We start from the raw sequence: 72,089 nt of genomic DNA, 5'->3' as shown, positions 1-72,089 counted from the left end.
TTTTGTGTTCCTATGTTTATTTTTTAAGGCTATGGATTAAAATAGGGGCAGGAGAGGGGTTACATTATTCCACTCACAGTTAGTGGAGTTTGTGCAGGTGGTCCAAAGGATGAAATGCTGTTCATTCTGAGCTGATATATCAGGCCAGCGTGCACCTGGTATGAGCATTTTTGTCACCAGCAGTGTAGAATAGAGATCTTGCCAGTGCTTATATCCCAAACCTTGGAAAACAGAGGACTGTTTGCATCTGGATTAAGAGTTGGTACCTCTAGAACAAGTGCCATAACTGTTCAGCTGCACATTTTGTAGCCAGGTAACTTTATGCACGGAAAGCCAAAGTCAAATGAAAAGGTTCACTTGGATATAGCATAGATGCTAAAATCTATTTTTGAACCACAGTATTTATGCATGAATATATTTAAGACACCAGCCCCTGGGATGAGAAAGTCAGGTGTTCATTAGCTTCAGAAGCACCCTCACAGGTGTTGAATACACCTCACTTTGTCTCTGCAATGCAGAAACAACATGCCAAAGTCTGCCTTGCAGGGCAAACTGCCAGAGAAAGGAAACAGGTGGTCACTTACCTGTAACACCCCCATTTTACACAGGTACTGAAATCCACACAACACCTTCAGATCATGCAAAGGAAAGCTTGCAGGTGCCCAAACCTGCTGTGCAGATCCAGTGATTGGATTGTGTGCAATAGGTCTGCCTGCCTGAGCCAAGTTCTCCCTACTGCCTTGAAATACAAGTTAAAGCAACTCTCAGTGAGTAAGAAAAATGAGGACAGGCTTAGTTTTGCACAAGTCAGCATTAAATCAGAGGAAGTAAGTGAGTAAAAGATGCTTCCCAGAAATAAAGCAAGAGTCAAAAAGAGTAACAGCTGCTCACACAAAAAAATTCTCAGGCATCACAACTGGCTTCCTCTTTGGTTTCTCATTCCATCCCTTTTGGTAGTACTTCTGGTGAAGCTTGAGGGCTTCCTTTCAACATATTCTATAGTCCATTCCCTCTGATGAAGCACTATACATTTTCTATGGTACATTCTGTTTTTACAAAAGAAATAAACAAAAATATGTAACTGGAAGGGAGCCTGAAAACCTCAGTGGGGAACTTCAGTCTGAATACAAGAGCTTACTCCAGGTTTAGCTCCCCTGCCCCCAGAAGATTCATGTTGTGACCATGGGATCATCTCTGTGAGAGTGATCTTCATTTTCCAGCAGTGGGACCACAGGTTTGCCCAGAGGGATGCACAATCAGACAGATTCAGGCTGTAAGTGAAGCAGAAAGGGGCAAATATTTCTCTCCCTGGCTTGTTCAGTAGAGGGATAATGGTGAGGGAAAAAGAGACATTAGCTCAGTTCCTCTCCTGCTATTGCTGTTACTTTTTCTTGTGGAGCTCCTCTATCTCAGTGTTTTATATATTTAAATTACTCAAGATTTATGTGGAAGAACTGGATTTAATTCTAATTCTTTGAAAAACTACTGAGGCACCTGACAGCAAAATTTATTTTAATATAACTATGGCTTATATGAATGGATAGTTATGGATTTTAGATAATTTATGATTTGAGAGGAGGGTAAGATATGGAAAATTTTAATCAACTCTTTGAATTTTGGGGTAGAATCATACAAAGAATAAAAATCTATTTTTCTCCACACAACTAACTCCTTTACAATCAATAGTCAACTAAAGACCTATCATTTTTCCTTTAAAGACCCTTTCAATGTAATTTGCTTTTTAAATATAGACGTTTATAAATTCCTAAATTGTATATTGTATTTAACAATTACTGTTAAAATGCAAGAAAATGCCATAAAAATATACAATTTTGTTTACAAAAGTTTTTACGATATTTTCAGATATACTGTTCTGGGTCACTCCAAAATTACTAGAAATTCTCACTTCTGTTTTTCTTTGTCAAAAACAGGAGTATCAGATTCCAGTGTCTTATCAGACATGTTCACTTACAGATTTTCATTGCACTTACTTGCCTAAATATGAAAGTAGGCTTTTTCCCTTTCCTCTCTTAGCTATCTTGTTACCACACCTCTGTTATCATCGTGGAGACCTTACCAAAAATGACCTTGAGAAATTTAATAGAATTTTCCTTCTTGTGAAGTAATCCTCCCATTTGTATAACCAGCTGTGACATTCTGTCAGACACAAAAAGCAATTCTAATAGAAAAATGACAGGTCAAGTTGTTCCCTTTTACCACCACATTTTTGCAATTTAAAAACAGAGTTAAGCTTCTATTCAAAGAAGTTTATTCCACCTGATAAGTCATCAAGGAGTCCCTCTTGGTATTCTAAGGATGAGAACTCTGGAAAATATCAAGAAAAAATTCAGTTTCTCTTCAGATCATCTGACCCACTCCATTGCAGTTCAAATTTGGGTTTTGGGGAATTTTAATAAGAAACCAATAATTTCATGGGAATAGAAATTAATTCCATGCAAAATAATACTGACTCTGATCTCCTGAAAGTCAAAGTTCAGTTGTTCTATAAATTTCATCATAATTTCCATGTTTTGGTAATGAAATAACCCTGCTTCTCTACAATTTTTTCGGGGGTGGACTTTAAAAGTAGACTCATGTTCATTCAGTGTGCACAAGTACTGTGAGTACTTTATTTCTGCAGCAAAGGCTTTTGTCAAGGGAGATGTTATCTCTCTCATAGGGAATGGGAATATTGTTGCTGAATTTAGTGGATATCCTGATATGTTTTATGGGAACTGCAAGGTGCTGAATGCCATTTTCTCAGGGAAGCTGAAAAGAACAGAGAGATCAGAGTACCTCAAGGGATCAGAACTCAACAGAAAATAGAAAATGTGTGGAAAAGAGGAAATTTAGTGGTATAGGGATTCAGTCCTGAATGTCTTGTTTGCATCATTCTTCCTGCTCCTTTAGTGATTCATGGCAATAAACATGCAGAAATAAGTCAGCTGGACTAAGAAACAAAATAACTTTATATGAGGCATGTATTTCTGCAAGAATGGATTTTAAAATATTGTAATATATACTGTAAAACTTTTATATGCACTACTGAAGAATGAATGTTTTCTTTCTACTGCATAATTTGTCAATCTTTTTTGTTTGTGGTCTGTACCACATATTCTTTGCTGCTTTGGGGTGGAGAATACTAAAAACTGAAAGGGGATGTAAACAGGTATATTTTTTGTTACTTTCAAAATCTAGCATACAGCACATTTGTAGGGCCCAGTTTTCATTATAGCAAGTAAGTCATACTAACTTTAATTGATCAGCTAACCTTAAAGTGGGCTTCATTAATAAAACTTCCCTGCACTTATCCAAGTACCTATCCAAATGTATTTTAGCCTCTCAGTCCCCCTAGATTTTATGTTAATGGGCAAAGTAGAAAGCATTAGTCATATCTTGCCCAAATAATCAATAATCTACTGCATACGTGTGGATTAACAAAGGAGAAGTACATGAAGGCATCATAAATAAAATATGATCCTGGGGATTGGACAAAACAAATAAAAAAGGTTCTTCTGTTTTTGATCATGAAACAAGTAACACACTTTAAAATACCCACTGGTTTTTTATTTCTTATTAATACACTATTTGCTTCAAATCTACATTATTCTTGACTATATGAATGATATAGAAAGGCTAATATTTTTTAGATTTCCACTTTGGCTGTTCTAGTTTATATTCAGGTCTGAGCTGCTACTAGCAAAAAAAAAAAAAAAAAAACAAAACAAAACAAAAAAAAAAAAAAAAAAAAAAAAAAAGAAAAAAAAAAAAAGAAAAAGAAAAAGCTTTCTCAGGATGACAATGATAGAAAAAATAAATCCAGAAAAGCAACAGATTTGAAATAAAAATGTAACACCTGCCAGGCAGCTTACTCACAGTATAAACAAGGATTAACACCAGCAGTGGTGCAGCAAATACTGGTCTTAGCACATATACGTTTAAATATCACGAACTGAATACAAGAAAAATTACTTCACACACTGACTATTTCAAATTGCTTTAGGAGTCAATGACTACTCCTAGAAAACCAGTAGTGCTCAATACAGAGATAGTGAACACATTCAGTCCAGAAGGCAAATAAGCTAGAGAAGGAGTTTTTCAAGCTCCTCCTTGGTTTTGCTGTAGACTATAGCTCTAAACAAAGAGAAATGCAAAACCTAAGCAGTTATTTAGAATAAACTGTATAACCATTTGTCTCTGCACAAGCAGATCCCACAGATTTTCCTGAAACAATTACTGTCTTTCTCAAGGGTCTTTATTCTTCCTTAGAAGGACTAGGTTACCAATAAACATTTTAAAAATCAACTGAAGCTCAGTACCTTGTGATCAAGGATCAGTTGTGACTCGAGGAGTAGATGGTTTCACTGCTGAGTTAGAGCTCAGCCTTCAGGCATATGGCAACAGATGATCACCATTAGGGGCGTTAATATAAGGTTAATTGTTTGGGTCAGGCCTCTGCTGGCAGGCACTGGCTACATACAGCTGTGTATACGATTATCAGCCCAACAGGAGCCGACTGAAACAATCTGTATTCTCTGCTCTGACTACCTGTCCTCCCTAGCACAGAAGGAAAACAAACTGATGAATGATTATTGAATTTGAAAGCACTAAAGCAGAAACCTTGTGGTATTTTTATCCTCAACTGGCAAGGCAAAGAAACATTTTTTTTTGCCTTTTGACAACGTGGTTTTTAATCCATGGAAGGGGCTCTCAAGGCATCATTGCCATAACTTCTGTCTCTTTCTGGACTGGGAGCAATAAGTAGTACCACTTGGGTTATCTTTTCCTCATTCTCCCACTGGTGAGCAAGTGGGATGGAAAAGCATCTTCTGAACAGACAGATCTGCTGATGACCAAATAATCCCTTTGCACTGAGGAGTGATAATACAGCTTTAGCCCTCCCTTATGCAGAGAAAACTGGCATGTGGAAGAGGATTTAAGGAGTAGTATTCAAGTACAAAATGAATGAATATTCCTTTTAAAGCCCTCATACAGGTAAAGGCAGTCATTCAACTGATGGTAACATTTAAGGAAGAATTCAGATAAGCATCATCCACATCAGGGTTTATATTGTTGTTACTATTAATTATTATTATTAGTCATTATCATTTTTCATAACTTTCAGGTGTGTTGATAGAGTTGGCTGTTCCAAACACATTTACAAATTGCTTTTCTTCCCATATCTCTGGAACACTCATGAGGACATAAATGAACAAAGGAGCAGAATAACCACCTTAAATATCAAGAGACTCCCAGCATGACTGGTCCTAAGAAATTCCTATCCTGAGCATGGTTTCCAAAGGAAGCATGGAGAGACAAGACTGCAGTACTCTGGACAAAATTTGTTTGACGTCATTGGTGAATGTAAGAAAGATAAGTTAAAAGCACAGAAACTGCAGTAACATTTTTCAAAATGATGGGAAATTAGGAATGTTCTTTGCTACATAGTAAAAAGTACTCAGCCCCAAGGGAAAGTAGAATATTTTACTCCAGCTCAAACAGGATGCAAGTTAAAAAATACTCATGTTGGAACAAAAAAAAGTAAGCAAAGACAATAATTATAAATGCTTCATTTAAAAAAAAAAAAAAAATCTTAGGGTTAAGTTATTTTTGCTATAAATTTATCAAAGTCAGTACAGTTTTGTCAAAATGTACTCTGGTTTGTCTGAGCACAGAGTGAACACTATTCTGGCAGAAATAAGAGTGCTTTGAAGGCTGCTTGCACAGCTTTTGCATTCAAAGTCTAACTTTGTCACATGATGGGAGTTCTTTGGTTCAGATTATATGTTATTGCTTTAGGATTTTAGAATTTCAGCTAAATAGAATTATATTTGCTAGGTATGGTATGGCAGATACACATAAAATTTAGTCTACAACTGAAGTGTATCTAGTCAGTCCATTCCAACAAAGAGATTATGTTTAAGGGCAAAAAATCTTTGATATTTTATTTTTATTTACTTTATTTTCAAACATTTTTTACCCAAACATTATCCTCCTTTTGTCCACCTCTTTATAAAATCTTTGATCTCTCCATGGCGTAGACAGAGTATTGACTTTTTTGTTCCATACAAACCTGAGTAGTGTTGCTAAACATTTTAGTCATGCTTACATAAAATCTCCCAGAAAGCCTAACCTGAGCCCCTTGAGTTCAGGTGATGCCTCTTCTCCCTGACCTCTTCTGGCAAACAAAGAAGGGGGAGGGATTCCTTAAAGGACTCATAGCCACTTTCTTACAACTTAACAAGGAAACATGCCTGTGTTTCCAAAAATGTGTTTTAGGCAGTGAAATATGCACTAAGTCTAAGGGTGGGGAAGAGTGGGGAGTGCTTTTTTTCAAAGGCCTTGCGGATGCACACACAAACATTGTCTGCACTAAGGGAAATTGAACATCAGTGAGAACACATTTATTAGGCTCTGGATGTAAATGAAACACAATAATGGAAATAAAATAAACAGAGATAGAAGAAGGAGAGAAGGCAGTAATAACAAGATGCATGTCCAATTGCACATCCTGGGCAAGAACTCATTTGTTGTTTAGGTGAAAGATTTAAGCGATTTCAGTAAACCCTTGCAGACACCATTATCAACTGACAATTTGCCACAGGTACCACAGAAGTCCAAGCAGCTAAAGAGCTCCAAAGCTAGCAAAATCCATCAAATTCTCCAAGGAGCATAATATTGTTCTTCTGTGTAAAGAGTCCTCTTATTCCTTAGGTTATGGGCCAGGTTATAACTTTCATTAAGTCAATCATCATCAGCTGGGCTTGACCAGCAAGTAAAAAGGAGGAGGCAATCTGCCATTATGTAGGCATTAGTCTAGAGTGAACTATTATCTTCAACACCCTGTAGCTCAAAACGTAACTACTTAGATTGCTCAGATAATAACTGTGGCCATCCAGCCATTTGCAGTTACTATAGCTGCTGGCTTCAGAAGGCAGATAAATATATTAAATCTCTATTAGAGCATTCCATCATAAAGTGCACTCAGCTGCAATACCCTGTCTTTTCTCTTAACACCTCTAAAGAGATACATGAATGCCAGACAGTGCTGTGGCATGGATGGTATTGTCATTTCATTATTTGTAGTTGGACCATAATGGTATGTAATTTATATCCACTACCGAAAAAAAGAATAATACAAATAAAGATAATCAGTAAATGCATAGGAATCACACAGCTTGTAGAACTGCTGTTGAGGGTAATTGTATATTTCATTGCTTTCTAACATCCTGGGATGCTTAATACTGTCTTCTGGGGTGTGACCTCACTTCATTTAGTACAACTAATTTCAACTGGACAGAAGAACAAGGCTGTGTTCACCCAGCAATGGAACATATGACATTCACATCTTTAGTACTTCAGGGCAGTTCTGTCTTGTGTTATCAGAAACTGATGTGTTTTCCTTATGCAAGTGTCTACAAAAGAGTTAATAACTGCTTTTTTTAAGGCAAACTGTTTTTCTTAAGGCAAGCAGAAGCAAACAGCTATTTTGCATAAAATTGCAGATTTATACTTTCAAAAATCAGTTTTGTTTCTGATACCACGGCACAGAAAACCTCCCCTTCTTTGTTCACTCAGATACTCTTTTGTTAGATAAAATACACATATAATCTCAGTTAATTCCCCAAAACTCAACTCAGATACAAATATTTATTTGGCTTCATCCTCATGAAGATAACCCATTCTAAGTGAAAGTTGTACTTGAAAACATATTTTCCAGAGGATTTCTCCTTGCTTAAGGAAATATTTATACTGCAAAGTGTGGTGTGAACTGCTTTTGTTCAAGTCTTTTTTTTTTTCTCCTATATGATTTTTGATCTCCCACAAGGAAATAATATAACCAGGTAGATTGCTTTTCATAACTTCCTTCCCAGATGAAGGGAGATGATAGGAAATATGGAAACAGCAAAAGCCCAATTCATTCTGTCTGAAGGAATTGTTTTCTCATAGTGAAATTTCTCCTGCTTATTATTCTGTTATGCACATTATCTTATTTTCCTGAAAGAAATGAAACCAGGGATGAATTAATCTGGTTTGAAAGAATAGATATCAAGACACAAGTTATTGGGTGGCTCTGCAATCCATGACATTAAAGCAATGGGTACTCCAGATACATGGGTAGACAACTAGAGAGACAGGATTAGAGAGAAGAAGTTCAAACCATTCTTGCTAGATTTATTTCTTCTGGCAAAACCATGCTCCTGGTGCTGAGTCCTTATAAGCAGGCAGCAGGTGGGCACAGCTTGACCTTCCAGATCAGTCAGATTAAGAGCATAATATTTTCTACACAGTCAATGCTGAGATGATGTTAATTACTTAGCAGATCTTAAATCCCACAACTGATTTTTTATCATTCTGACAGAACAAGGGAATGATGTGTCCAGTATAAAGGAGCTGGCAGGAGGCTATCTGGCAAATTCTCAAGATAGTACATGATAGTATGGAATTAGGGGAAAGAAAAAAAAAAAAGGAAAAAAAAATAAAATCAGAACATTCCTTGGGCTTATTTCCTTCCAGACTACTTTTGAAGTGTCAACCAACAGAAAAACTGATTTTTAATAAAATTAAGTGTGTATTGCCCATTTGTAGACATAAATGTTGATGAAGGCTTGAAAAACCCTGCAGTCCTCCTAACAGATTCAGTGAAAGCAAGGAAATTTGGATCCAGATTTGCAGGCCTGAAATTCAAGAGTAAGGCCCCTCAGTGGTTTGACATTCAAAAATACTGAATAGCTCACCTAGCTGCACATCTGTTGGTATGGATGTGCATTGTTTTTAGAAACCAGAGTCCTAATATTGGAGCTCAGAAGAAAGCAGAGTTTTGAAATGCTTAACATTAATAATGGAATAACCATCTCCTATGTGTAGAAATGGTCTACAAAATGTGCAGTTCAGTTAGTTAAATGTTGCTAAACTTTTAGAAACTAAATTGGAACCTTCCCTTGCACTACTTCCTGCTGTCTTCCAGGCTTAATGTTACCTTAACCTAATTTTTCCCAAACATCTGGCACTCAAAGGCTGACAGTAATATACAGTCACTCCTTCATCATGTACCAAGGTATTAACTTATCACTAGGGTAAAAAAACTGCAGCTTTGATTTTATTGCAGCAAACTCTTGAAAAAATTATATCCCAAGTAAAGCAACGGTGAGAAAAAAATGGGAGAAAAAATATTTCATTGATTACTAAAAAAGAGGTTTGTATGCAGTCAGGCTATATGTGAAAGGGCTAGCTGCAATGCTTGATACAAGAAAATATTACAAGATTTTCTGAATCATATTCTCACATTAAAATGTAAGTGGCCCATTGTTTGTGATAAATGACATGCCTGTTCATGCCCAGCCCAGCAGCTTTTCAGGTAGGCTAATGGACATGAGAGAAAAAAAGTTCAGGTTGAGACTTCTAGCTCTTTTGGAAGAGTGTTAGGCTGTCATTCACTCTGTGCTAAGAACCTGTCTAGTCTCTGAGTGTTTCTGGAATTAAAGCAAATGAGAAAAATATGTCCCAAAAATGTTAGGGTGGATATATATAAGTGGGCTTACACCTGAGAATACCACAGTACTGCATGAGCATTACTTGCAAAACACTGAATGGAGGGCAGTGTAGTGCCAATTCATGATCCAGAACAAAAGAGCTCCAAGTCTTCAACAAAACTACTTTACAGCAGGAATACACTGAGCCTTGGTAACAAAGGGTCATCCTGCAGAAATTATTTTATTGTAACACTTTCAAATTTTAGTGAGATTTCTGTCTTCTTTTCCGGGCTTACATGAATATATTAGTCTCTTAGTGTTTATTGTTTTTAATAAGCAGAAATTCCTACACTTGTAGGGAGGTTATAGAAAAGCTTGAAAATGTAACCTGAGTGTATTTTGCTAATTTAGAAAGTTTAAAGAATGAACTGAACTAACAAAAAGATAATATTTTTGAACATCTCATGGATTTGAGAGCCTTACTGAGTTTTAGATCTTTAAGGATAGTAACATTAGCATAGTAATTTTTTTGCAATCTACTATATTTCAAATACTTTCAGACAAGGAAAGTGATGTTAAAACATTTAAAATTCATTATTTTTATCATACCCACATAATTTTGTAAACATATGGAGTAGGAACTCAAACAATATTTTACGGCAAAATATTTCTTGAACACCCAAGCAGTTCTTCCATTTTACCTATTAAAAAAATATGATGCCTATGAAAAAATATAATACAGATATCTTAATGAGCACCTGTAACGGGAAGCCAAGCTGTTAATCCTCAAACTATGGTGATTAGAAGTGGGGGAAATTGTTTTCCCAACTCAGAAAATATTGCTTAAAATTTCTTATATTTTATATACCCATAAACTTGAGATTTGAAAGTAAGGAAGACAGAAATATCTGTGGGAACAAAACTGTAGAGAGGTTATCCCACAGCATCCAAGAGCAGTTAAATAAGAACAGACCTGAAGGGAGCAAAAGGTCTTGAATCCAAGTTTGACTCATTACAGCTAGATGCTCTGATCACCAGCTGTGTTTACCTGTGGCAGAAAAGGTCATGGATTTTTTAAATAATTGAACAGAGACATTGGGCCAGAAAATTAGAGGAGGTGATTCATTGGTCCAAAGATTAGGACATTCAGCTTGGGTACAGACGACCTAGTTTGTGTTATGACTCAGGCAGTCAATGAAAGCCACTGAACCTCCAGCTTCAAAGGAAGCACATGAGGCAGAGGAGAGCAAAGGCTTCTGATGCCTCAGGAGGTGAGCAGTGTCCACCACAGCAGCTTGGAGAAGCCAAGACTGAAAAGAGAGCAGTGGAGAGACTCAGGATTCGTGCTTGGACATGTGAGACAAAGGTTTATATTTAAATATCCAGTTTGAATCCAAAGTTACAAGGGAGAGTTATCCATTTTCTTAGAAGGTGCCATTTTCCACCAGGTTACTCTTGGATGTTATTAGTTGTATTAATTTTGTCATAAAGTATGTCTCAATCTGCACCACAAAAAGTTAGATTTTAATGACTTCATATTTTCATGCATTAAGAGAACATTCTTTTCAGGGTCTAGTGCAAGAAGCCCCATTAAAATCAGAAGTTCTGGAAGTTATAGGGAAGACATCACACTTAAATGCAGCATTAAATTGCTTTTTTTTCTCATTATTGAACTAATAAAGATTTTTTAAAATCCTGAATTTTTATACAAGAGGTAAAAAACCCCTGTTCATTTCCTGAGTGAGGGGGGCTATGGTATGTAAGTTTAAGGCTAAATACAAGCTTCCTAGAAAGAAATAAGGAAAAAAAAAGTCATACCACTTAATCAAGAAAAGTGCCTATGCAAGGACATCCAGACTCTAATGATAGTCTGCACTTTGAGGCTAGTCATGGAAATGTCCAGATCACATTACTGTCAAAGTCAATAGTACAGCTGTGGACAGATCTAAACATAATATAACACAACAATTGAATAGACTTTTAAAAATTAATAAAGGCATAGATATAAGATGCTCATATCTTATTACTCCAGATCTCTTAAAACTACATTATGGCATAAAAATTGGATAAACTAAGAAATGTTCCTATAGTTAGTCCATTTTCCCAGTTATAAGCCTCTTCTTAAGTGCTAAATGTAAAATTTCAGAAGGATGGGTGGCATCTTGCAGTGGATAAATAAGGGAAAAGATCAAGAAGGAGGACCTTCTGCAGAAAACACTTTTTTTTTGTTTTCAGTAGAAAAATAAAAGAAATTAAACACATATTTATAGGCAAATATAAAGTGTAATATATGGGCATTCATATGTGTGTATAAATATATGCATGCCTATGCTGAATTTTTTAGTGACAGAGACCAGAGCCAGACACTGAGCAGCTCAAAACAGCATTGGAGAGTTTGGAGCTCAGAGCAGCTGCATTCACCTGGTGAGGCCAGAGCAACTCAGCAGCAGAAAGAGCCAGTGGACATGGGAATAAAAACCCAGCCCTCAGCAATACTCAGCACAAGCAAACGTCACTGACCTCTTCTCTCCTCGTCTGGTCAGGGTCTTTATTAATATTGACTTGGAAAAGAACATTAATCTGTTTATTTAGGCTTGGGAACCAGTGAGTAGAACAATGAATTGGGTCAGAGATCTTGAATCTGTTTGTCTCATTGCAAACATGTACTGGAGGGTATGCACAGTGTTATTGATGAAACAAAGTTAAGGTTTTCACATTCAAATATTATGATGACAAACAAAGTGGCATCCCCTGTGCTCGAAAAAATACTTAACAGAGGTTTTTCTTGGGGTCTTTATCTTACTGTACGGTTCTCTCACCTCACAGTACGTTTTCTGCTTCTAATTCTGAGGCTTCTCTCAATTTTTTTCATGCAAATGGAAAAGAAAGATAATTGCAGTGTTAATTATAGCTTAAAGATTAATGGCAAAATAACAAAGCATGGAGCAATAGCAATACAATCTGGGTAAGAGAGTTGAAAACAAGTCAAAATGCTTTAAAAGGGGATGTTTCATTTCTCGTGATCCAGAGGTTATTTCAGTCTCCTTAGAAAAAAAGGAACCCAAAATCAATTCTAAGGACAGCTTTTGTATTTCATGCAGTGATTCTTTGATGGAAAATACGTAAGTGGCTGCTGGAGTATAGGCTAAGGCCAAGTTTTCCTTGGCTATTACAGAGGAATTTTATTCACATACAGGTTTTCACAGCTCAGGTAAATGTTTTGCTCACATATTTGGGGTTTTTTCTTTGTCTAAAATTAGAGGAGAACATTTTAAATCGAAGAGGCAGAGAATTCCTCTATTCTTTGTCATTATAACCTTCAGTTATAGAGGTGATTTTTTCTGGAGATTGAAGATATAAGCTTGAATTTCTTGAGACAGAGGAAATAACTGAACACAGCTCTCCCCAGTCAATGCTTTATCCATCAAACTATTGCAACAATGAGTAGGAATGATTTCCACTTCCAGTGCAACTTAGAGGGAACATGACAGACAACCTTGTACTTTGTACAGACCCAAGTAATGGAGGAGTTGCAGCACAGACTGAGACTCTCTGAGACTCCAAAGTTCTCAAGGAAAGCACTAAGCTGTTCATCAGTTCTGATGAAATATAGCACAGAATGAGAAGTAAACTTCTCTGTGTTATTACTTTAACTGGTGTATCTGATGCAGCATGATACAGAAACCACCAAGAGCTATATACCTAGTTGGATGTGGCTGTAGGCAGATTCAGTGCAGCAATTTCCTACTTAAGTTATGAGTTAGATTTAAATATGCCAGAAAACTACTATAAATAATACTAAATCAGGATAAACACTCTCACACTTCTATAAAGCAATATTTGAAGAAAAGGGATGCCAAAAGGCAGAAGTTAGAAACTGGGTAGTGTGGTGAGCTGCTATAAGACCTTTCGAGCAGCTCTTTGGTGGCTATTTTGATCTTATGTACAAAGCTTGCTTGTTGTTGGAAACCCAGAAAGGCACTGTATTTTGTCTCTGATATCCTTAGTTGGAAATGAAACTCAGTGTAGTTCTTCCAATCAATAGTAAAAAAATTTTGATTAGTGTTGCTACTTTGTTGGAGAGGTGAATCTTGTTCCTACTTGAAAACTTTAAGCAGTTATAAAGAAGCTATTTTAGCTGCATATTGTAATTAATACTTTATAAGGGCTTAGAGATTCACATTGTGACATGATGAAGACAGAGCTAGAATTGAGGTTTGTTTTTTTTTTTTTTTTGAGATCAAGATGTTCAGGACTCTTGTTGCAGGTTGTCTGCAGATGTAAATAGGTAACAGGTCATTCTGCTTGGAAAATCAAAGATGTACCAAAATGAATATCAGTCACACAATTTGTTTGTGTGTCAGTGGTTACATAACTTCTCATGCTGCAACCAAGCTGGTTAAATAAGCCTTCCATTTTCAGGCTGAGTGGACCTGAATTTTCTACCTCAGTAATGGACAGGTACCCCCGTGGTGCACTTAGAGCAAATTATACAAGTTTATAACAAAAAGATGGTTCATGCACCAGAGAATTAATAACCCAGTACAAAATATGAGACATCAGTTAGATACAGTTTTATAAGAATAAAAATATAAAAGAGGAAACGTTTGGGAGAATCATAAAGTGCTTTACACACACTTTTTACCTATCTCTTGCCAAGAGCTAGAAATTGCATCCCAGTTACATAACAAAAGCAAAATCTACTTCATGTTTCCCCAGGCAAGTAAACTACCAAGCAGCGAATTTTTGAAAGAATTATATTTATTTCAGGATTACAGAAGAGAATAAAATAATCCTCAGATTATTTCTGAACTAAGTGCCAGAAATTGTCTTGTTAAAAAAATTTGTTGTTTAAGGATGCACACAGATTTATCAAAGTGCTTTTCAGAAGATATTAATATCAATTCTCTTGTTCTTGCAAAAATTGAACAAACAGAAGTGTAATGAAGCAACAAATTGTACCTTGGTGATTACTTTTTCGTTTGTTTTACATTATTGTCAGTCTTTTCAAAAATTGTTTATTATTGCTTATCAGTGAAGCCTTGAGAGTCTCAATAGTTCTGGTCCAAGTGAATGCATGGTCTCTCCATTGAAAAGCAAATTATAGAGTAATTTCTTTTAATACCATTAATAGACATTACTCTCAAAAGAATAGTATAGATATATAAATGTTGTTGATGGTGTTGATGGTATTGATGAACGTTTCATCTGCTTATCAAAATCCAGTGGTTCTAGATTAAAAAATGTATTCAGTGAATATATTTTATGCAGACTAAAAGAATATAATTTCTCAGAATAAAAATTGAACAGACAAATATATAATTTCATGGCCAGAAAAAGAAAGCTACATATTATTAGGCAAGGGAGGTACTGCATGGGCATTCTTACAACCTAGAAGATCAGGATTGTCTCTGAACAGATGCACTGAGCATGTCTGTACATATGTGGCATTAAAAATTGTCTAAGTGCTCTGTTGGATACAAAAGACAGGTGCAGGGGAGTCAGTCTTTCTGTTTCTCTAACACCTCTCTTTTTAAAACATCGGATCCTATGAATTCGTTAAGGATTTGAAAATCCTCAGTAGACTAGAAAGGAAATATTATCTAGTTGTATAATATTTTTATTTGAACTCAGTTACTCAACTGTCACTGAGGTCATAACCTGTTTTAAAAAAGCTGGATTCCAAGTGTTCATGTTTCTTCTACTGACTTCCAGAAACATCTCTAGAGAAAAACGCATTCTAATGCTCACATGATTTCTACTAAACTTTCAATTTCCTGAAATTTTATCAGTAGCAGTAGAAACCTTTACATTCCTAGACTGTGAAAATATATTCCTATTGTTGCTTTGCCTCACCTTTTTTTTAATTAAACTGTGAAGCAAGAAAAGAAGTCAAGGTAAAGTCAATTAAAATGATATTGCATAGACATATGTTTGCAAGTAGATGTTTAAAGGTATTTTATGAAGGTTACAGAGTTAGTAACAAATGGCATGCTGAGTGGTCCCCTGTTACTTATGAAGTTAGAAAGGCATTCCCTATAGCTGCATAATTTCTTTCAAACCTCTTACAGAATAGTACACATCTCTAGTTTAATATAAACAAGACCCTTCAACAGCAACATATAAAATACCTAGCTCTCTGTTTGTTGAAATAGTGGATAAGGTGAATCCAAATGTTTTGGCAAGATTTCTAGGTTCAAAGACAGAAATGTATTTTCCCATAAAATAAGTCATCTGCAACTATTAACCCCACCAAAACATGAAAGAAACAGAATAGCTCTTCAAAAGACAGACTTTATTGATGAGATTTAAGATATAGTAATAGTATTTAAGAATTTTGAATTTCCTTTATTTATCTGAATTTGGGTTTGGGTACTTCTAAACAAATATACTGACTTCAGTTTTACCACCCTGATTTTCTCATGTAGATGTCTTGATTACTGGCATGTTTAAAAGAGAGGAGAAATTGAAAGCCTTAGTCAAAGTGACAGGTTAGTTTTCTGTCCCAGCCCTGGATTTGGCCCTCATATTCTTTGAATTTCATTCTGCATCCCACCCCCCGCCCACTCCCTCCCTCCCTCCCTCCCCGTGAAAAAAGATTTAAAAGCTCAGCCATAATAAAACCCAAGAACAGCCCTGAGATCCTCAGACATTCATATCTTAGTGCATAGTCACTAAAATTAAACATTGCTAATGAGTTTAAGAATAGAAGAGGTTCCCTGACTAAGCAAAAATAATTCTGAATTCTATATTAAATTGTATCATGGGGATATAATTGACTCACCAATTTAAAAATATCTATTCATAAATTTAACTTTCTGATGAGGCTTTTTATAGTTAAAAAATGCAAAGACCAAACCAAGTCATGTCAAAAAGGCCATATTCAAACCTTGACAATTTCTATTTAAATTGTTTGCCTCTCTATATATGCAAAATCCCCTGGGATTAAAGCTTGTATATTCAGGACTGATACAAACACTTATGCTAACTTTGACAACAAGAACTCTTAGGTTTGAGTATTTTGAAAATATTTTGTTCATTAGCAATTATTTCCCAGAATTTTTTTCCCAAAAGTCTCAGTAAGATATAAAGTATTATATTTCTGTTTCTGAAAAATGGTTATGACAGTTCTAAAGCAATACTTTTAAGGACTGTCTCAATGAAGTTTCATATAGTAGCATAGATGTGGCTGTTGTCTTAATCAGGAAGTGATTAACTATACAGGTAGCTAAAAAAATATTCTGAGAACAGACACTAAAAGAAGTATTCACAGAGTGCAGAGATCACAAATAGTGAAGCACTGATGCAAGAAGTGCCCTTGTCAATGTTGAACAAAAGTGCCCTGTCAATGCAAGGAAAAGTCATTTAGAATTAGTTATTTAGAATTAAGTAAAGCTCTTCCAGAGGAAACATTTGAGGTCATCTAGATTTCATTTTCAATGGAAGCTCTTCCCTCCAAAATCTCTCTTTATGCAAGACCTCAGGGGTCAGTCCTGGGGCTGATACTGTTCCAGACCTTTGTCAGTGACATGGACAGTGGGATCGAGGCACCCCCAGCGAGTTTGAGCTCAGACTCTGAGCTGGGTGGGGCAGTCAGCACAGGGGAGGGAGGGATGGCATCCACTGGGATCTGGACAGGCTTGAGAGGTGGGACCATGCAAACCCCAGGGAGTTCAGCAAGGCCAAGTGCAGGTCCTGCACCTGTGCTGGGGCCATCCCAGACACACCCACAGGCTGGGCACAGAAGTGATTGAGAGCAGCCCTGTGGGGAAGGACTTGGGGTGGTGGCTGATGGAAAACTCACCATGAGCCAGCAGTGAGTGCTCCCATCCCAGAAAGCCAAGGGAATCCTGGCTGCATCCAAAGCAGCATTGGCCAGCAGATTGAGGGAGGGGATTGTGCTGCTCTGCTCTGCTGAGATCCCACCTGGAGCACTGCATCCAGCCCTGGGGTCCTCAACATAAGAAATGGAACTGCTGGAGCAAGTCCAGAGGAAGGCCACAAAGTTCATAAGAGAACTGGAGCATGTCCCCTAAAAAGACAGCAAGTTTGGTCTGTTCTGGAGACAAAAAATTGTGTAGGAACCTCATAGCAACCTGTCTGTATCTGAAGGAGCCTATAGGAAAGAGGGAGAGGGACTCTTTGTTTGGAATTGTAGTGATAGGGCAAGAAATAAAGGACTCAAAGTGAAGGATAAAATATTTAGATAAGATAGATGCGAGAAATTCTTTACTGCAAGGATGGTGAGGCACTGGAAGAGGTTGCCCAGAAAAACTGAACATCCCAACCCTGGAAGTGTTCAAGGTTGGATGGGGAATTGACCAACCTGGTCTACTGGAGGTGTCTTTCCATCTGGAAGGGGGTTTGGGATGAGATGATCTTTAAGGTCACTTCCAGCTCAACCCATCCTATGATTCTATGATTCTATAAAGCAACCACAATCCTCAGCCTCTGAGGTCTTTGAGGCTGTGGTTCACATCAAGTATCTCTCTCTGTTTTTCTGCTTTGAAAAAATCTCTGCACCTTTTACAGAGCAAGAATACTACATGCAGGGCTATGTACTGCAAAGCTTAATTGAAAACTCATGTTATATAATACTGAAAATGTGGTGAAAACCAAACTCCAACTGATGAAGCATTGCTAACCTTATCTATTAGTAATTATTCCTTTCTCCTTTTATTCCTCATTACAGTGTATAAAAAAAATTGTTTCACAGGAAGCTAAGTGTCTATGACATGGTAACACCTGAATGTGGTTGTAGATTAATCTATCTTCATTAAACTTCATTCACTGAGTTGACATCTTACTGCAAAACTGAGATTAAATACTTCATTTCAGTTCTTGTGTCAACACAGTGATAGCTCAACGACACAATTTCTGGACCCAAATACATTGTTTTACAGAGGTAAGCAGCTTCCTTACCTCTCACAGACCAAGTGGGATAATCCTGTTTTTAGACCCACCTCAGTGGGGTGCAGTGCTCATTCCCTTCAGTGAGAAAAATGGCATTGCATTCAGACTGCAGCAATGACAACAGGACTGCTGTGGCAGCTGTGCCAGCCATAAAAACAAGGTGTGATAGATCAGTGTCCTGTTTCCAGCCCTGCCAAACAGCAGGCATTTGCTGAAGGTTATAAGGAAACCATACTCATGCAGTGACTCTTCTCCAAGATTCCTTTTCCATCCTTGGCAGTTACTGGCTTAGAAAACCGTCAAAAACATGATGATTTCCTAACACCTGGAAGGTAATCTGGCTTTTTGCAACAAGTCACATTGAGTTATGAACCAACTTTGTTGGACTCGTGCATCTATTCTTGACCTTCACCTCATAAGAAGACAGGGGTGTTGAGATCAAATCCACAATGATTATCTTCATGGGTTCAATGACATTAATCAGAGAATATGAAAAGATCTCATGCCACAAGCATCCTACCAGTTTCTGGACACTTTTTTCTTAGGGTTCCCACAGAATGAAATGTGAATATGAACTCATTCTGAGGAATTCATTTCCCCAAAGATTTTTACTATGCCTTAGAAGGCTATGAGTAAATATTCAACACTTCATTTCTGTCATCAGCTGCTTTGGTGAAAGACCTTCTTTTTATACAGGTGAAACAGAGAAAAAAAAAAATAATAGAAAAACCCCTCAACAAAATCCAAACCATAGCAATAACAAGGGCAACAAATGAATATAAAATGTACAAGTGATGGATGGTTGTTGTACCTTTGTATATTGGAGTAAAAGGGATGGAAATTGGATTTCTATACTCTGCAGTGATATTCCACAGATGTAATTGCTGTTCATATGATTCTTTTTACATCAGTAGACACTAGGAGCCTGTCTGTGATGTCTGCTTTGGAGATGCTCATGCACATGCATATGCTAAATGATCACTGAAAAGATTTATATGAACTCTTCTGCTGGAACTATTCACATGTGCAAGGTGTTTCTCAATGCCATGCTACAGTTTTGTGAAATCTGGCCCAAAGGCATACACATGTCCCTGCACTTGCTGTTAAACCCATTAGGTGATACAAGTGCATTTGCATTATGATCACAGATGACTAAGAGATTAGGAGATAACCTGACCTTGGTAGCCAGCAAAAGAGAGTGAACTGCTGGTGCAGTATTTGTGTAGTGCAGTGTACTACAGCTGTTCCAGGACTCAGCAATTGCATTAGAATGAACGCAGATCATGTGAGGATACTTTCAAAGAAGGATTAATAACCTATCATAAAATGACATGTCATTTAAACCAGAGGGAAAGTAAAGAACAGATTCAAGGCAGTTTGACACGATGTAATTCCAGTTAATCCACAGCAAATGCTGCATACAATGCTGACTTTCCCTCAATACACGATTTCATATTCCTTGACTATTATTAAAATTAAAACTAAATAAACTCAAATTATTCAGAATAAAATATTCAATCCAGCCTGAATAATCCACAGATGATTAAATCGATCTCCATTTCAAACTCTTAAATTTATTTCTATACTAGACTTAATTGAGTTTTGGAATTGTGTACTGGGTTTGTCTTTGTTCTGCAGAAGGAGCAAAGATACATCACAGCTCTCAAGGAAGGAGAGATGAGTACTGCTTGAGAGAGGCCAACTAAATTTCTCCTTAAACCATAAAGACTGCACCTTTTCAGAAGTGTCCCCTTTCCCAGATGTGCCTTTTCCCACTCTCTTTTTGTTTGCTGAGTATTTCTGCAAAAGGAAAAGACGCAGAGGTTACTTAAGGCAGCCCAAAGGGACAGATTGCACCTGAGCCCCTGCCTGCACTTGTGACACAGAGGTGCAGCCTCCTCTTTCTCTGTGCACAGGCAGGAGTTCTCAGGCTCCCCACAGCAAAACAGCCATCTTGTGTCACAAGACAGAAAATAGGCTGCATTTTATAGCTGAAGGATTGATTTCCAGAGGAGCTCATTATGAGCCTGGGATTCACACATTACTTAAGGGTTCTACTAAATTTTCTCTGTTAATGAGTTACTGAAAACTGCTGGGAATTAGCTAGAACAATTCCTTTCTGTGCAAATAAACCTAAATTTTATTCCCAGTTCTTTCTTTCTCCAATTCCTTCCTATACAGGGATTCTGATTAAAATTCATAATAATCAAGAACATTTTTAATTCTGCTCCTAGCTGCCTTTTTTCTTCTACTTCAACTGAGAGATTTTCTAGGGCCTCAAAAGTGTAAGAATAGTGGGAAAAAAATATTAGACAAAAATAAAAAGAAAGGTTAAAAATTATCAACCAAGTAGAATTCCAGTCTCTGAACTCAAAACGACTTGAATTACACTTTTGTCTCAGAAGGTGTTTTCATTATTCTCCATTTTTTCAGCAGAATGAAATAGGAATAAAGCCTTAAGAATACAATGCACTGAGTTCAAACATAGGTGATAAGTTCTGGCCTCACCTGTCACATTTAGTCCATTTTTATACAGTCTCTTCAGAAAATTCTCAAAAAGGTTATCACTGACTCAGCTAACAACTTTGTAGGCCAGCTGAAGGCTCTAGAACTACTTTCAGAAGAAAGTGTTACCAATTTAAAATAAAAGTTTAAGGAAACTGAGTTATACTTTTAATTTCTTTTGCAAATATTGAGGGCACAGCCACACTTTGCCCCAAACCTTACTTTATTTTAAGTCCATAGCTTGTAAACGGATATACCATTGTCACACAGAAACTGTGTCTCAGACTATTTAAGTAATTTCTGATATGTAAAAGAAAAAAAGACAAAACCCAAACCTGAAAAAATAGAAAATGCTACAGTAACTAGGTATTTTATTATAACTCAATATTAGAACCTAGACAAATCATGTAGAGATCTCTGAGACATAAAGAGTTGCTTCTATGAAAATTCTTTTCCTTTGTTAAAGAATAAATTATTGTAAGAAAATGACTCATCTTTATTTTTCAGAAATCTGTGATAAACACATAGGATTTTTTTGTGGAATGCTATTTAGTAGAAGAGAGTTGTCAAGGTTTTCCACACATTCTTGTGATTAACCTTTAGTTCAAGATCATTTTCAGTAGGAAACTATTGTTTCTATCTCGATCTCCTGTCTGGAAATCTGCTACAAGCTGCATTTTACCTGGTACATTTTTTTTCTCAGAAATTATAATTTTTATTACTCAACCATGCAGACAGTAGCTGAACAGAAAGCAGGAAAAGGTGCAGTTTGAACTAATCAGTCCAGTGCTTGAATCATGAGCTGACTGGCTCTGTGGAGGCTGGTTTAATTTTCATGTTCTAACTGTAATTCTGTGGAATTAGCCACCAGACAGAACACTTTAAAGACCTGTGGTCAGTTGAAATATGTACACTAATTTTCCATTTGAAAAATAAAACCACAAATACTTGGCTTGTTCAAAGTCAGTAGCCATCACACACAACAATGGAGAGTATTGGATTGGGACTGTCAGCCCCAGGTCTCTGTAAATTTGGGAAAACTGCTGCATGTACATCAATTTTTTATCAGTGGCTTTTTTTAGCAGAGGCTTTTATTAGTGTTTTGCTTCTGTTCCTAGCATGGAAATCCCAGTAACTCATGGATTTTGGTGTTGGGCACAGTTGGTTCTCCCACTTTTTCATGTTCTTCTGCCTCCTTGGGAGGATAACACACAACCCTCTTCAGTGCTTCACAGTCAAACTGTGTCCTCAGCAGAACTCCAATCTATCCCTCCAGCTCCACACTTCCCACAGAATTGCTGAAACCAAGGACCACATTTCAGCAATTGACTTTAAAGTCTTTCTCAAGACCTAATTTCAGTGATTCTTAAAAAACGTGAACATTTCACAGGTAACAGAGATGCATACCAATGTAAATGTAAAGTGATATCAGTATGAATTAAATCCTCCTTAAGACATTAAATGGCATGACTATTGTTTATGATGTGGAAAAATCTGACATTAAAACAGTCTAGCAGTGTATTTCCCTTGAATTATGTAGTAAAGAAAAAAAAAAGAGGAAACAAATGCAGCAGAATGCAGCAAAAAAAATCAGCTATTGAAGCACGTTGATGGTAGAAACCTCGTAAATTATTTAATAATTCAACATTCCAAATGCCTATTGATATAAAGGAAAATCAAATTGCTCATCTTGTGCCCCAGAAAGCAAAATATAACAAAAAAAAATGCTGAAGACTGGCATATACCTTCAGTGTTTCTTACTTCTGTAAGCAATTTGGTCATGTAAACATAGCTCAGGATTCAGGACCAGCAACTTATATGGTCATCCAGTCCCTCTTCAAACATATCACTAGATCATACATTTCATTCTTTACCATGGTGTTGAATCTCAGAAACTTGGTTTTAATCAAAGCACATCTTCTAAATATATACCTGAGGTCACCCTAAAATCTGTGAAATAGCCATGTCCATCTAAAAAAGATTGCAATTCACTACTCAAAATATGCTGTATTTCCTATTTAAATTTGTTTTGCCTCAGATTCTTCATGTTAAATTTTGTCATTCCTTCCTTCAAAAGTCTAGCTTTATGACTTTTTTTTTTTTCTCCATATAAAAGCATTGTAAGCAACTCAACAAGAGTTTTCTTTTTGGTGTCCTTAACACACTGAGCTCTTTTAAGCCTTAAAAATGCTCCTTAAAGCTTTTCACACATTCAATCATACAAAGGCTAATCTCTATTTCCTAATTTTTTTCAGCTTCTTTTTTTAAATGCAAACACTAAAACTATAAACAGTATTTCAACATCAACAATTTCTGTAGAATTCTGATATGCATGACTTAGAATATACACCCAGTTCTTCCTGAATTAAAAGGAACTTTGAAATATTCTTTGGAACTCATAAAGTAAGATTAGCACCTTAAAAATCAAAGGCTACCACTTTGGTTTATTGCAACTTCATAAACTCATTTTTCAGTATTATAAAATAATCTGCATAAAAATAATATATGGTGATACCAATTAATTCATTTAAATCAAGAGAACTCTTAGGTACATAGGTAAGTTAGCTTTGAAGAATTGTGAGAGATCACATTCAAATTTAAGTTTTTATAAGAAGTATTAGTGGAAAAGTTTGCACATCTTGTAGTAAATGTGCCTCACTTATGGATTCTATGCCAAAACTGTAGCAGGTATCTTTGACATAAGTGTATGTTTCACAGTTCTGGTGTTTGTGTAGGTGACAGTGGAGGCAAGTCTTGGTCCCTCAAGGCTGATTTATTTTCAAAACATATTATCTTATGTGCTATTTTTGTCCTTTTTGACAAATCTACTTTCAAACATCCTTGATCTAAAGTAGCTAGCAAGGACTATAAGTACTACACTGTAGTTGAAACAAACCAACCAACCAAACAAACAAACAAAAAAGGACTTTGTTTATCATCTACATATATGTGGTACAAACGTGTGAACCTAACAAGATTCTTTTGTGATTTCCCAAAATAAGAAAGTCCTTAAAAACTGAGATGAAAAGCAGTCATTTACTGAAACACTTACCACTGCAAATGTTCAATGACTGACTTAGAAGCTGAAATCTTAACAATTTTAAGGATCTTCTCTTTCATTTGGCCTAATTCTGCTTTCTTTCTTAAGTCAGTGCTATAGATGTGAACCATCACTTCACTATCACTCATCAGTGTGATATTAGTAAAAACTGGTGGATTCATTTCTTCTACTGGTTTTTAGGCAAAAAAAGAAGTTGTACATGAGTGAATATTAAAGTTTATGCTTTGAATTTCATGTGACTAATTTAAAGGTCATACTTGTTAACTGTTGCAAATTTTTGCCTATGGAACCTTTGACATTATAAAATGAAATTTAATATTATAACACTCTAAAATTCCTTCAGCCAATGGATTTTGTTTCATATTATATGGCATTTCACATCATGAAAGCATGGCATTCCAAGCTTTATTCTTAAGGAAAAAAACAGAATTATATTTTGATTATGCAGGTACCTGTAAAGACTAATTGTAGATGAGCACGTTGCAATTAGGCCTGGAAAGGACACGATACTTTTCATTTTATCATTATCACTTGGAAGAATGGGAAGGAATTAAGTTACATTACAGAGGGAATAGACAGCACTTTTTAGCTAGGAACAGATGTACAGCTTGATCATGAAAAGGTGAACACCCTACTCTGGTATTCCTGGTTCACAGTTATTAGGTAGTCTTTCCATTTTGATTTCTTTCTCTGAAAACTCTTGTCTTGATACTCTTCTCTAGAATTACAGGGATCAAACCTTTTACAAAGCTAAGGTTTGAGTAGACAAGTCATCCCTTCCCATTGGTGAAACCCCCATGCTTGCAAAAAATTTTTACTGTGTAAAAAAACAAAGTCTGTTAAGAGTATGCCTAAATTTGCTACAATTTCTTATTTTCATTCAAAAGATTTAAAGGAAACTTAAAATGCAGGCATTTGAAATTACTGTAATGGATGTTTTATCATTACAAAACGTGTTTCTCTGAAGCTATATTTGGGATTCAGCTTTTTAGTACTTGAAAACTATGCTAGAGGAGATTATATAGTGAAACATGCAGGATGGAGTGTGACTGGAAGGTTCCACTGTCACCACTGTGTCAGGAGATTGCAGCCAGTCATGTCTGAAAATCTGGGATGTATTCCTTCTCCTCTGTATTTTACATCCTGGCTAGTGTGCTAGCACTAATACAGTAATATCTTTTAGATGACATGTTAAATCAAAGTTTTCCAGAGATTAGCGATTACATGGTACATTTTGACAAAGAGAAGTACAATAAATCTAGTGTCCTGACAAATTTCTTTAGTAGTCTTCATAACCTTTCCCCTAAGGCAAGGGCACGGTCTCTTTGGAAATAAGCATTCATGCTCAAAGAGATGTCCTGCTCAGAAAGCTGCTAAAAGATTAACGGATATCTAATGCTCTAGGACACATTGCAATATGCCATTTTTGGAATGCCACAGTTTCACGGTTGCATTAAAGTGTAATTTTATTTCTGTGCTCAGCATACAGATTGCAGATGGCTCTATTTTTCACTGGTTTATTGAAACACTCCAATTTGAAATATAGTCCTAGGGCCAGCCGTTATACACAAAGTGTATAAACAGCATATTTACAAAATTAAAATGAAGGTTTTTGTGGATTGAGGACTGTGAGACTGATATGGGAATTTTAGCTAAGGAAAATTGTTTCCTTTGCTACACAGTCACTATCTGTAGAAATGTTACCAAAAAAAAATAAAAATGGCAAAAACAGCCAACTGAAAAAAAACTCACAAAACCCACAAACAAACAAACAGCAACAACAAAGCAGTCCTGGAGTTCTCAAGTTCAGCAAATTTATTGAGAAGGTAATTTTTATTTTTATATAGTATCCAGTTGTGGCAATCGTATAGTATGTCTTCCAGCTGAATGCACACCTTCAAGGATTCAAAAAAAGTTCTGTGAAAATATTGACAGTTCTCAGACACAAAGAGCTTTTTTTTTGCATTTCAAAAGTTATCTGCCTTTATCACATTGGCTTTATCATCAAAATACAGCTTCTTCCTAAACAGAGGAAGAAAATGTAGATGTTGATTTTCCTGAGTTTTACCAGCCAGCAATTGAAAACTATTTTTTTGTTTTGTTTTGTTTTTATATGCTTACATGCTTATAACACTTTAGAAGATCTTCTATTAAAGTTTTCTATCAATTTTTAAAGGTGAAATATTTTGGAATATGGGGGATGTATTAGGTAATTAATTTTCAGGTGCCATTTCCTGAGGGTACAGTGGTGAGTTTCTTAATCTGCTTCAACTCAAACTATTGTAGTCATTCTGACTTATGATTTACCCATAAAAACTGATAGGGTTATATGTACTTATGATCTCCCTGATGTAGCCATGGAGCCTAAGTGCCAAGAACTGTAGCCCTGGAGTGACAGTTTGTGTATTATCACTGCTGAATTACGCAGAACAAGCTTTAACCTGGAACACAAACAAAAATGCATTACGTTAAATTAAGGATTACGGTTACGTATTGGAACAGGGAAAATGTATTGTCTGATCTGTGTAATATGCAAGGTATGTATTCCTGAAGCCTGAAACCCTCTGCTGGCACCTGGTGTGTTAAGGGTCAAGCAGCAGTGCCACATCTGGACTATGCAACTGCTGGAGCACCATAGCTCCTTCTCAGTCATGATTTACTGCTTGTTCTCAGAATCAATGAACTTTTTTCTGAGATTTCTGAAGAGCGTGAAGAACAGAGCTTAGGCTCCTCAGAAGGGTGTGGATTAATGTCACTTTTAGGTCTGCAAAGGATTTGTATGATGGGTGGCTATGCATTTGGAAGAGAAGCTGCAGATCCAAAGAATGTATTCAGATAAATCACTGAACAGCCTAACACTATGATACTGTGAACCTTTAGGCATATATTACCACTTCAAAATAGATTTTGAATCCAAGGACAATGTTGCCATTGTCTGTGAAGATCTGTGAAAATACAGATGGAGTTGAAGCAGAACCAGAGTCTCCAGGTCCTTTTATGTAGTGGTGATAGAGCCATTAGATTCCAGGAATCACTTCTCACTGGCAGCATCTATAGAAAGTCTTCTGGGAAGTGATTTTAGAACAAGATTGTTTAAAAATTGTCACCAGTTCTGAACTGTATGAAGCACAGTAAACAGAATAATTCCATTATTCCATTTAGTATTCTCTCTTCCATTCTCTATGCATGCAGATAGTCCCTCATTATTTTTAATGACAGGTAGGGTCCACACTATGCCTGATGTCAAAGGGAACGTGATAGTATTTGGTAGAGCTTAGGTCCTTTGATAATGGGCACAATGAAGCCACATATATATAAACAGAATGACCACAGTGAGCAAATTCCAATCTGTGTTCTACTAGAATAAAACTCAAGTAAGCTTCCTAAATGAAATAGTTAAAGAAAGTTAAGAATTAATAAAGATTAAACAGTGAATTAATCAGGTAGTTTTAAATCTGTGCCTATGAGAAATTTGGCTGCATCAGAAGTTTTTAAAAACTCTTAATTTTGGCTAAGATACAAACAGATGCCAGGATTTGGAGATCCAAACCAGTAAACTACGAACAGACAGTCAGGAGTAAAGAATGTGCTGGGAATGTGACCAGCAGGTTCCCGGATTCCACTTAGCCAAGATACTCTGCCCTTGCTTCTGCATGGTGAAATTGAGTGCAGTGGCCATTGCACGAGCTTGCTTTAAAGCAACCCAGAATAAGAGAGCAAAACTGAATGGAAGAAATGTGACAATGGCTTTTCTAAAGTCATTGTTACATCAAGGCCCACGTATCCCCATGCTCTGTGCCAATCTGAAATTATACTCTTTGTGAAAGAGTAAGGACTTGGCAAATGCATGTCGTCTTATATCACTCCACCTCTAGGACTTCCTGACGCAGATGTTCTCTCTACAGAGACCATTGTTTCTTCTTTGAATACACAGTTTGTGATAAAATCCTTGTTTGGGACATTTGGCTGTTGATTCCCTCCAAGTCATGGAGGTCCTACAGAGAGACCTCAATAATCACCAACAATGTGGTTGGCCACATGTGCAATCACCAACCATATGAACTTTAACAAGGGCTGGTGCCAGATCCTGCACCTGGGATGGGGCAGCCCTGGGTGTACAGACAGACTGGGGAATGAGAGGCTGCAGAGCAGTGCCATGGAAAGGGCCCTGGGGTTCTGGTCCATGGCAAGCTGAACATGAGCCAGCAGTGCCCTGGCAGCCAGGAGGGCCAAGAGTGTCCTGGGGGCATCAGGGACAGCATCACCAGCCAGGCAAGGGAGGGGATTGTCCTGCTCTGCTCTGCACTGGGGCAGCCTCACCTCCAGTGCTGGGGGCACTTTGGGTGCCACAGTATGATGAAGTTATTAAACTATCAGAGAGCATCCAAAGGAGGATAAAAAAGATGGAGAAAGGCCTTGGGGGGAAGCCATATGAGAGCAGCAGATGTCACTTGGTCTCTTCTGGAGAGGAGGAGACTGAGGGGAGACCTCACTGCATTTACACCTTCCTTGGTAAGGGAAGAGGAGGGGCAGGCACTGATCTCTGTGTGACCAGTGACAGGACACAAGGGAAGGGCCTGAAGTTGTGTCAGGGAAGGTTTATGTTGGATATCAGGAAAAGGTTCTTCCCCCAGAGGATTTTTGGGCACTGGGACAGGCTCCCCAGGACAATGGTGACAGCACCAAGCCTGACAGAGCTCAATGCTTTCAGGCACACAGTGTGACTCTTTGGGATGGCTCTTTGAAAGGCCAGGAATTGGACTCCATGGTCCTTGTGAGTCCCTTCCAACTCAGATTATTCTTCGATTCTATGATTATGCAACTATAGGAGGTCACATTATGCCATACATACTCATAAAATGAAAGGAGCTATGCTTATGGGACAGCTTTTATAATAGCAGACAAACAAACACTAAACAAATTGTGTGTCAGACCTCTGGAAAGAAAATTACTCCATTTCCATTTCCAGGAGCTTCCTGATGACCAAGTGTGACCAGTACACCCTGCTCCCAACCCCTGATAATGGGGTTAGCATAAGTAATGATGTTTTATGGGACAAGTAGCTGTTCTCTGAGACTGAGCAAGTCATGTATTGCTTCCCTTTCCTTCATTATCAATCCTGAAAGTCCTAGGAACAAAGAAGACAAACAAAACAGGTTTCTTCTTCTCTTCCCTACTGGCTTCAGGCTTCCCAGAGGCCAGGATGATTAGTCCCTTCCTCATGTGTCTCAAAGTTCCTGGGCACTCAGCCTGGTGGTGAAAATGGCCCTGCCAGAGAGCAGGGAAGTGTTCTCTGTTTCTGCAGCAGCCAGAGCCTACTCCATAAAATCAAGAAGTTTTAAGTCCTAAGTGGGGAACCTGGATTACAACAGCTGCTGGACAGTGAGATTTGTGACCTCATAATGGCCAGAGACACCTCTGCTGCCCTCTGCTTCCTCCAAACTCTAAGTAACCATAAGTCTTAAGTCAAGATTATGATTTTTGTATAGGTGGTAAGCTAGGTATTAAGATCTGACACAATCTGCAGAAAGTCCAATTGATTGGAAATGGCAAACTGTGTTGTAAATTCTATACTCTGCTACTTCTATACTGTATTATATTGATTCTGCTAGTAGAGATCATGTGCCATTCTAATCACAAATTCAGTCCTGTACTAATCATGAAATCATGTTATGAAATTAAAGCTTCAATTGTAATTGTGGATTAATGTCGTCATCCTTCTGCTAAGGATCCCTAAAGGAACCCATCTGTCCCCTCAGTGTCAGATGATACTAAAGCTGTGGAATTTCCAGCTGGTAATGTAAGAGCAAAACCAAAGAGCTATTTCCTCATCAAAAGAAAAATTGCGCAGGAGTCACGTTTCACAAGAAGAATCCAGAAAACATCACAAAATAGTCATTTCCCTGCAGCAACAGGACTAGGTTCCCTGAAGATTCCCATTATGCTTGGTTTTGGTTGTGGTGTGGGATACAGGAGCTCATCCCACACTCTGACTACAAGCTTGGTGAAAAAGCTCAGACATTAACTTTCTATATACAAACTGTGTTTCCACACAAAGCAGAACTGCTACACAAGACAATGAGGCACTGTGGCATGTTTTAACAGCCTCCTTGGTTTAGCAACCAGGCTTCCTAGAGAGGTCCTTTTCCTACAACAAACACGACTCACAAAGCCCACGGCCCCTTTCCTGCTCAGGTGATGCATTTCCCTCAAAACACATATCTGGAGAAAGAAACAGTGTGACATATACGGATTAATGCCAGTTTTGAAGAAATTTCAAAGCAGGAGTAAACATGATTTGGCCCTTTCTAAATTTCAGAGGGAGAAACAGGAGATTTGTCAGCTGAACTAAAACTGTTAAAGTAAAATCTTGCTTAAATGATTCCCCACTGGGAAGGATGGAGGAGCAAAGTGATAAACAGATGACCAGAAACTTTGATGCTGACTGTAAAACTGTCTTTAACCTTTATAGTCCTATGGAATGTGGATATATTCCCTAGAATAATACGCAGTGCTACAGGTCTACTTTTGATCTCCTTTGTATTACAGTCACACTGTTAATAGTGCCATCCTTTTAAGAAGCTGTCCTTGAGATGCAAACCCAGTAACCATTTGGGCCAGTAGTACAGTCATCTGCTAAGGAATTGCTACTTATCTCATCCATGATGCCAAGTTAAAAAAAATTAGAGTACAGTGAGATCAGAATTCTCTGCTGAAGCCATGAGCAATTTGAAATAGGCACATGAAAGTGGAAAGAGGATTTTTCTGTAGAGCATTCTCTGCCACTCTTGTGTATCTTGTGTATGGGTTGATGGCACTGCTCCATGAAGCTGTTGGAAACATGCTGCATTTCTGTAATATTGCAGTAACGTTCTTTTATATGTGAGCTATATCATAATAAACTAAATCTGCATAAAAATTTTCCTTGTCCAGTCTTTTTTTTTTTTTTTTTTTTTTAATTTTCAGCACCATGTAAGTGTGAACTTTTATATGAGAAGGTCATAGCATTTATTTCTTCTTTACAAAGTTTGTGACCCTAAATTTAGAAGAGCTCATTTTAAGAGAAGAAAGGTGGAATTAAGCTGAAGCATAATTTTGCCAATGTCTCAAAGCCAAAACCCAGAAAAAAATAGCAAAACACATCACATAAATTATGTTGGCTTGATCAGAAAGTCTGGCAATATAACAATGAATTTTAAAAGGCAATAAAATATTTAATCTCCCGTTAAAAATCTAAGGAACTTTAATTTAAAAGTAATTAAATTTTCAAGGCACCACGGAATTTGCAAAATAGAGCTTTTATGGAGGGAGTTAGTTTAGTTTAATTTTGCAAATCTGCCAACTGCCAAACTTAAGTAAACATTTTTTTAAGAAACTTGCATATATAAATAAAAATATACAGCAGCAGAAACAAGTATGAGGATGAAGCTGGAATGGTACAGGACAAGTCACCTCAAATCCAGCTATTGTACCTGAAAGACTGATAGGTTTTGCCCCTGTTGCAGTTAAAAAAAATAATAAAAAAAAAAACAAACAAAAACAAAAAAAACACACACACACACACAAAAATAAAATTAAAAAAAACCCAACAGATTTTGTTTTTTAAATGTATCTCCATGTCTACTGGAATTGTGAGGCACTTTGCCAAATCAATTCTAACACAATCACTCACGGCATTTGTGTCTGTCTTCTCCTTTCTAGTACATTTATTAGGGTCTCCCTTCAGCTCAGAGGCAGGTACAGGGTCCTACCCCAACTCTGGTGAGCTGATTCACACAGGAGGAGCCTGAAGTCTCCTTCTGTCTCTCTGAAAGAAAGAACAGATGTTCACATGGGATTCAGCCTGTGTAAATCACTGAGCATGGCTCAGACTTCTGCCTCTTTGGTGTGTACTCTGCCATCTGTCTGACTCCTCAGGTTTTTATAACATGTCGAATTTAGGTGTTTGATGGTGGAAAGCCACTATTGCAAACTATTGCTAATGGCATTCAGTGAGAGTAAGTTCAATTAAGCTATGGTGATTTTGGCTGCAGGACAGAATTTATCTGTGAAACTCATTGCCATGACTCAGGATTTTACTGACACACTTGTGATATTGCACTTAGCCACTAAATTCTAGAATCAGTTTTGGACAAAGACCTTGGCTTTCATATACAAAGTAATTTTTAATTTTCTTGGTTGTAGACAAGCCACAAGCTCTTAAAATCAGAAATATCGAATATGAACTGAGGGAATGAAAGTGTACATGTGAAAACCTAATTGGTGCTTAATTTAACAATTCTGACTCCTTTGTAATGGACAGAAAGTGATACAAAAACTAAATGCAAACATAAGCAATCTGTTTTTTTGCTGTGAAGTTGTAATGGGCTGGCCCTGGCTGGATGCCAGGCACCCACCAAAGCTTCTCTATCAGTCCCTTTCACAAGTAGACAGAGGAGAGGAAATATAATATAAGGTTCATGAGTAAAGGACAGAGAGAGAGATCACTAAATACTGCCATGGAAAAAAAAAGACTCAGCTTAGGGATATTAAATGAATTTATTGCTAATAAAACACAAGCAGGATAATAAGAAGTAAAATAAATCTTAAAAACACCTTCCCAATCATCTCCTTTCCCAGTTCTACCTCCTCCCTGCCAGTGGCACAGGGAGATGGGAATGGAGGTTATGGACAGATCATCACACATTGGTTCTGCTGCTGCTTGCACAGAAGATTATCCCCTTATCCAGGGTGGAGTCCCTCCTACAGGAAACAGTCTTCTGTGTATTTCTCCAACATGAGTGCATCCCACAGGCATCAGTCTCCATGAACTGCTCCACCACAGGTCCTTGTTCCATGGGGTGCAGTCTTCCAAGCACAGGCGGCTTTGGGCATGGGGATCTCACAGATCACAAATCCTGTCAGGAAACCCTCCAGAATGAGCTGCTCTCTCCACAGCAGCAGATCTCTGCCAGGACCCTGCTCTAGTGCAAGCTTCCCGTGGTTTTGCAGCCTTCTCTCAGGCACCACTCTCTCCAGCGTGGCTCCTCCAGGAGCTGCAGTGGATCTCTGCTCCTCCGTGGGCTGCAGAGGCACAGCTGCTTCGCCACGGTCTCGCTCTCCTCTCTGGCCACAATTGCATCTCTGCAATAAGACTGTTTCTTCTTAAATGTGTTGTCACAGAGGCATTACTCTCATGTCACAGCCCAAGGTGTCTCCTTATGCTTGAGATCACCTCAGGAGGACGTGAAAGTCATGCAGTATTCAGGTTTTTCCCAACGCCAGCTGATGAGAGACTGCAGGAGGCTGTTCTTAGAGGTTTCATGGTTGTTTACTGTTTCTTATCTCAGGAATGCTTTGTCCAGCTAACAGCGGTCTGTCTAGCTAGATGTCCAGGGCAGAATCTGCCTGGCAGAGGCAGGACTTATCTTTTATACTCTAAATTACGTATTTGATATTTACAATTAATTCCCAATACCCCACAACCTTATTGTAATGTCTAGTTTTGTCCCCATCCAGTCGAAGGATGCCAAGGTGGCACTTCAAGATGGATGGCATGGAGAAGGAGGAGGAAGAAGCACACCAAGCCCCAAATCCTCCATCTTGACCACGAGCCCCTTAATATAAACATTCTAGAAATCTGCTTATTCTACATTCTAACAATCTAATTTACACTCTGTCTATTTTTGCAGCTTGCATTTCTTCTCTCAATGTTGGTAAATTGTTCCAAGGAGCTAAATCCAGCCCCAGAGACACTTGGGCCTCATTTGAGGGTTTTGGGGACCCTGCCAGGGGGTTTTGAAGCTCCCAGGGAAGCCAGAGGAATACTCTGGGCTCCCACACTCTCATTCCTGACTGATTCAGTCTTGGCCGGCAGTGGATCATCCTCAAGCCAGCTGGCATTGCCTCTGTCAGACACTGCAAAAGCTTCTGGCATCTTCTCACAGAAGCCACCAAGCCCACCCTGTACAGCCCCAGAGCCAGGGGCCAGCCATGAAAACCCAATACAGCTACATACAATGTATGGTCCACAACAACAACAACAACAACAAAGGACTAATTTTTTAGAGACAGATACTGTGATATATGGTTAGCAGCACTTTGATTCAGACATCATTGACAAGCACAAAGTGTGAGAACTCTGCTGGACCATATCAGGCACCCAAGAGACAGTACCAGCCTGAGCTGGGACTAGGCAGAACTAAAACTGCTGCTGCTCTGCACCACCCCTGCACACACTGAAGGGGGGATTGACTGCATCAATTACTTCACCTGTAAGTATCTGTACCCTCCAGCCCACTGGGTCCCTCTGAGCAGCAGCAGGCTGCACAGTGGTGATCTCCCTTTGAGCAGGAATCCTGCTTAGGGTTACTCTTCAAGGTCTCTGACAAGGTAAACAGCATTTTACATTAGGCTTGAAATTATATCTTGTGCTAGCAACATACACATATCCAGCTATAACTGTTTAGAAATGTAGGAAATAGTAGAGTGTCTGAGTGCCATCTAATCACCATCTACATTTTTGTTTAAATCTTTGTCAAATCATCATTAAATCATTGTCAAATAATTGTAAAATTACCATTTTAATTGCTGTTTTAATTACTGTTTGATTACCTTCCAGTTATTGCTTAATCACTGTTTGATTTTCATACAGTCATCAATTAGTTACAAGTGGACCACCATTTAATCATCAATAAACCCCTTTTCCTTAACATTCTTATGACTTCTTTTAATAATTCACCTGCAATAAATACCAAAAGAAAATTAATTTCTTCCTGTCCTTCCTGAATTACCAAACTATCAAGGAACTTCATGGGTAAATGGCAGAATATTAGGTAAAAATCATAAATCCAGGTTCCAGGTGCTGCAAAAAAGTTGAATATTACTAAAGCTGCATGACACAAGTATTAGATACATACTACTTGGCTGAAGAAAATGTCAAGCTAAACATTCAAGCTAAATAAAAACAGGAGGAAAATTTGAACAGAGTTCAATATGTTTCTCATAGAAAACTCTCTCTCAAAACTCTCTCAAGAGTATGTTTCTCAGCTTATTCCTGCTACAGCAGGTGTTCTCCTATTAATTCATTGCTTCATGGGTTACCTTCTTGCTTACTTTCTACTTCACTAGTCCCATTTTCCTTCTTCATATTACAGGCTTGAAAGTTCGTTTTAGACTACACTGTTATTGGTTAAGCAACAAGTTATAAAGACTACTAAATCCTCTGAACATACAAATATTAGTTATTTATTGCTGTAACACTTTTCACATTACTATTACTATATTACTACAGTAATAAACAATGCAATGCACAATAGTACTTTTCATTGCTCCTTAATTTCACTGTTGTTTTGGGTTTTTTTTAAGTAACCTGTCTCTGAAGCTTAAGGTGATATTGCCATTCTACTTCATGTTGCTGCCTTGGGACTTCTCCAATCATATCCTGTTGCTATTACTCTGTTCACGTGCTATTCAGAACAGTTTCACTTCCTGGTCCAGTTTTAGATTTCAGTTTCATTACCTCTTTTCCTGAAACATCCAGGATAAATAGTCTCATCTGTGCTATTTAGGTTTATTCTGGGAAATAACTATGCTCCAAATAGCTCATCATCTGTCCTATTAACCATATTAATTTCTGAAACAAATTTAAAATCTAGTAAAACTTTCCTGCTTAGAATTAATTTTTGGTTTCATATATTCCAGATGGTTTCTACGTAAAAAGAATCTAAGAATTTGTGTCTCCATAAGCAACACTAGCAGTGGAAGTTGCTGCAGCTGACCATCTCTTATGGATTTGGTGATAAACTAGGACAGCATGTTGGACAAAATGTGGCACAGCCACAACTTCAAGAAGAAACATCCCCAGGACTGTAGCCCAAACACTCACATTGAAAAACAGATGTACATAAAATGCTAGGTTGCTCCTAAGTTTCACCAGATACAGAAATTTAGAGAATAAGGTCAGTGACAAGAAGTCTGGACAGATAATGGGAAATACCCAGAAGCAGACAGAAGAAAGCTCATTAATGTGCCAATGCTGATCTGGCTTGGACTGTGCAGAAGCATTTCTAGAATTAGAGAATAACTCTGGCCCAATAAATTTAGCATTAATTGTACAGATCTAGGCTTGCCCCAAGACATGCAACCAAATATGATTCACCAAATATGGACAGAGCAGTCCCCATTTATACACATTGATTTTTGTACCCTTTAGAATCAGATTGAAGAGTTTATTTGGGTTCTCCTAAATGGGATTTTGGAGGAAGGTGTTTGTGAAGCAAAATCTAATTCACAAACACACACACAGCAGATATACCCTCAGGAGGGTAAGGAGGGGAGTTAAACATATAACCCATGGAAAGCGAAGGAACTCTTTGAACCCAGGACAGACTCCTGTATCACACATTCTGAAGCAGTATGAAAGAGATCTCAAAGCCATCGTGGCTTGCTGTGCAGACCTGCTTTGAGGAGAGCCTTTACCATGGACCAGGGTGATGGGCAGTCCCACCACAGGCCAGGAGACAGCCACACCAAGAGAGACAGCAAGGTCAGAGCTGCTGAACGTGCACAGAGGCAGCAGCAAGGTATAATTGTCTCTAACCATGTAGCCATTCATAAGGTAGAGCTGGCCTTACAAACTGAGCTGCAGGCAAACCAGAAGCTTGTGGGGAAAGAGGTAACATACACTTTAGATGCAGCAATGCTTATTAAGAAGCTGTTCTGTGAGCTACTGGAGTAATGTTAGTGGACTTCATATCTCAGAAAGCAATGGGAAGAATAACTGCACAAAATCCATATCAGAGCACAAAGAATGAAGATTACAGCCTCTTAAACCAATGGAAGTGACTGGAAACCTCTATCTGCAATCCAGGAACAGCTGTGGTTTTCTTATTCTGACATTCAGGTGATCAAGTGCATTCAAAAGAATTTATCTAATATTAGGTGTAAATCTACTTCCATTCAATGCTTACAACATGTTCAGTTCTATAAACTGTTAATTACTAATAAAAGCATTTACAGATTCAGGCCCCAGACAGCTCTAATGATCAACAAAGTCAATACTGGTTGTGAAATATCCTAAACATCAAAGTTAATCTTAGCACCTATGTCAAGTAGGAGGTCCTTTTCTTTACAGAGACATTCTTCAAAATATGAGCCAATACAAATCCATGCAGGCTGACAACCCAAATAAAAGTTGTCACTTTTTTTTCTGAAACTTGTGAATCATGAGACTGGTCTTTGTGAGGCTGTGAAATTCCTAACAGTACCTGTATTATCTGAGGGGGGAAAAGGAATGCTAGGACAGACACAGACAAAAATTAGAGCTGAGGAGCAGAACACGATACAAATTGGTGTTTGCAATGGAACTGAGATGTCAGTGAAGCCATTAATGATGTTAAGGCCAATGTGCCCCCTCATTTAGCAGCCCTGCAGCTGAGCAACACCTTTACCTTCCTCTGATAGAAAGGGGAAAGTTTCATTCTGAGAGAAGTGCAAACTGAGAGCACAGGTGGCCACTCTCTAGTCCTTCTCCCAGTCCTTTCTAGCAATTCACTACCTCTCCTCCATGACCAGAAGGACAGAAATCATTGAGAGACTGCAGCAGGCAGAGAAAAAATGGAAAGAAAACAGAATTGGTAGTTCACACAGAATGATGGAAGATGTGAGCAGACTAGGAGTGCTTGAATGGCAGAGAAAGACCAGCAGGGAGGGAAAGGACAATTTTTAGAAATGAGAATAAGGACAGGAAATAATTACCTGTCTTACAAAAATGTCCCTTAGCTGGATTGCTCCATCAGTACACGGGAGCTCTGATGTACACTGTAAACTGGTGACAATTCTTCTACATTTGATGGCTTGGTGAAAAATGGGAATAGATGCAGTTGTGGAATTTCTCCACAGTCTATTTACTGCTTGCTACAGTTCCCAAACATTCAGTAATGTAAAACAGATACTCATGAAAAAAATCTTCATATGCTCATAGCACAGACATTTATTTGCTCCAAAAGTCACATTGAAATTATTTTGTTCACTGCATTGGTGTTTTCTTGGCTTACAAACTATGACAAGCAATGTTATGTGTCAGAAAAATAATTACTTCTTGGAAATATCTCAGAATAAATAAGAAAACAAGTAATAGAGATATTTCAGTTTTAAAGTATTCTTTTCATTTTCTGTTTTGTTCTTCCTGATACATTCCTGGGAGCCAGTATTTGTCACTCTTACAAATATTTAACTAAGCACACAAATGTTGAGCTCCATGTGGTGTCACCTGAGCTCCCTATGAGTGGGCACAGAGCTATGCTCTTATTCAGAGACCAGAAAATAATTTAATATTTACAGGGCCAAAATATGAGAACTAGAGGAATGCAATTATTCAGATAAAAATTATTTAATCTGCTGGTTGAAGAGCAGAAAGGATCAAATTTCTAACTTCTTATGTTTATAATATGTTTATAAGCCTTGAGACAGAGAAAACAGCCTGGTTTTTTCTTCTTCCAGGCCAGTAACAATTACTGAGCTTCATGATTGTTCCTGTCCTTGTTTTCCACACCTTTTCTCCACGACTATACACTTCCAACAGAGCAGATGGATGATGTTCAGCTTTTTCCCTGTCCTGTGTTCCCACCAGGTAATGGTGAGGTGATAGGAGCTCTCTGAAGGGACTTGAAAGGTGTCACCTAGAGCCTTCTCAGGTACACCTGGGCAAAGCCTTGTAATCTCTAGGTCACTGTATAACAAGTGCCTGACTGCAACGTTGTGCTTTGTTATGTTTTCTGTTGGTTTCATTTGTTTTAAATATGGGTCACTGAGCTATTGCTCCCAGACAGACTGAAGTCCTTTTTGGCAAAGAAGTCAAAGCTATGAACAGGGAAAAGATTGAAGACCTAATAATTTGCAGGTGCTTCCCACTCAGGATCACCACACATCTCTTTGATTAGCATGCTGACTGCAGGTAAGCACTGTTACATATTTGGGACCACATACCTTTCCCCACTCCTGCAAAATGAGACACCTAACACAAGGTTACAGGTTTATCTCACTAGTAAAAGAAAAAGGAAAAAAAAATGGAAAACAAAATGTAGATCTACAATGACACCATTTTCTAGGATCTAACTTTTGCTGTATTTAAAGTAAGGTATAATAAGCACACAGCATATGGAGGTGTTCAATATCATGGACCTCAGGATCTCTGAATTTCTTTTTTTTTCCATGTTCTTTTTGTGTGTACTATTTAATCTTCTAAAACTGTTTATGTGCCATATTTTGTTCTTCTCCTTCTCTTCACTGGGATTACAGATGCTAAAATATTTGAGGCAGATTTTTTTTTATTATTATTATGTTTTATGGTGGCAACCACACTAAGCCTTGATTCCCACTGGGGACTGCAATGCTAATAATATCCCTGGTGATGTTCAAGGCAACCAGAACCACGGCTTTTAAAGAAGGGACAATGAATATTGCCTTAGTAGCTTTCTGTATCCATCACAGATGTACTGAGGCATGCCCTGAGGGCCACTCTGGCCCTCTTCATGTCAGTGATGCACAGAATCTGTTAAGCTTTTTATCCAGCCAGATGCACAGAAAACTGAGCAGCAGCTGGCTCTAAGACATGTGGAAGAGATGCTCTGTGGCCAGAGCATTACTATACTCTGGTGGAGCACACACCATGAGACAGTCCTGTAAAAAGAGCTGTGCATTCTCACAGCAGCTCTTAGGACACCAGGACGTAGGAACTTCAAGGATGGTCTCAGATTCATAGTCTACTCCCACAGGGTGTACTGAACAGAGATTCTTTACAAGCATCTGCATACAGCAATATCTGACATTTCCTCAGCTGTTGGGTTTTTTTAATATCTACTTTTAAATTTATTTAAGATTCTGTACTTTGGTAAGTCAGAGGTCATATAGGAACTACTTTGCCAGTAAAATATCCTCCAATATATTCACATTGGGGTTCAGTTCACCCTGGCATTATGTCTTTGCAACATAATAATTATAAGTTAATAGTAAATATTAATTTTGATTATTCATTAATTTTAATCATTGAATGGTTAATCTTAAGCTGTTGTAGGACTAACCCTGGTATTCAGTGATCAAAAAATTAAGTCTGAAAACCACAACTGCATAACACATCCACCATCCTTTTTTGCCATAAGTAATTGAGCAGATAACAAGGAATTAATAGTCATAACAATTAGTTTGCCTATTTCTGTTTCAGAGTTTGTCTGCATATCTCTGCACTACCTAAGCAAAACAAAGTGCATGCTGTCTTATATTCACCATTTCATAGCAAACAAAAGATTGTTTTAAATTAGTTCTGTAAACATAATGTTGTGTCACCACATACTTTTTCTGTTAATGTAATAGCTTTATTATTGACACATTAGTTGGGGGGGAAAAGGAAATTTCATTGTGAAAGCCTGCAATTAATTAGTTAAAGATCTGCTCCAAAATCAAAATGTATTGATGGTCACACAGAGGATTCTGAAACGATAGTATTACTTATTTGGGAGATTTACACCATTTATATATATTCTATTGACAATCTGTAGACTTGGTCTACAGTTTCTGAATGTAATTGCTTAAGATATTTAGTTAGCAATCCAAAATTTTCTAAGAATAATGTGGATAGGGGTATTATAAAAAAAGTAAATATTTGTAATAAATGAAAAACATGTTCATTCTCTGTTATAAAATTTCTAAAGATCTTATTGATACTGGTAGATTACTTGCATATTTGTTTTAATTTTTTTTTAATAACACAACACAAATAAAGAGGAAGTAAAATACAACTTAACTATCTTCTCTGTTTACAATTTTGATAGTAATGTACATCTGCCAATCTACTGATTTGAATCCCAGTTATTCATAATTCTACTGGCACTATCTAGTCACAAGACACCTTTGAACAATACAGTTTGTATTTAGCATCCCTTAATTCCTCTTCAGTCTCACACTCTCCTTGTTTGTTTCCATTTTGTTTGTGTCATTGGAACATGAGCTAGAAAAAAAGGAACTCATAAAATTATTCTTCTTTTCTAATATATATTTTAGCATAAGAATTAAATTTTCAACAGTATTTTGACTATCTGTAAGTAATTTCCAGTGCTCATTATCTTTTCTATAAAAATACTTTTTTCAATTAATTTGTAAAAAGTTGGTTTGTCTTTGTTAAAATTTTGAGAGTCTTATGTAAATTTTGCTTCTGTAACTGGACATGGCTGAGCAAGATATTTCCAGCTTCTGCCAAACATATTCCAGTGATTATGGTATACTCAATTTTGTTGTTTTCTGAAAACAAACAAACAAAACAAAGTTCTACATTTCCAAAAAAAAGGAAAGACATGAAGTCAAATAACAATTCAAGCTGGTGATTTCCAGAAAGCCTTTTTTCCCTCTTCTGTAGGAATGGAGCAAGATTTCACCCTAAACAACTGGAATCAGACTTTTGTGGTGATGACAATAAATGAGAATTATTGTGAATGAATGAAAGGTGTCAGGGACTCAGGAAGCCACATACAATCTGCCTTCAGAAAGGCCTCTTAAAACAGTAGACTTACTTGAGTCCTTGGGAATAGGCAAATACTCTAACCCCTTTACAAGCAGAGCTCTTAAAGGAGTCCACTTGCATAATAAATAATCTCAGAGTCAAAGGAAGAAAGTGCTATCCTAATTTTTGTGGGCTTTTTTCATTTTATACCTGGTTGTTGGTGGGCAGGAGCACCTGCTAGATTTGCAGATCTAGCTTTCACAGATGAAAATTCACATAAAAATATTTGGGCTTATATCTGCTTACATATTAAAACTTATGCTCCAGTATAATATTGCACACAGAGCTACATTAGTAACACATATTTATTTGCTGGAACATAAAGATCCAGCAATTGTGTTACTTTGATCTTTAAAGCTGAGAAATGTCTCAGGTTGTTGCACTATAACTCAAGTTTTTGCACATAAAGCCTCCTCTTCAATATGCTGACTGTATTCACAGCAGAATTTCCCCTTTTTTTACTCAAAGGAGAGTTCAGTGCATCTGTAAATGGGCATAATGAATCATTGCCTGCCTCAATTTGTGTTGCTCAGCTAAAAACTTTTGAATGACTCCTGCAGATCACTCCTGAGGCAATGGCTGCGGAGTCTTTGAGACACTGCAAAATCAGCAGCTGAGCATAGCATTGGTTTTTTTTTCAAAGCAAACAATTCCATCTTGTCATAAAGCAAATTCAAAACTCGTTTTCAGTGGTGCTGCTGAGCAAGTTCATGCTTCTGGAACAGCTAATCTTTGGCTTAAACAATTAGCCATTTGCTGAATTTTTGAATCATGGGTTCTGTAAACCGTTCAGATTGGTGAAGCTCCACCAAGAAATTCTGCCAGCTCTCTAACAGAGGTTTGAAAGGGAGGAAGGACTATTCTGCTCACCTGTTCTGACCTCCTGTCATAATTCCTGAAATAAAACTGTTTTTTCCTTTTCACCACATAAGCAAATGTTACCAAACTCATCATTATCAGAATAATATTTATAGTACAGCCTAGATAAAGGGGAAGCAGGTCTGAAACAGATAAATAAGGCTGACCCCTATCATTTCTGAAAATCCAAGTATGGCAAGATATACACACACAGTAAAAACATCCTTATCTTGTCACAGAGAGGTAGAAGATGGCTCATTGCAACATGTGGTGCCAGTATAAGGGTTTCTAATGTCACACAGCAAATCAATTTCTAAATTAAAGGGAAAAAAAGCAATTTCATGTTTTAAAAATCTGATAAGATTTCTCCATCTGCCATGTGCTACAGTTGACAGCTGCTTCCTTTAGCATAGCTAAGTTCAACATGACCTTAGCCAGACAGAGTGTGTAGGGTATAAGGCCATTGTTGAACATGTTACTGGGAAAGTATTAAAGCTTGGCAGAATTTTCTTGCTTTTGCTGTCTGTCTTTTACTCTGATTAATACCTATCCCTTTCTATACTGTTGCTGTCTGTCTCATATTTCTTCTCTCTGGTAGATGCCTTTTAAGAGTAGCTTGATTCAGCTGTAGTTGACCTTTAATGGAGCAGTGCTGATTCACATCAAGTTTTTATAGGCCTGTGAGTTTCTGCACATATGTGGAACAGGGATCCTCTTTGACCTACAGGAGTTACAGAAAGAGAGAGACATTTTTGGGAAGGTGGGTTCAGTGGGTATTTTCTTTAAAAAGAACAGTGCTTTATTAAAAACAAAACAAAACAAACAAAAAACATTTGTTTTATTATAAAAAAAAAACCCTACACAAATTCATGAGTGGCAAAATACAAGCAATTACTATGTTGAAATTAATATAAGCATAACCATGTTGTGTCACATATGCTAAGACTGAACACACTCTAATAGAAAAATATTTTTATGAAGGAGATTGGAAAACTTCTGCAGTTGAGTGTCAAATCATCATCATTAGTGGCAACATCTGATTTGTCACAGCCTCAGTGTCAATTGCAAACACACTCTGGAAAGAAGCTTTCAACTTTCTGTTTTCTTGTCCTGCCTCCATCTTCTCTCTCTCCATTTTTCATTCTCTTTCTTTCTTTTATATTCTTTTCTCCACTGGTTTCTTCCCTTCTTCCTAATTTTCTCAGTTTCCAATGGCACTGCATTCAATATCTTAAACATTTCTCTCACCTCTGCCCTCTGTCATTCTCTTTTTTCCTCTGCATATTTTTGCACCAAACATTTTTCTCCCACCCCTAAAGCTACATTCATCCTTCATGTTTTCCCTAGATCACATTCACTTCCCTTTAACCACTCCTTACACATACATTTTATCCTACAACGTGGATCAAGTGCATGTGGTCTCCAGATCAGATCATACCTTGCCTCTCTCCTAGGCCTTCTATTCATTTTGGTACCACTGACAACAGTGGGAATGACGCTGCCTCTTCACTGATTGCACTTGCAGTGCTGCCCAGAGCACGTGTGAGGGTATGGTCCTGGGGTTAGAACATATTTACTGGCCTGTCTTCTCCAAAGAGGTTTGCTGTCTTTTCCAACCTGTCATGACACTGAGTGGACTAGGCCACACCAGAAAACCTATAGGCAAGCTGAAAAACTGTCCCAAAGGCATAAAATTTCCCCTGACTTGCAGTTGAAATACATTTCATGCATAGGTAGGAAGTTGATACCATTTAAAAATTCTGTATCTGCCAAATGTGTTTTTGGCAGTGAAACTGGTAAAGCACACACTGCACTGCAGGATCTTCAGATGCTGAGTTCACCCTGTACATGTTTGTTTACCCGGGGAAACTGAAGCTGGGTGCAATACAGCTGGAAAAGTCACAATATGTGTGGAAACAACCACATAGCCAGAAATACACACCTTATAGAGGGAGAGGACTAAGCTAACAAGAATCTCAAGCTCTTGCTACACTTAGTCATGGTACATTTCTTGTCATGAACTGGGATGGAATGTGGGACTCTGAGAAATACAAAGGAAACCACAAGTAGCTTTAATAAGGATTATATGCTCCAGATGAATGTCACAAACATGTAACACATGTATTTGTGGTACCTTTTGCATTAATACTCTGACTTGCTTTCTATCTACATACACGTAACACCCAATACCACCACATTGTATGATATGCCTTTCATCTTGGTACATAATGGATGGCACATGTCCCATTAGCAGGAAAAAAATGCTAAGCCATAAGTATATTGTACATGCTTGTAGTTAATGTAAGAGTTATTATTTATTGATGGCTTTTATTTGCCCCTGTTCAAAAGAGAGACCACTGAACAGTGGACAACACATAAAAACTCCCCTCCACAGACCCTGCTTTTGCCTTCATGCATGAAAAATATTGTACAAAGGGTCACGGTCCATCTTTAATTCATTCACTAACATTCTGGTTGCACTACCTTTCACTTAGGATTCTCCTATGTTGTATGCAGCCACTTTAACAAGATGTGTCTGCAGTTTTGAAAATTGCAGTGCTAGCATTATGCAAATCCTTTTCAGTGGTTTTTGTTTTGATTTGGTTTTTATTTTTCCCTGTTGCAGTGAGGCAAAATGAGATAAATAAGATAAACTGTATTGTGGCCAAGATACTCTGCCAAAATGTTCTTGTGTTCTAAACTTTCTCTCTTTGGACTTGGTCTCCTTTTTGGGTCTCCTTACTCCTTCTCTGGCTGTCAATTTTACAAGATTTATTTGAAGGATCTAAGCTATAATGCCCAATTTTTACCAGGCATAATTTTTTGTTTGCATATATTGACTCTCCTTAGCTGATTAACCTGACATCTCTAACTTCAATGCAGATAACTCTGTGTTTGCCTTTAAAAACCTATAGAATGTTTTCCAGTTTTGGCTGCAGTTGGCAATTTTAGTATGCTCATTTGAAAAGCAATAAATACACCTTATAATGACCAAAGACAGGAGTATATCCTCTGTTGGGTCTAAAGTAGATCACTGCATGTCAGACAAGACTGCTCGTCAGACCTAGTGCCTTCCAGTTGTTATATTCTTTCATTTGTTTGGTGTTCATTGCCAATGTTTGAGTCTAATTGGGGTCTTTTTGGGTTGGGAGTGGGGGAGTTTTTTGTTCGTTTGTTTGTTTGTTCGTTTGTGTGTTTGTTTGTTTTGGAGGGGTTCTTTTGCATGGCCTGAACCCCAGTTGCGAAGGTCGGCGAGGCGCTGGGGAGGAAAGCGCGACTCTGGGAAGGACAGCTGGGCATTGCCTTCCTCCGCACGGCGGAATTGGGAGCGGGTGCGGCAGTGCAGCCGCTGCGGGAGAGGGGCAGGGTGAGGGTGGCCCTGGCGAGCCCCGCCGTGCCCGAGGGAAGGCGGCTCCATCGGCCGCAGAGCAGCGGCGGCTCCGCGGGCACCGGGCGGGCGGCGCGCACAGCCGGGCGGCTGCGGAGCTGCTCGGCCGGGGAGCGGAGCGGAGCGGAGCGGAGCGGAGCTGAGCTGAGCTGAGCTGAGCTGAGCTGAGCTGAGCTGAGCGGAGCTCACCTGAGCAGAGCGGAGCCCACCCGGCCGCTGTCCGTGTGCCGTACCCGGAGCCCTCCGGCCGCCTCCATCCTCCTGCCGCCCCCGCCGCCTCCGCGGCCCCGCGCCCGCCCCGGCGCTGCTCTGCTGCCGTGCTATGGTTACTGCCGCCGACGAGGACGACTTTATTGATTTTTTAGGTGGGGGGGAAGGTGAGGTTTTGGGGTTTTTTCCTTTCCAAAGCCGCACTCCGCAGACGGGGTTGTGGGCTGTTTTCCTGGGATGTGAAGAAGCGACCATTGTACCAGCAGTATGACGGGACGCTGGTTCAGGGTATTTCGGAGAGGAAAATTTCCCGAGGGAAGCATTCTGTTTGGGAGGGGTGGGATTAGGGTGTTCCCTACACACATTTACTCGTGAGGGACAGGGTTATTCCGCGCTCTGCATCCCCTCTCTCCCGCGAGTTTGGTCCCCGATATGGGACGGGCGCCCTTTGGGACCAGCGCAGGGCTGGGCTCGGGTCGTTGCCTCCCCGCCACGGCCCCCACAGCCCCCATGGCCAGCGAAGGGAACGAAAGGGCCCGATCACCCCGGCGGGACCCCCATCAGAGCCGGGACTTGAAAGTAGGCCTAAAACTCCCTCGCTGCTTTGAGATTTCTGTTCACCCCGGAGACTAAATCGCCGCTGTATTTCCTGTCTTCGAACACTTCCTGACACTGGGAAGATAACAAAGGGGAAAGTTTAAAGCAATAAACATCCCCGAACTGCCTCGCTCCTCATGTGCGTCTGGGGATGTCGGCGCTAACGCCAGGCAGAACGCGGCTGAGGAGTAAACTGGGCTTTTCCATGCCTCGGCCCGACCCGTGCTCTGACACCTCCTTAACATCTTTGGGGAATTTTCTTCTCCCCAAAATTTTGCGGGTATTTATTTTCCCCGCCTGCCAAATACCTTACTTCCCTGTCTAGGCTACCCGTGACAGCGTGTCCACTTCTGGCTGGATAAAAAAGAGGATGTCGTAATGTTGGCCAGTCCTTGTGGAGAAGCTCCGACTCTTACTGAACTCCGAGAAAGGCTCTAGGAGAGAAAGGATATCTGCGTTATGCTTTTCTTTTTTTTTTTTTTTTCTTCCCTTCTCCTTTCTTTCCCCCCACTTTTTTTTTTTTTTTTTTTTTTTTTTTTTTTTTTTTTTAAGAAGTAGCGGGATTTAATAAGCTTGATTGTGTTATTAAAAGCCTGAAAGGTTTTCTGGGCGTGCAGAAGCCCACTGACAGGTTTTCTTCTGTTTTGATAAATTTAGTGCTGTTATGGTACACTTCTCCCTCACATGCAGTAGCTAAGACTTGAAGATTAAAGATCGCACACCTCTAGATGAGTCAAAGCCTACACCCCGGAGCAGCTAATTCATTTCGTGATTGATTTCCCCGCTGAGCTGCTTCCAGTTTCAGCCCTGCGCGAAACCTCTTCCCCTGTCGGCACATCCATCGCACGGGATCCTCGCCATGTCCCGCAAGACTGCGAGGGGAAATCTGAACCTCTGGGAACCTCAAATCCAGACCCTTTTTGCAAAAGCATGTTTTTGGTCCAAAGTTCCTCAAGTTTTAAACCGGAGCAGGCTGAAGGAGACTTTCTGCGCGCTCGATTGGTGAGGCTGCGCTGAGCCACCACTATGCCGTGGGACAAAAATAGCTTTCCCGACCGGAGTGGGAGACTCGCTGCCTCCTGCGGCCAGGTGCCCCGGTCTGAACCTGGGCGGGTGACGGCGACAAGCGCCGCAGTGGCGGACAAGGAGCCCTTGCTCTCCCTGGGCGCCCAGCGCACGGCCGCCGCAGCCCTCAGCAAGGGCATCTCACCCAGCTCCTAGCGAACACCCACCTCCTTTCTTCCTAAACTAGCAACACCTCCTTAATCATTTCCCGAAGCTGGTTTTTTTTTGGGTTTTTTTTGGTTTTTGTTTTGTTTTTTGTTTTGTTTTTTGGGGGTTTTTTTGTTTTTTTCTTTTGGTCTCCCCTGGGAAGCGGTCCTAGTTTTCGCCACTAAGAAAACTCAGTACAGAATTTATAGCGGTTCTTTACCGGATGGAAAGGGTTAATCATCGTCGGCTTGGGGGTTGTGTTGGGGTTTTTTGTGCGCTTTTTTTTTTTTTTTTTGCCCCCGTTCCCTTCCCTTGAATGCATATAATCTCATTTGAGCCCCTCAACGTGATGAAAGCTATTGATTACTGTGTAGAGTCACCGACTTTTAGCAGGCTTTCCCAGCCCCCATCCCAAAAGTAAATAAATACGATGGCGTGGGGGGGGGGGGAGGGGGGGAAGGAACACGTATTTTCGGAAGTGTCTCATATATGTACAAATCTCTGTTTACGTCCTCCCATTCACGTGTATACCGATATCATAAAAGAGAAATCCTTCACCAGGGTTTTCCTCTAAATACCTTATTCATTGAAACTGGCAGTTCCACTCATTATTCCACTCCCTTAAACCCGATTCTGATGCCGGCTAAATATAGAGCTTCGACTTACTGGGAACGCGAATCGAATACACAGTAAGCAAATCAGTAGCACAGGAGGGAAAAAAAAACCCCTTGATCAAAGCCCTCCTTTTCTTCCCAATCCTGGTTTGTGGGGCGGAGACAGGTTTCTCGCTTATTGCACATCATTTGCAAAGATCAAGCTTAAAATGCAGTCACCTCTCTCAGAAGTAGTAGTTAAACCAAAAGTTAGGCGGTGGGGGTTAATAGAATTACAACCAGATTGAATTATTTTCAATCAAGGGTGTAACGGTGAAAAATAAGATGTGTTATTTCAAATCTGGGAGGAGCTGTACTTTAAGCAGGTCAGTTTTAAAAAATATACACAAATATACAAGGGGGGGAAAGTGCATAGAATGCAGCGTGGAAAAACCACCTTCTCTCTTCGAGTCTCATAAAATCCTGGCATTTTCTTTTCCTCAGTCACTGGATGATTTTTTTTTTTTTTTTTTTTTAATTACTCGGACGTTTTTCCAGCTCGCAGCGCGCGAGGTCACCCCGGGGGGAGGCGATGGCGCGGGGGAAGGAAGGAGGCCCGGGCATGCCCCTTGGGGAGGGGTAGAGGGTGACATTCGCGGCGCACCGGGAGGAAAGACACAAAAGGTCCGGCACGCGCCCACGGCGCGGGGCTGCGGCCGCTCGCCCCGCGGCCAGCAGAGGGCGCCGCGCCGCCTGCGAGCCCGGGCGCGGGAGAGGCGGCGGGGACCGCGGGGGGACCGCGAATCGGGGGGATCGAGCATCGGGGGGGGACAGAGCATCGGGGGGGACTGAGCATCGGGGGGATCGAGCATCGGGGGGGACTGAGCATCGGGGGGGGACTGAGAATCGGGGGGGGGACTGAGAATCGGGGGGGATCGAGCATCAGGGGGGGGACTGAGAATCGGGGGGGACTGAGCATCGGGGGGGGGACTGAGCATCGGGGGGGGGGGGGGGACTGAGAATCAGGGGGGGACTGAGCATCGGGGGGGGACCGAGCATCGGGGGGGGGACTGAGCATCGGGGGGGGGGGGGACTGAGAATCAGGGGGGGACTGAGCATCGGGGGGGGACCGCGCATCAGGGGGGATCGAGCATCAGGGGGGGGACCGAGCATCAGGAGGGACCGCGCTTCGGGGGGGACCGAGCATCAGGGGGGGGACAGAGCATCGGGGGGAGACCGCTCATCAGGGGGGACCGAGCATCGGGGGGGGACCGCGCATCAGGGAGGGACCGCGCATCAGGGGGGACCGTGCATTGGGAGGAGGCTGCTCATCAGGAGGGGACCGAGTATCGGGGGGGACCGCGCACCGCGGGGAGACCGCGCATAGGGGGAGACCGCGCACCGCCCAGCCCCGCAGCGCGCCCCGCCGAGGGACCGCACCCCGCCCAGCCCCGCAGCGCTCCCCGCGGCCCCGGCGGCAGCGGCAGGGCTCGGGCAGAAAGCGGGCGCCACCGCGCTCCCCCGGCCCGGGCAGGCGGTGCGGGGACGCCGCTGCAGCGATGGTTTTCAGTGAAACTGGCCATTACTAATGGTTCGCCCCAAACACGTGCCAGGCTGTCCGAAGCTGCCCGGCTCAGAAGTCTTTCAAACTGCTTTTTGGTTTAGTCAGCTAACAGAGAATTACAGCTACTGTTCCGATACCTACTTGCCTAAGTGTTCATAGTTATACGTATACCAAATCCTTTATATATATATATATATATATGCATATACATAAGCACCCCCACATATATCGCCAGTGGAAAGGGTATAGAAGTGATCGCCTAGAAGAGCTGCATTTCACACTATTTATTCAAACATCGAATATGTAAATTAACTGTGTGCGCGTGTTTACAATCATATCTTTACCTCCTGACACTATCTTGAGATAATTTCAGGGTAGTTTAGTTATCTCCGCAAGAAGCAACACTGGGTCCCGCGTCTTGTTTGGAATAAACCTGGAGAGTATGTTTTCTCCCTGAGCTTCGGAAAGGAAAACATCTTGCAAAGTAAGTTAGAAATCCAAGATGGTCCGTGGTTTAGTAGCTCTCTCAACAGCAAATGCGAGTTTCAGAACTATTTCTTGGTTGTTTCATTGCAATCACACTTCCTTGTGGAAAATTATTCTGCATGAATACGGCTTTTCCTCTCTTACACCCAAACTCGGTTGCCTTTTAAAAACATGGGACAGTTGAAAACAAGTATATTTTCCTGATGAATAGTGATTGGAGGGCACTTCTACCCTACGTTGATGAGGGCGGTATAATAGTCCATATGGAACAGAAGACAAAAAAGGGATCTAAACAAACTCAAAGGGAACGTTTAAATCTGGGTGTGGAGAGGGGGATGTCGGAAGAGCATGGGGCGGTCGCGCTCGGGAACGGGTACAATTCCGCACAGACTAAAGGACACTCGCTGAGTAGCTGAAGTGGAATCTTCCCTGTGAAAAGCACACACAAAGAAATCAGTGCCCACGTCTAAGGTGCGTTTTGCCCGGTTTGGGAAACTTTCAGATAACTGCCCTCTGGAATCCGAGCGGCGCCGTGCGCCGCTAAGCCGACGAGGGCGCGGACACCGCACCGCACCTCTCCTGGCCGCGGCTCCCGGGTGAGGACTCCCCACATCGCCTCCAGGGAGCAGCGCCGCAGGTCCGCTCCGACTGCAAGTCCGCGTCTTCTCCCCACCCCCACACTTTTTTTTTTTTTTTTAAAGTCAGAATTTTAAGGGACTCTCTTTGCGGAAAGGCAGAAGTTGTTGAGTCACAATTTAAGGTAAATATTTTATATTTGTACCTTCTTCGATCTTGTGTTTAGAAAAATATTGAAGATTTTTATGGACGAATTTAAGAGAAAGAGGCTGGAGGAGAAACGTAAACAGTCCCATCTCGTGGCTGGGGTCGTGCTTAGCCAGCCGGCCCTACCCTCCCTCTTCAGGGCATCCCCACCTGGGCAAACCTGAGCGTAATCTAAGGTAAACGCTTAGGAAGAAAACAGTTGGATTTCCACCACCATCACCACAGAAAAAAAAAATAAAAATAAAACAAAAATAAAAATAGATAGATAGATAGAGAGAGAGAGAGAGAGAAATAGAGAGAGAGAGAGAGAGGCATATATATATATGCATATATACATATATGTGTGTGTGTGTGTGTGTGTGTGTGTGTGTGTGTGTTGTGTGTGTGTTTATATCCATATGGAAATGGCTCATGTGGCGCAGCAAGACCGGACAGGGCAATGGGGTACAGCAGCCCGAGCGGGGCCTGGAAGGAAAATGAAAGGTGTGACGGGAGATAAGCGATGGAGAAGAGCGACAAGACGAAAGTATAAAGGGAAATACAAATAAGGAGCGAGGAAAAGTTGGCCGCGCGATCCCGAGCCGGGCGGCCGCGCCGCCAGACGCCGGGATATGCTAATGAGGGCAGAGCGCCGCGCCGCCCGCAGCCAATGGGCGTGCGCGGGCGTGACGTGCCCGCGCGTGACGTCGCGCCAATGGCGAGCGGGCTGAGTTGGAGCAGAGAAGTTTGAGTAAGAGATAAGGGCGAGGCGAGCGCCCGCGCCGCCAGCGCCCAGCCCGGCACCGCCGCGCCTCCGCACCGCACCGCACCGCACCGCGCCGCGCCGCGCACCGCCGCCCCGCGCCTCCGCGCCGCTCCTGCGCCGCACCGCCGCCGCTCCGCACCGCTCCCGCGCCGCTACGCGTGGACGGACCCGCCGCGCCCCCGGCGCCGCGCCCCGCACTGCGCCTCACCGCGCGTCCCCTTCTCTCTCCGCAGCCCTGACAGTGTCTCCCACGCCGGTGGTGTTTTGTGCCATTTTCTTTTTTTTTTTTTTTTCCCCGATTTTGATTTTTTCTTTTTTTTTTTTTTTCTTTTTTTTTTTTTTTTTTTTTGCCTCTGTTAGTACTTCTACTTTTTTATTATTATTTTTTTATTATTATTATTCCTTTTTTTAGCGACAGCTCTCAAACCTACTTTGGGGTCTTAAAACGAAACCGTACACCATTTCACTGTGGACATTACACCCTCTTACAGATATGGGAGACATGGGAGACCCACCAAAAAGTAAGGCGGAATCTTTACCGTTGTTGGAATAAATGTGCTGTCTATTGTAATCGTCTCAGGCAGACGAACTGCTGAAGTGCTGAACTTCATTTGAATGGTAGAGAAGGTGCCTTTGTTACCATGCCTGCATGCTTGCTCTGTCGTAGCCTTATATGTTAACAGCCTGGGGTCCTACTCTCTTTTAAAGTTTGTGATTTTGATGGGGTCTCCAACCACGGAGCTTTAAATTCTTCTCTTGATAGACTGTGGTGAGGCTGACTATCCAGCACCTAGTCGGTCTAGGGGTATTAGCATTAGACTTGCAAAAGAGAGCAAGTGACAACTGTAATGATGCTTGTTCTTGCTAGAAGCCTCGACTCCCTTCTTCTGAGGGAAAGGGCTGAGTGGGAAGTGCACCCAACCATGCTGCATCGTTTCCAGTCAGAGCCTCTTAAAATACGAAACGAAACACATAGGTGCTCTCCTCGTGAGGTAGGGCATTCAAACAACAATAAAATAAAAATCAAACCACGTGGGAGTTTGGAGTTTTGATTCCGTGCAGGGTTTGTGAAATGAGGACCTTCACCCCAAAGATTCGCCACATTTGCATTTTAACATATGTTCCCCTTCTTTTCTAAGCGAGGCAAGATTTTGATGGCATACTACAATTACCACTCCAAAGTATAATATTCTTAAAAAAAAAAGAAAAACAAAAAAAGCCCATCAACCCAAAAAACCCCTAAAACCTTCAACAAACAGCCCCCCCCCCCCCGAATATACAAACAAACAAAAAAAGGCAGACACCAAACAACGCTCCCACAATACGCTTTATAAGGGAATGACATTAAAAGTGTGTTTATCTCTGTAGGAGAGTAAACGGTTAGTCAATCATGTATTTATTTTCATTTCAGAAAAACGTCTGATTTCCCTATGTGTTGGTTGCGGCAATCAAATTCACGATCAGTATATTCTGAGGGTTTCTCCGGATTTGGAATGGCATGCGGCGTGTTTGAAGTGTGCAGAGTGTAATCAGTATTTGGACGAGACCTGTACATGCTTTGTTAGGGATGGCAAAACCTACTGTAAAAGAGATTATATCAGGTACGCCATTTATGTTGTTTAATTGTTCCGTGAGATTTTATTTTCCTTTTTAACTTTACAAATTTGACGGAGGAATTAAGAGGGGAAACTGTGAGGAAACGGGTAAAAGATAATTGGTATGTTTTTACGTGTTTTCCCATGAATAGAACTGCGAGGAAAAAAGTTAGTACCGAAGTTTTTTATTTCTTCTTTTCAAATGCAAATATCTGTATTGCTAGAACTAGGCTCGGGACTGTGTAGGACCTTTCCGAGGACATTGACAATGCATCCTGTGATTCTAACCAAGGGGGGAATTGTAGATAACGAAGAATATCTTCAATAGTGTAGATCTTATGAGCAACAGGGAATGGATCTCTTTCTAAGACAACCTGAGAAACGCATCTCTGTGTTTCTGCAAAGACATAGTGGCATTCAAAAAAGGCACTTCAACCATGTATGCCATAAAAATAAATACACGAGTAGGGAAAACAAAATAAAATAAAATAAAATTTAAAAAAAAAAAAAAAAAGAGAACCGTACTTAACCTAGGCCTATAAAAAACAAAACAAAACAAAAAAACCAAACAAACAAACAAAAGAAAAAAACTAGAAGGACAAAAAAAAAAAAAAAAACGAACCCCAAATTTCCTTCGGACTGGAAGATGACCGAAATGTTTCTTAGCTAAAATAACTGACATTTAATCTTTTTTAAATATTAACCCCTTTGGTGATATCTGACTGCCTTTTCTTTCTTATCTTATCTGTACTGATGAATTAGACAGAGCAGATCAAATTGCCCATCATCTGTTCGCGAACAATTGGGTATATTTAGATAATGGAACAGCTTCCTTCCTCACATTAAAATCTGGTAACTGATAAAATGTGAGAGTTGCCAATGCTGACACTATGGAGAAACCAAAGCAGGAATTTCGAGTGTGTTTATTATTTGTGCTCCTGGGTCATGTTGATCCGTTTCAGTGTCGCCTACTGGGTTTGCCAAATCATAAGTTTGTATGACACTGAGGTATGAACAGGTTTTTGTGGCGGTTTTTTTGTTTGTTTTGGGGTTTTTTGTTTGGTTTGTTGTGGGGTTTTTTTGTTGGGTTTTTTTGTTGTTGTTGTTTTTTGGGTTTTTTTTTGTTTTCTGTTTTTTGTTTTTTGGGTTTTTTTTTGAGAAAGTTTTGGAAGCAAATCACCTAGCCACCTAGGATACCTTCTGATTTCTGTGTAATACTGAATTGAAATAAAACCCTCGAGCTTTTCCTTCTCTAGTGCACAGTTTATAAGCAAACCATTCCTTCAAGCCATTGTGAGATTATTCTCAAAGTTCTAAAATGGCGAAAACCAGAGCGCTTTTTTTTTTTTTTTTTTTTTCAATTCTTTGCTTTTAAAAGAACGCTGGAACCGTTCTCTTAAAGTGTTATCCTTCCTCTAAATTCAAATGAAAGAAAAATATTTAGACCGAAATATGTTCACTTAACGTCCTTATAGAATTGAGCGGGAGAAATTTAAGCAGGAAAAAAAAAATCAGCTCTTTTAGATTAATATAGAATACATTTAATTTACTACAATTTAAAAAGTAAAAAGTACATTACCTGCAAGTTGCCTTTGAATTAGATCATGAACTAATCTCTAAGTGTCAAAACTGTGGGCAACAACCGCAACTTTCGTGCCTATGAATGCACCCTACTTTACGATCACTGTCATTTTGCTGTCTAGCCGTTCAGATTTTTTTTCTCAAACTGTGCAATTCGGGTATATGTAGCCCTGAATACAGGATTAATACACTTCTATAGCCATAAAAGCTGAAGAAGTATGCACTCACAAGCATACATTACAGACTGTATCTCTAAGGAAGTACACTGGTGAGGAAATTGCTGGGGATAAATATTAGCTCAGTTTTAGGAGCAGTTTTCACAGTTCTGTGGGTTGTGAGCGTGCATAAGTGCATGTACCCGTACATTTGTGGAAAGATGTTAATTTTAATCATACCAAGGACTTCTGGATAAGAAGGACCCGGTGGGGGACAAGAGAATGTGCAGTTCGGCACTCGAGTTGGAGCATTTTCTTGTGTTTATGTACTGGTGGGTGAACGGTCGTCTCCTCCTCCCCGTGAGATGAGGAGCCCACCACCCTCCAGAAACTCATAATTTGCTTTGTGGGGCTGTCAGCGAGAGGTTGCCCTTTCATTCCTGCTGGAGCGATTGAGCCCCGGCTCAAGGTGGGAGCGTCAGGAGGAGGAGAGGGGGCAGAGACGCTGAGGTAGAGACAAGCTGCAGAGCCAGAGCACCGAAGCTGCCTTTTTGTTGGGGGAGGGAGACAGCAGTTACACCACTGTATATGTGAGCCTGAGGAGGCATGTGTGTCATGCTTATATTGTTGTATTAAATTAATCTTGTGAGAGGAGACTAGGGCAAGAGACCCTGCGCTGGCAGTCACCCCTGCCGGGTCCCGGAGGCTGAGCTGACGGCAGTCCGAGCACACATCAAGCGGCACGAGTCTCGAGTGGGTTCCGCTCAAAAAGTATCACAATTTGGTGAAGCTAGCAGGTTTGGTATGAGATGGCAGCCCGGCAGTCTCGCCTTGCCCTGATGTGCCCGGGTAGTCCAGTTCAGCCCCAGGCCAGTCTAGGTCAGGTGAGGAGGCAGGGAGAAAGCAGGGATGGCCCCACTCCTGCAGCAGCCCGAGCGCTGGGGCAAGAGGGAGAGGTGGAATATCCTCGGGAAGAAAGGGCGTCGGTTTTTTGTTTCTTTTTACATCTCTGCCTCCCAATTCTCCCACCGGTGTGTTTGTGTCCACTCTGCCTTTTACGGCACGGGTATCAGGACTGCGAGTGAACCCGGTTTATTCCTTTCCCCCTCTGGCTTCTGTATTTTCCACGCTTTTTAAAGCAGTGGATTGCGTGTGGCGCGTCTACGCGGGGCCAGGGGCTGCCCACGAGCGGGAGTGAAAACCTCTTTCTTTTTCCCTTTCCTTCTCCCCCTCTCTCCCCCCCCCGCCCCTTCCCTGCCCTCCCCCTTCCCCCTCCCGTGCTCTCCCTCCTTCCCTCCCTTCTCCTTCTTTCTGGGCTGGGCCCTGCTCAGGTTATACGGCATCAAGTGCGCCAAATGCAGCATCGGCTTCAGCAAGAATGACTTCGTGATGCGCGCCCGCGCCAAGGTGTACCACATCGAGTGTTTTCGCTGCGTGGCCTGCAGCCGCCAGCTCATCCCCGGCGATGAATTCGCGCTGCGAGAGGACGGCCTCTTCTGCCGGGCAGACCACGACGTGGTGGAGAGGGCCAGCCTGGGCGGCGGGGACCCTCTCAGCCCCCTGCATCCCGCTCGGCCGCTGCAGATGGCAGGTACCGCCGCGCCCAGCGCCTCGGAGCCCCGCGGGGTTTGGTGATGCCCGGTCCCGCTCCGCACGGCGGGGAGAGCGCCGCGGCACAGCGGGTCCCGCGCCTCCGTGGGGAGCCGGGCCCGGGCGTGCGTGCCCGGGAGAGGAGGCGGCGGGGCCGCGCCTCTCGCCCGGGGCTGCTGCGGGTTCAGCAGCCGCAGGAGCGCCCGCGCTGGCGGGACGCGTGGGGCGGAACACCTGCGGAGGGGCCGCGCCCCGCCGGCCTGCCCTGCTCCTGCTCCTGCTCCTGCTCCTGCTCCTGCTCCTGCTCCTGCTCCTGCTCCTGCTCCTGCTCCTGCCCCGCCGCGCAGCGGGTGCGGGATTCCCGAGCAGCCCGGAGCCGGAGACGGACGAGCCGCTGCCGGGAGCAGGTCTGCGCTTTCAGACCCCTCCGCTGCCTCAGGAGCCAGCGGAGCCGCTGTTCTGAGAGCTGGAGGAAGTGGGGTCTGAAAAGAGATAGACTTCATAACTACAGGCTGGCGCTTAGGCTGTAATTTAAAACTGTCAACAAGCTAATCTTCGGTAATTGCCTTTTAAAGTGACTCTTGCCTTCTTGAAACGTTTCACGTAATTTGATGAGAATTTCATCTCAAAACTAACCTTGTAACTTCAGAGTCGCCCCACCTTACAACTTCATTCACACTTCCAGTTCTCAACTGGTACGTCAGGTACTCAGAGACTCTTAGCTTTGGAAGGGACACTTCTCTGAGGCTAACTAAGCTGGACAATGCAAGGTTGGCCGGCGTTTTTGCTGTGCAAGTAGCTGTAACTCGGAAAGTTATTTACAAATACAGCTATTCTAGAACGGGTTCATTTCCCTCTTCTGAGCTGCCTTCAGGTGACATATCTATATATAGGGAGAAATAATCCCGTAACTGATCAGGGCAGAATTCTAGAGAGACTGTGCTCCCCATATCATGTTTGTGCATGTCTCCGAAAGGCTTAGTGTGTCGGCAGGTACAATACTGATAAGATTTGAAGCCTTCGTATTGTCGTCATCGCATTTGCTGATGTATTGTTACAATTCGAAAAGTCGGAACCCGTCTATACAAAAGCGAGCACTTCTGGCTGTTAGCTAAACAGTTTCAGAAAAAAAAAAAAAAAAAAAAAAAAAAAAGGTACTGTTTTTATTTTTCCCTCGACTGGGTCAGATTACACATAATAGCTACAGCTACACAACGCACAGAAGAATAGCAGAACCACAGGAACACTTTGAGCTCTTGATGTGATGCCACCCGTAGTTTTGCGTTTCTTGGCAGTTTCCACGAGTTGCTGGGCTTGCTCGCCTTTTAAAAACACTAATAATTTTTAAATTATTCATGGAAAGTATAAGCAAATGCGCCTAGCGCCTCCACTTTTTAAGATAAATCCCATCTCCTGTGCTTTGAGAAACGGAGCTTCCACAGGTTTTTTTTTTTTGTTTTTTTTTGTTTTTTTTTGGTTTGGTTTTTTTTGTTGGTTTGGTTGTTTTTGGTTTCTTTTTTCCCCCTTCCCCATTGGCACGGTGTAGAGGATTTGGCTTGTTTTGCTCTGGTTTGGAAGCATCAATCTGCCGGGAGCTGTTGCACGTTATCACGGCTTCTGGCTAAAATGAGCTAGATTCACTGTACAAAAAGCAGACTGGAATTGTGATTAATTTAAGAAGAATTCCTTCATTAATTTTCGGGCCAAGAAGTCTGTTTTAGTTATTTGTCAGGAAATAAATACATAAAACCCTCCTGCTGCTTTCCTAGCGCACATACACCTTAGCTAACTTGCCCTCCTCTGTCAAGTTTTATACAGGTTTCAAGCTTCTGTCATTAGGGGTTTTAGGGGGGTGGTTTGTTTTTGCAAATTAATTGTCTGTGGAGTCAGAAATGTCAGTCACTCCACCAGTGCATAGAGCAGAGGAGGCTGCAGCAGCTCCGATAGATCTGAGTGCTTGAATGGCCTTTGAAAGAGGGTTCATCACCCACCCCCGCTCCTCCGCCCGCCACCTTCCCCTGTCCCACCAGCTTAGATTCATAGTCTCTGCAAGCTCCCTGCTTCCTACTCATGGGGATCCTGTCCCTCCCTTCCCCTTCCCTTACAGCAGAACCTATCTCTGCCAGACAGCCAGCTCTGCGGCCCCATGTCCACAAGCAGCCAGAGAAAACCACCCGAGTCCGGACTGTCCTTAATGAAAAGCAGCTTCACACCTTGAGGACCTGCTACGCTGCCAACCCCAGACCTGACGCCCTCATGAAGGAGCAACTGGTAGAAATGACTGGCCTCAGCCCGAGGGTCATCAGGGTTTGGTTTCAAAACAAGCGATGCAAGGACAAAAAAAGGAGCATTATGATGAAGCAACTTCAGCAGCAACAACCCAATGACAAAACTGTAAGTGACTTCAGCCTCTATCCGTGTGCTGCCTTAATTCCCAAGGAGAGACGCTTGGTGTACGTTCGGCCCGGACAGCTCCAGGGCTCGGTTTGATGCTATTAATTTTTTGCGGTCTCCCTGAAAACAAAGAAAACGATACCGCTTAGCCATTACCTTTGGTTTCTGCTATCAGTGCAATCGAAACAGACCACAGCGAGGAACCTATTTAGGCTGTTCGAGAGTACTTAGAATTTGTGGAACTAAGAATACGCAGTAGCTTGGACTAACTTCTCTGCAGCATGAATGAAATCTGCAGAGCGTATGGGATGTAATAAACCCAGTCTCGTCTAATACTTTGTAAATGCAAAGAACTCCTTAAGGAGAAAATGACGTCTTTGCCCTCTTCCGTGTTTTTAAACAGGGGTACACCCAGAAGTAAAAATACTTTAAAAAAACCAAAATAAAAATTAAATAAGAGGTGTTTTTCTTAGCAGTTTATATACTACGAAGTGTGTGCGTTTGTCAGTGCACTTAGTGCAGAAAAGGGCAAATGCAATGCAAATTTTTCTGAATTACCATAGTGTTTACAGGTTAATTTATATATCGTTATATCTATGTAGAGTTCTTTTCTCCAGATATATGCATGAATGATGTAAACAAGTGGAATGCACTGGGTTCAGCAGAACAAATTGTCTGTCTCCATTTTAAGCCAAATTTGTTTCTTTTTTATTGTTATTTTAAGTCCACTTGAAGAAGAGTCTGTTATTCTCCCTGTGTATATTGACTGACCCGAGAATGACTATTAATTCATAAGGCTGCCTAGTTAAGTGGAATTTAAGGAGTTTCATTTTACCCTGTTGGAATGCAATAAAACACGGTGTTATTAACTCGCCTGAACAATCTATTCGTCGAGGCTTGGAGTTATGCTGTACACTGTGCCTGCACCACAGGGTATATTGAGAGGGCTGGGGACTTTTTTTTTTAATTTTTTTTTTTTTTTTTTTTTTTTTAAGAGCTCGGTAATGACGTACCCCGGGTTTGCTGTGCACTGGATATACGATCCAGTTAAGGTCACGCAAAACAAAACCCGACTGGATGCGAGCTATAGAAGGGAGCGGGATTAACCATTTCTCGTTCTCCCATTGGCGAGATGCAGAGCGCTCGTGTTCAAGAGAACTCGGGGCGGAGGGGCAATGCCTTGAGACGAATAGGGGGATTAAAGGAAAAGAAAGTAAACTTCCACCGTGATAAATGCAGCGAGTAGAAACAGGCTGACCTAGAGCAGAATAGAGTAAGACATTCACAGCAGATTAACAAAGCAAATACAAGCGACCGTATAGATAAGATAGAAAGCAGTTTATTGACTCAGCGTTTATATACAATAAAGCTAACCAAGCTCATTAACATCTTTTGCTGGGCTGTTTACAGAATATCCAAGGGATGACAGGAACTCCAATGGTGGCTGCTAGTCCGGAGAGACATGACGGCGGTTTGCAGGCGAACCCCGTGGAGGTGCAGAGTTACCAGCCGCCCTGGAAAGTACTGAGCGACTTCGCATTGCAGAGTGACATAGACCAACCTGCTTTTCAGCAACTAGTAAGTGTCGGTTCCCAGCCCCAGCCAGCCGGTGCCCGGGCCAGAGCAATGGGCGATCCACTCCAGGTGCCAGAGGCTCTCAGAGAGACAAGCAGCCCAGATTAGCTGGGTTTTCCAGAAATTGCAAGGCGGGCATGACTGCGTCTGTAAAAGCAGAGAACTGAATTGATTTCACAGAGCTTGGTGCAAAATCGATCTTAGTGTACAGCAGAGATATTCCTGAGTTGAGTGTGAGTTTGGATAAGGCTTGACTCAGGTCTGGTAATAGCTTGAACACTCCTGAAAACTGAAAGCACTTCACTGAAACATTCTTTATATGTCACTAAATTGTATTTACATTGTGAAAACAGTTTCTAGAATTCACCCGTCCCCACTTCAGGCTGATTTTGCCTTTATGCTGTAGGATGAATTTTAAATACATGATTAAAGTGTCAGCCAGGGCCCTTGTTTCATTAGACAAATATCTCTTAATTAAAATTTCGAAGTCTGTGTCTTAAGCACGTACTTCTGGATATAACTTTATGTGTCTATATATACACACCAATCTATACATATATATATAGCTAACATTAAGTGTTGTTGTTTGGAAAGGAAATTGCTAGTACATATTTAGGTGAAAAATTCAAGCAATATAATACACTATCTTAAGCCAAAACAAAATAGATCTTTTAGAATAATTTCTGTCCTTAACTCCCTTCCTTATGCCTACATCACTTGGCAGCCCTTATGGGACCATATCACCAACCTAGGCACAACAAGGTGGATTAAGGAAAAAGGTTCAGTCTTAAGTCAGTTTCCTGCCCTAAGTATGTTAAAATCAGATATTTAAAATAATAAGGTACGTTGTTTTTAGTATTTCAGGGATTTAGAATAACAGCTACGAAAAATTAACATGTAAATATTTTTTTTGATCTGTTGGGCTTTTCTTTCGTCTTTTTTTTTTTCCTTTTTTTTTTCCTTTTTTTTTTTTTTTTTTTTTTTCCCCACACCCAGTGATGGAAGACAAAGGTTTGTAGTTGAATCTAGCATTGTGTTCAGACCTTTTCAGTTTAGTATCATGGTCTCCTGCAGAATCTCTTTTCTTTTGCCCAACAGCAGTCTGCAGTGTGTTCTCCTAGCTGGCACTCTATGCTTGCTCAGGAAACTGTAGCACAGCAGCAGGGCTATTTGCATCCTCTTACATCTAAAGCAAGCACTGTTTTTCTTGCTTTAATCAAACTGTCCATCAGACAGGAGAAAAATTATCTTTGGTTGCTTTACTAACTGTGCCTTAACAAAATACGAGACTTTAAAAATCTTTGATACAGTGAGGTTTTGTATTAAGTAGTTCAAAAAAAGGAAAAAAAAAAGGCAGGATGGAAGATGGGTAGTCCAAATACACATGCACACATATAGGTAAATAAGCCATTAGGTACACAATGTATTGATATATTTGATATACATTCGACATAACATGTGATACTGAAAAGAGTTAAATTAAAGAATAGTGGAAGGAAAGTTCACTGGCCTTTCAAGCACGGCTCTAATCTGGAAAGGGCCTTAATCACAGAATTGGCCAGCTAAATAGGTGCCAAAGAAATGCTTCTGGATTAACAAAGCTCCACCCTTCAAGTCATGCCTTTTCCCAGCACTACTCCTAAACTAACGGGAGCAGCGGGGCACATTAGGATGGAATAGTGTGACCTTTTTTATCAAACAGACTCTCATTAAGAAGAGATAGCACCAGCCTCGAATCACGAATGAAAGAGGATGGCTGGTTCCAAACGCCTTCTGCTCCTGGATGCTTCTTCCAGGTTTATTTTGATATGTGCACAAAAGGGGAAAAAAGTAATCTTTCAGTTTCATGTCAAGAAAACACGTGCACTGCTAAATAATTGACTAGAACATCCTATTGGGATTGCCACTCTTGCAAGACAGGGAAGAAGGCCTCATTAATAAGTTTGTTTGTTTATTTGCTTGATTTTTTCAGTCTTCTTTTTCTATTTTTTAATCTACTTTTTATTGGTGATTTGGCCAACGGCCTGAAGAAGGTTCCTGTGAAGTCAATGGGGAAGCTAAACAGAGCAACCAGCAGTGACACAGCCTCCCGTGGAGTTGTATCAGGCCTATTGGCTGCATGCCTTGTATATTTATTTTTGTGTTCTTTGTCTGCTACTTTTCTTTGAGTTTTACAGTTGTAGCAACAGTTCTTTTTCTTATTTTTCTTCTTTTTTTTTCTCTCTCTTTTTTTCCCCTTTTTTTTTTCTTTTTTCTTTTTTTTTTTTTTTCTTTTTGGCAGGTTAATTTTTCAGAAGGAGGACCTGGTTCCAATTCCACTGGAAGTGAAGTAGCATCGATGTCCTCTCAGCTGCCAGATACACCCAACAGCATGGTAGCCAGTCCTATTGAGGCATGAGGAACATTCATTCAAATATCTGTTGTTGTTTCTGCCCTTACCCTCACCCCTGTTGAAGAGAGTGGGAAAGTGAACGTGTTGGGACTTCGAAATTTAGGGGGAAAGAATATTTAACAACCCTGTAATGAACCTAGCAAGGAACTGCTCCATGAGATGAACGGAGTCATATTTGAAAAGACAAGGTAATATGGTAGCAACACTGTGAAGACAATCATGGGATCTTACTAGAAAAAAAATACTTAAAAGAACCACAAGCCCCCCACAAACCCTGCGCTTTTCAATGATCAGAGGAGTGTCGAAAAGACGTTTTCCAAATATAGTGGATTTGTACCCGTGGATCTCAAAGAGAAAAAAAAAAAAAAAAAAAAAGAAAAAAAAAAAGGAAATCTTTTCATTTGACTGCACATCTTAGGGAGAAACCAAGGTAGAGGGACTTTCTATCCGGTCCCTCCCATTCCGAATGGTGCTGTTTCTATATTGGGGATAGCCTTGCCAAAAGAAGCTCCAGTAGGTTTTCCATCATCAGGAAAGAGACGATTCAGCCCTGCATTGTTGAAAGATTCCTTGCAGGAAGGTGGAGCTGCATTGGTTTGCAATGTTGTTTTTAGCTGACTCTTAACAAGGGGTTCTTTCCTGGGTCTCTTCTAGCATGCCTGTAGCGGGGTTTTGATTTTGTTTGGTTGAGATCCACCCCCTATTAAGTGTGATGCGATTAAAAATAGGTTTTTGGATTCCTCTTTAAAGGCGAATTTATAAAAAACAAAAAACAAAAAACATTGCAACAAGGTATACCTCTATTTTGCCACAAAGCGTCTCGGGATTGTGTTTGAAATGTGTCCGCCCAAGAACCTTCCCCTCCCCCAGAGATGTGTATAGTCATTGGTTATAACGACTGTTTTTCTCTCTTTCCTTTCTCTTTCTCTCTCACTCTCTAGGAAAAAAAAAATAGGAAAAAAAGTAAAAAAAAAAAAAATAGGAAAAGTAAAAAAAAAAAAAAAATCACTCCTTTTGTTTGCTCTTGCATTGCAAAATTATAAAGTAATTTATTATTTATTATCAAAAGACTTGCCACTTTTCATGTCAGTTGACTATTTTTTGTTTGCTGAAGTAAAAAAAAAAAAAAAAAAGAAAAAAAAAGAAAAGGTTGTACCGTGGTCTTTGAATTATATGTCTAATTCTATGTGTTTTGTCCTTTTTCTTTCCTTAAATATGATGTGAAATAAAAGCGCCATATGTAGAATTATTATATCTTCAGGACTATTTCACTAGATAAGCGTTTGGAATAGAAATAATAATAATAATATTAATAATAATATTAACATTAAATAATGAACAAAGTTCCCTCTTTTTAAATATTTACAGGTTAGCAGCTAAAATACCTGAAATAAAATATTGCATGCAAAGCCGGTCGTTAGTGAATAAAAGGAGTGTGATATTTTATTGCAAGTATTAACGACCAGCTTGTAAATTTCCGTTTCAACAACTGTATCAGGGCTAGTTGGATGCCTTAGCTTTCAATCGATAACATTAGAAAGTCTCTTGTTCCCCCACCCCATCCCTTGCCCTTAAAAGCGATATTACTCTAGGCATGATCAGACATAACGTTAAGACATCTAAAGAACTGAGAGCTCAAGCTTTTTGCTGAGTTCTGATATTTTTAAAAAAAATAATAAAAAGAAAGTGCTGTATACCAAAGCCTCGTTGTTGAGATTGTTGAAGTGACCTGTACTTTAAGTATAAGCTCCTGATAAAAGGGACGCTTTTTGCTTAACAAGTCAAGTATGACCATTATTTATCAATGTCTGCTGTCAAAACAATTTAATAATGCTGCAGGAGGAATAGTTGTGGGGATATTTCTGTCGGGGATATTGCTGTGAAATTGCACGAATATGTTCCTTATTTTCTGTCGACTTCCCTCTCTTCACTCCCTCTTTTCTTCCTTTTTTTTGATTTGCGGGGCAGAGGGTGGTGAAAGCTAGAATCGTGGGCGATTTCTGGGGGAAAGGTAGAAAGAAGTAAATTTAAAAAATGGGTAAGGGTTGTTTTTGCTCCAATCCAAGTGCTCCCCAGTGCTCTCGGGCAGCACAAAACAAAGGTTCACTTTAAAACACCCTTAAGGACATACAGAGATTTTCAGTCTGACAAAGACAAGTTGGTTTGCATGTCAGTTACTACAAACCCCAATGTTTTCTTAACATAACCTTCTTTTCCCTACCTCCTCACCATCTCAGCCCACCCTGAGCAAGCTCAGCTATAGACAAACCATTTCGACAGTACAGAGAACATTAAGAAAATGTTAAAATCTAATACAAGGATTTCAATCATCCTGATTAGAAACTGGATTCATTTTGTATGCTCAAGTGTAATACATTTTTGAGTACTTGATAAATATTTAAATAAATATGAAATTTACCTTAAACTGTGTGATCAGTAACCCTTGTGTTTTCATGCAGGACCAGAGGATTGGTACGGCGCTTCGGGGGGCGGGAGGGAGAAGGGGTGTCATTTCTGCCCGGTGGTCTGACGTGTGAGTTGTTGGAGTCGCTCTCACTTGGGTGAGTTTGGAGACGGGGTCTCCGACTCGAGCGGGTGTGACTGGCGCTGGAAGCCTGCGAGGGCAGGGCAGCCTGCGGCCTGCGGCCGGCCCCTCGCCGGCGTGTCGGGCGGTGGGAGCGGGGCTCCGCGGGGACACGGGCTCACGCTGGGAACCGAGGGAGAGGCAGAGCAACCTGCTCACGGGGCCGGGGAGAGCTGGCCCTCCGTCCCCCGCCCCGGGAGGGACCTTCGGGCGGCTGATGCCTGTCGGCTCCGAGGGCCACGCAGGAGGCAAAGGCGACTTTGCACTCCGGTGCCTTGCGAGGGAAAGCCCCCCAGCCCTGCTGGGCGCCCCGCGGTCCCGGCGCGCCCTCCGGGCGGCTGGGGCAGCCGTGGAGATAAGCCGCCCTCTGGGAGGCCGGGCTGCGGCCTTTGGGCTGCGGCCTTTGGGCTGCCAGCGCCGCGTCCTGCGCCCGGCCGCGGGCCCGAGGCGCGCTCGGGATGTGCCTGCCCACACGCTCTCCGCCTGCCTGCGCCTTTCGCAGGGCCTGCCCGGGCTGGAAGGAGCCGGGCCGCTCCGGGGTCCCCGCGGCCCCACGGCCACTGCGGCCCGCACTCCTGTGGTCACCCCGGAACCTCCGCCCTCGAAACTTCGGTTAAACAATACTAGTCGGATTTTCAGAGGGTTTTCCTTTTTCCTTTTATGGCCTTCGATTCCCTTTTTCATTATACGCATTTGTGAGGGGTCCCCACAAACTTTCGAGTGTTTTCCACTCTGGAGAAAATAAAGACAAACTTTTGAGCGGATCTTCCTACTGCTCTCAGTAGAACACTTCCTGAGCTTGGGCAGCAGGATTTATATAAGCGAGAGAAAAGATCCTCTTCATGAAATGCATGTCCTTATGGTGCTCTGTCAGGTTTCTGCTCTGATTTCTCTTTCCGAGGGCGGCGATTAGCAGTCCCAGATCTGCCGGTATAATTCTTCCTGCAGCTACTCTTATTAGCGTCAAAGAAGCCCGCTATAATTTCTCTGAGGACTTTGTTTGCACACACTGAGATCAATATTCAAACTCTTCTCATTTCAATATTTGTACCCAGGTTAATTAGCTCTCAGCATCCCCAGCCAACGTGACAGTGTGACGCTGGAGCCGGGTACGTGAATTCCAGAGTTGAGATCAGTTAAACACCTCAACAGTAAGTGTTTGCATTTATATACATATCTATGCATACATTTATTAACAAATTCACGTCGGGTCACCAAAGAACGGATGTCAGCCCTCAGGCCGCAGCGTCCCCACCCCAACACACCCTCCCGCAGCGGGGTCAGGGTCCGTGATTCCGAGTGGGTTTCACGGGCACTGATCCTCCTTGGCACTCTCTACACCCCCAAAACGCCGAAAGCGTTTTACGGTGAGAGATGCCGCAGTCGGGCGCTTTGCGTGCTTTAGCGGAGCTGTAAGTAGTTAATAAAGGGGCTGGAAAGAGATCCTGTTTACTGATTGTTCCTGATTGTTGTTTTCTTGATAACAGAGCAAGCCACTGAATGACTGTTTGAGCTCAGGCGCCACAAACATAAACTTAACAGCTCCCAGTGTGCCGGCCCTTCTGGAGGATCACTCCTCACCTCCCAGGGCTTGTGAAGTGCAGGAGGAGAAGGCAGTTCCCAAGGAAGCAGGCTCCAGGGTGGTGGGGGTGGTGGTGGGGAACGGAGAAAACCCGCCTGTGTACCCGAGCTTTCCATATTGCACCGTATCTGCCCTCATTAGCTAGGGGCAAAGAGCATAAAATCAATAGGTACTTTTCTCCGAGCCTCCTATTGGCGCCGGAGCTCGAGGCAGGCTCTGGATGCTGCTGTGCGGAACATCCCAGCAGGAAGATGCTGCTTTTACACCATGCTGCAGTGTCGCGTGAATTCCCTTAAATTTTCTTGCAGCGGCTAAGGGCCGCCAAACAAGTGCTCGCTACAGGCCAGGGAGGGAGGGCGAAGGAGCCAAGGAGGGCTCGCAGCCCGCCGCGGCAGATCGCTCCGGGCCGGGCCGGTTCTCCCGGGATCGGCAGCACCGGGACAGCAGCTCCAGCGGGCGGCCCGGCCGCTCCCCGGCGCGGCTGCCGCTGCAGGAACCACCTGCAGCTCCGGCTCTTCCCTGGGCTGTGAGCGCGGGCAAGGAAGGAGCGGAGGAAGGAGGCATAACAGGATTTTCGCCGGAGTGTCTCTATTTTATTTCCTTCTGAAAGACAGAACAGGGATAAGGTGTTTTTGTGACAAAGAGAGAAGACAGAAAATTTTCCAGAAATAAGAGTCAATGACCAAAGCAGAACTCGGCTTCTAGCTCCGGGCAGACCTCGTGTGGCGATGGGAAGAGGAAAATAGGGTGTTACTGTGGTTTTTCTTTAGGAGGGCTGTTCAGGTCGGTAGATCTCCAAGGCTAATCCAAACAAGCCGTTTGACTTGTGAGGTCCGGTGTCTAGACATAGCTGGTGACTCGGCGGCTCCTTATCTGGTTTTGGAATCAGCCGAAAGAGACTTTTCTTAATGTCCACAGCAGCACTAGGATCTGCCGGGGCCGGGGAGCCACCGCACCTCCCAGACAGGACAACAAATACACCCACCACCTGGAGGCTTTACAGCCCACTTTGTTGTTCCCCAGCCGCCGTGCTCGGCCCGGCCTCCCCAGCCCCGGCCGCCGGGCAGGGATGGCCGGAGCGCTGCCCAGCCAAGCCACTCCCGGCTGCTGGCCACTGCCGAGCCCCGCTCGCCCCCCGGGCACCGAGGGGCCGCCTCTGCAGCAGGGAGTGCCAGCGGACACTCCGGCCCCGCTGCGGTCAGAGCCGCTGCTTTCTCGACCCTCTTCACAACACCCACCCCGTATGTGTGTGTCTTTGCTTTATGGATTTTTTTTTTTTTTTTCCCAGTTGAAGTTTTGCAGAGAATGGGTAAAAATTTCCAAACTCGCCCTTGTTCACGAACCTTAAGGAATGATCAAAGCAAATCAATTAAATGAAAGGAAGTCAGTTTAGATAAAAAGATCTTCTTAGGGACTAGAGCATTGCCTTCTATATCAGTCCTTCATGGTGGATTTGTGAATATTGCAAACTGTAAAACTTGTTTGAGGTGGTTAGAATCAATAAAAACATTTAACTCAAAAGAAAGCAGCATTTGAAAGTGAAGAGAAAGAGGCATCTTTTGCTTGGATGTCACTCATTCCATTGAGTCATTTGGGTTTTTTCTGAGATTTCAAACTCTCCTGGAACGTTGAGTGGCTGGATAGTGGATTTTCAGATTCTTGAACAGTGCATGAGCCTATGCTGTTTTTCTGCTGAAATGTAAGCTGATGTGCTATGTAATTCCTCTTCAAACTGTGCTGTTTCTCAGTGTGGTTGAGTTCAGGGCCATGATATCCCATTTTGGGAGCTGTAACTATGATGCACTGATATGCTGTTTGCAGTGGATATTGTAATTGAGTCTGCTAATGTGGAATTACAAAATTTACCAGTGGGTAGAACTCTCTCTGTGCACTTTAGGAGGCTTGTGAATAAGTGCTGTTTTCTAGATTTAGTAGTTGCAAATTTCCTTGTGCATAGAGCAAATTATATTCCAAGGCTTTTCATATAATTTTCCATCAAACACATTTAAACCATTTCAAACTCCCAATAACTCAGGGAATTCAGGATCAAGAGAGCAACATTTCCTAGAAAAGGAATCTTAACCATGATCCTGGCACTCCTCTTTTTTTTTTTTTTTTTTTTTTTTTTTTTTTCTCATGGGTAAAATTTTGTGTTTATTTTTAACTGTCACAAATACAAGGTGTTGTTTGAAAAGTGTTAAACTTAGCAGGTATATAGAGATAATACTGACGTGTCACTGTGCATGATAAAGTAAAATATGGTGGGAATTAACTTGAAAAGTTTATGAAGGTTTTAACTACAGCCCATAAATTAACCTTTTTAACAAAGATATGATGATCCGTACAAGATCTTACAATGTATATGACACTTAAAAATACTCTAAAATTTGGAGGCTGAACATTTTTACCCCAACTTGAAGACACATACTGAGGTCTCAGACATTGAAGATCTTTCTGTAAATAATCTGAAGTAATTAAGATTAGAGCACTCTAGTGAATCAGAAATTGCAGGAGCAAACTTTCCAGTTTTCACAGGGCCTTCTGTGAAGTTAGTGGAAGATTTGCTGCTAACCTCTGGTGAGGCAGGAATGCATAGCTTTGAAGGCTCAAGTCCAACTCTCATTGAAGTTAGTGATAAAAACCTCCTAGACTTGTGGGTAAAAAAATCAGTGTATAAAATCTGTATAGAAATAATATAGAGTAAGTGTTTAAAGATAATATAAAATGTGATTTTGTAGGGAAAAGTAATTTCCTTCTTACCATTCTCATTCCTTTTCCATATTTTAATTTAAATGTTATAATTTTCTATTATAAGACAAAAAATCCTGATAAGATATTGTGCATCAGTAAGAGCATCTTTCTTGGTGTGGGAATCAGAAACAGGAGTTAATAACTCATCTGAATGTAGAGAATGTTGTAAGGTAAAACAACCACTCTCTCTCTCTCTTATTGCTGCCTTAAGGAAATTTCATATGTGCAAGTCCTGGGGTAGAAGACTACATACATATTACCTAGATTACATTTTATATATTTTAATTATATTATATTGGCAAAACCCAATAGAATCAGACTGATACCAGGTCTGAAGGTCTAATTGGAATGTATTTCATCATTGTGATATGAAGTAAGGAAGGTTTTCAGGAGTGACCTTGCTGGTATGACTCAAGTTCAGGCTCATCCTGAGCTCGGCTGCTGCCCAATTTATTGTAGCAGAATGATCCCAAACTTCACACACAGCATGGACACATGGACAGTGGGATCTGAGGTGTTTTAAAGATGCAGGGTTTCCTTTTGACAAAACAGGCACTTGAAAGGCTAGAGCTTTTTCAGTTAATCAAGTAACTTTATTCAGGGCTGGGCCTCTTCTCTCTGAAATCTGTGGATGGTTCTGATAATTAAGTCAGGATGATCAGGATTGAACACTTTGTGACTATAAAGCTCAAGCTGTTATATTAGCTTAAATAAATGTGTTCCAGTCAAGCATTGAGTCCAGATTTTACTGGTTTACTAGGTAGTGTAAACTAGGAAAACAACTGACTCCCACTGTTCATACACGACCAGTATGTTTTGAAATCTCTGTTCACTGTTTTCTTCTAATGAACTAATTTTCAAGGCATCTTTGCCTGTCATTCCAATAAGCACAGCTGTTTTATGCTCTGATGTTAAGTTTTGGTTTTTTTTTTAATAAAGCCCCAGTGGACTTTTAGAGAGTCATGTGTCCTCAATTCAGTTGAGCCCATTCCATTTCAAAGTCAGCTATCCCTGCCAATTATATACTAGCAAAGGAAACAACATTTAGATTTTTGCAAGGACTGCTACATATCATATTTCTTTGTGGTACCAATGCTATTAAGAAGTACTTCAAAGCAGGTCATTAAATTAGTCCTGAAAGTGAAATTTCAACATTTGGTATCTTAGTCTCACAGTGCATTGGTTCTCAAAAACTGATTACATTAAGCAAAGGTGCTTCCAGTTTTAATTCAACTTACTAGATCATTACCAAAAAAACAATCTTCACTCTGACTCCTGCCTGCCCCCTCCCCACGCCCCCCCAAAAAAAAAACAAACCAGAAAAAAAAGAAGGAAAAAAAAAAAAACCAACTAAACAAGAAAAAAGCAAACCACAAGCCCAGAAGATTATGAAGGGCAGATACTACTTCTTAGTACTATTAAACCAAAAAATATTCTTGGTCAGTTGGACATTTTTTTCCTGGTGAATGTTTTGCCTATATAAAAGCATTTCTTTCTGAAATCATTGTATCATTTAAGAAGGTATTTATTTGAGGATGCTTATGGCTGTTCCACAGATATGTAGTGCCTAATACAATGGACTGTGGTCCTCACATGTCCTTAGAGCAATTCTGTAACCTTTGTAGCCCATAAAAGTAAATAAAACAACACAATGATGTTCATACAACTCTGCAGTAATAACTGACTAATATAGGTGGAAAACCTTGGGTCTCATAAATGCTAAATTATGATAATATAATTTCTTCAACACTGCACTTATTCCTGTTTCTATGGTGAAATTGTTGCCCACTTTCACAGGAGAATTTGGTCTCTTCATTCAGTAAGTGCCTCAGAGAAGAAGTGGGAATTAAGAATGAAAGAGCATGACAAGCAGCAGCATTGCAATTATCATTGCAAATTTTATATTGCAAGGACTGAATGTGGATGGAAAACCCCCTGAAAACTGAAAGTCTTGTTCTGCAAGATCAAA

At 40.9% G+C, this 72,089-nt stretch overlaps 1 protein-coding gene across 1 annotated transcript; it reads left to right on the top strand.

Moving 5' to 3' along the window:
* Positions 1–52,296: 52,296 nt before the first annotated feature.
* Positions 52,297–64,351, top strand: ISL1 (ISL LIM homeobox 1). Its single transcript, XM_056513634.1, has 6 exons — positions 52,297–52,442; positions 53,333–53,522; positions 56,584–56,843; positions 58,950–59,236; positions 60,647–60,814; positions 63,093–64,351. Exons 1-6 carry the CDS (start codon positions 52,415–52,417, stop codon positions 63,207–63,209), a joined length of 1,050 nt encoding a protein of 349 aa, XP_056369609.1. The 5' UTR covers positions 52,297–52,414; the 3' UTR covers positions 63,210–64,351.
* The last annotated feature ends 7,738 nt before the right edge of the window (positions 64,352–72,089 follow it).

The sequence above is a fragment of the Oenanthe melanoleuca genome, chromosome Z (genome assembly GCF_029582105.1).
Source record: "Oenanthe melanoleuca isolate GR-GAL-2019-014 chromosome Z, OMel1.0, whole genome shotgun sequence".
Taxonomy (NCBI): domain Eukaryota; kingdom Metazoa; phylum Chordata; class Aves; order Passeriformes; family Muscicapidae; genus Oenanthe; species Oenanthe melanoleuca.
The sequence above is the reverse complement of the archived record's forward strand: the minus strand, read 5'-3'. Positions and strand labels throughout refer to the sequence as shown.

What these genes read in the sequence shown, in the direction of transcription:
- ISL1 (XM_056513634.1), top strand. Translation starts at nt 52,415, where the DNA reads ATGGGAGACATGGGAGACCCACCAAAAA. An exon ending in TCGGCCGCTGCAGATGGCAG is followed by an intron (nt 56,844 to 58,949) that starts GTACCGCCGCGC and finishes CTTCCCTTACAG; the next exon opens with CAGAACCTATCTCTGCCAGA. An exon ending in AACAACCCAATGACAAAACT is followed by an intron (nt 59,237 to 60,646) that starts GTAAGTGACTTC and finishes GGCTGTTTACAG; the next exon opens with AATATCCAAGGGATGACAGG.